This window comes from Phocoena phocoena, chromosome 2, assembly GCF_963924675.1.
Source record: "Phocoena phocoena chromosome 2, mPhoPho1.1, whole genome shotgun sequence".
NCBI lineage: Eukaryota > Metazoa > Chordata > Mammalia > Artiodactyla > Phocoenidae > Phocoena > Phocoena phocoena.
In genome coordinates this window covers 92,821,104-92,882,701 of record NC_089220.1, presented here as the reverse complement: position 1 = coordinate 92,882,701, position 61,598 = coordinate 92,821,104, and the positions used below count along the sequence as shown (strand labels likewise).

General features: G+C 40.9%; 1 protein-coding gene across 3 annotated transcripts; it reads right to left on the bottom strand.

Annotated features, from left to right (window-relative positions):
* Nucleotides 1–1,975: 1,975 nt before the first annotated feature.
* Nucleotides 1,976–56,815, bottom strand: SLC27A2 (solute carrier family 27 member 2). Of its 3 annotated transcripts, none has more exons than XM_065870978.1 (10): nucleotides 56,149–56,815; nucleotides 39,349–39,450; nucleotides 35,577–35,735; nucleotides 33,130–33,254; nucleotides 20,335–20,529; nucleotides 10,282–10,372; nucleotides 9,476–9,674; nucleotides 7,918–8,015; nucleotides 3,414–3,544; nucleotides 1,976–2,445 (listed from the first exon to the last, which is right to left on the bottom strand). In XM_065870978.1, exons 1-10 carry the CDS (start codon nucleotides 56,624–56,626, stop codon nucleotides 2,269–2,271), a joined length of 1,755 nt encoding a protein of 584 aa, XP_065727050.1. In that variant the 5' UTR covers nucleotides 56,627–56,815; the 3' UTR covers nucleotides 1,976–2,268. The 3 variants fall into 3 exon arrangements, with proteins under 3 accessions (XP_065727050.1, XP_065727049.1, XP_065727051.1); XM_065870977.1 differs by having other exon boundaries at nucleotides 39,349–39,558; nucleotides 56,149–56,697; XM_065870979.1 differs by lacking the exon at nucleotides 35,577–35,735 and having other exon boundaries at nucleotides 2,269–2,445; nucleotides 39,349–39,558; nucleotides 56,149–56,626.
* Between the last annotated feature and the right edge of the window lie 4,783 nt (nucleotides 56,816–61,598).

Below are 61,598 nucleotides of genomic sequence, written 5' to 3'. Positions count from 1 at the left end.
AAAACTCACTTGTACTTTCAAATGAGGAAGATGACTTGTACAGACATTTCTACGGACACAATTTTTGACCCTTTTAAAAGAGAAACATCTGTCTTTAAAGTTGATTATGTCCCAGGATGGCTTGATTTTGTTTACACATATGCAAACCCAGGTATTGAGGAGGTTGTGCTGCTGTCTCTATCCGTCCCAATAGAGCTGTGCTTCCTGGCCTCAATCACGGAGGTTTGGGGAAGCGAGAGGCTGAGGAAGCCATCCGGCTGGGAGGGAGAGTTTCTGAGTTTCTAACTGGGAAGTCGAAGATGTGGGTCAAAGGTGGTCAGGCCCAGCAGGCTTTGGTTCCAGAACACTACTGTTCTAGATATTGGTGTAAGTGCTGACCTGTCACCCAAAAAAGATGTCCCCCGTGACACAGAATGACATCACAGCTTTAACAATCTCTGCTTACAACCTGGTTCACTTTAACAAGATTCCAAGTAACACAATTGCACAATGTTATACTTTCAAAAGCAAAGGCTGGGCTATTTCCCATCACTTGGGTTAAAATTTTCACAGGGAGATCAATAAAGCAAAAGCAGAGATACCTAGAATTTTGCAAAAATTCCCAAATGCTGACCCACAAGCAACAGTTGTTCTAAATTGTTGCCTAAATTCACAGAGGTGCAGCGATATCCAGAGTTTTCCTTAGGCCATCCTCAAGTCCCTCATGCATATTAAGTGCTCAGGGAATGTTTACTGTCAGGCATAATGAGCGGGATTCTGGTCATGAGTCTTCTTAGGAGTCCCCTCTAAAAAAGTGGAGAGAGTTTAAAAAATATTTCTAATACTGTGTTGGGGGTGGGGATGGCCACCCCTCATCACGTATCATTGAGAATCCCTGAATACGTTTGCCTGGGGCTTTTCAATCTAGGGACTAATTGAGGGAGAATTCGGGCTCCTTTCTAGCTCCTGGTCGTCTGAAGATGTTCTCTAGGGAAGGAAACTCCACCTGTTTTAGGGAGGCTGGGGTGAACTCGAGTCACACTTCCTAGATGTGAACTTAGTGAGCAGGATACTCCTGTGACCTAGGACAAGCTCTAGTAAGGAATATGTCACCTTGAGGGCCGCCACCAAGGACCTGCTCCTGGAACTCTGTGACTGACACGTGCAAAGCTTATGGGGTTCTACTCAGAAAAGGTGGCAGCCGAGTGTAAGGACAAAGAGCCTGTCTGAGAGAGCTCCTTGCTCTTCCCAGATCCTCCCGTGCCTCGCCCAAAGCCCTCGGTCCTTGAATAGGCTCTCTGGCCGGAGACTGGCTGTGGAGTGAAACCAGCTCTAGACTGAGGAGCACGTGAGCCTGGGGATGCGAGCTGGACCTCTGGGACTTCTCTGGGGCACAGTTGCATTTTCTTTGGGGTGAGTGGAAATTATAAAAAATGTGAGACTTTACATGTTAAAAATTGGGAGATTCACATAAATATCTGGATTTCTGTTTTGTGAATAATCAGATCTTGGAAGTACCTGGGCTCTATAGCCCCATGACGATAATCAGCTGACTGAAGCTGTATCGTGGCTGTCCCCAAGTTTTCCACGTTCATTTGGGACCTGCTCCTCTCATCCGCATTACCAATACAAATCCTGAAGCCACTTGAGTTTGCAACCCTTGATATAGCTAAAAAGTTTGCTGGATACCTTTTATGTATAGAGCTCTGATGCTCTAGACTTAAGCTCCTTCAAAGACTATAGGTGGCTTTATCACTCGTTGGCTAATGCTGTAGACAGTGGCCAGGATGCTTCTGGGGGTAGGGTTGGCCTTACACTAGAGCTGGATTTCCATTGGGTTGTTCACTGGGAACCTACCCCCTTACCTCCCAACTCCTTACCACTTTTTACTTAGAATTCCATTAGCATTATAAAGGGGACACCTGTGAAAAATTGCCAATGATACTGTCAGGCTCAGCGTTCGCATTTAGAATCAAGTCAGGAAGAAGTGCCATTGCATATGTTGGTGTTCATCTATTTTATTACATATTTTAAAAAATAACATCCTCTCTCTAACAAGCTTAGTTTGCACACACAAACAGTAGGTGCAAATTGAAAAACAATTATATATAAATCTTTTCACTTGCAAAGGTTCGGGTGTAATTTTAAAAAGTCTCTCCTTACTGGTATGCATAAAAAAATTGCACTGCACAATCTTCAATCAAATTAAAGTGGGATTATATCAAGTGGCTGTACTATGTCCATTCAGTTTCTTTCTAGAAATACACTGAGTTACCCTCCTGGTAATATTCAGAGTTTCAGAGTTTTATCATTAATGGCGTTGTAAATGTGCTCAGTCATCGGCACATACATTTCTGCTTTGTCATCCAAGAAATACAAGGCATCTTTGATAACTGCAGGGTTAAAACCCTCTTCCATGAGGGTCACTTTTCGGTGTTTAAAAGTTCCAGTGATCTCAATGGTGTCCTGAAAAACATCAAACAATCGTTTGAGAGCTGTGAAAGCAGGTTCTGTGTGATACCAAGATATCCTGTCTTCAGAACCTCCACTAGGGGGCCCTCTGTGGAGGTATTTTTCCTTCCTTTAAAGCTTGACGATCATATGTGGGGAGAGAGAGTCTGCAGACAGTGGAATACGGAGCAGAAGAGTGTCACTTGGTGAGCTTCCAGTATTCCTGGAATATTCTGATTAATGGTGGGGTGGGGAAAGGAATCATCTACACACGGACAACTTTTTTTTTCAGCCTGTTTGTGACACTGAAGACTTGTTTCTTCTTCAATAAATAGGTGATGGTCTGAGGATATTTCAACTTTCATGTCTCTCAACCATCACTGTAAAGCATATGTCAGTGTTTTATGAACATCAACAGAAATAACCGTTTAACCTTAGCAATATCTGGTAATCTAACACTTCTTTTCTCAAATCTTCAGCTACAGAATCACAGAGCTCAAGGTCCAAAAGTGAGAGTGTTAAACTAAGGGGTTAATGTTTGAGAAAGAAAAAAAAAAATCTCTATGCCTGACAGTTTAGCCTTTGGTAGTTCCTACTGGCTAATGATGCCCAATTTAAGTTCACATCACAGAAAGGTGCAGGACTTCAGGGGATTTTTCCATTCTTTAAAACTGGAAACAAGTAAGAGGGTCGGAGCATTTCTATTTTATGTGTTTGTTATACCTCATCACACAGACTTTGTGAGTTATTTGCTAACACTGTTGCTGAATGAACTGCCTGTGGTTTTAGGGAAAAAGGGATTAGGATTTGGTTTCAGCTAGCTATATTTTCTGGTATTTCTGCTTCCTCATTTAGCTTCAGCTTCCTGAAAGGGTAGTGAAAATTTGGCCGTTGTGCTCGCCATGGTAGAAGAGGAATTGTTCCCTTTGACTCAGGTGTCTCCAAGAGAGAGGAAAACTGAACTTTATAACAAGGGGTCTCACCTGTATTCTTAGAAACCGGGGCCTTGCATAATTGGGCAGGTAATCGGCCACATGCTTAAAGAGTTTCCTTCCATCAAATTCATGGTCTTCCTTCATCTTGATGGAAGCCATGCCAATTCGACCCTCGTGACCTAGAGTTAAAGTGAGAAAAAATTAGGTGGGTTGTAGCTATTTATTTTATTTATGATAAAATAAATGACCTTCGTTAGGTCAAAGTACAGAGAACTGAGACAGCATTATGGCATGGGTTTCTTTTGGATAGCTGGAATTTTTATTTCAAATATACGTTGAAGTTAAATTCTAAAGTGAATTAAAGATAACAACAAAACAACAAGCTATACATTGATTGAATCTTTATTACATGCCAGGTCCTTTACTAAGTGTGCTTTATGTACTATCTTATTTAACCCTCGCGACAACCTTATGAAGAGGTGCAAAGGTTATCTCCATTTTACAGGTGAAGAAACTGAGGCTTAATGACATTAAAAGACTTGTTCAAAAAAAAAAAAATGACTTGTTCAAGTTCATGCAGCAAATACTAGGCAGGGCCAGAAATGGAATTGAGGCAGGCTGGCTAAAGATCCTGTGCTTACTGACATCATCCTTCTTGGCAGCCTAGATGTAAACACCAGAATGGGAAAAATGTTGAACTAGTGGCTAAAAAATTTTTTGGACTCTGGTGAAAAACCCTTGCTCCCCTGTCAAGGATAATTGGGCTCAGGTTGTTCTTTGGGTCGCAGGTCAGGTCTGTTGTGCTTCCAGGCACAAATGTTCACCTCTGAGACATATAATCATGGTTCCTAATAGCTTTGCCTCTGCATTTCAGAGAGGCTGCAGGACAGGAGGGTGAAGGCAGATCAAGGTATGTGCCCACCGCACCCTCGCCTCCCCACCTGGATGCCTTCTAGTCCAGAGAGGTTGTGCTCTCCACAGGGGAAACAGATCCTAACAGCTCTTCCTTCCCGGTGTTTAGAACAATTACCACTGTTTTCTTGTGAGGACAGTGGTAATTACATATTAATACCTCTTCTACGTGACTGGGCAGACCCAGTGGGAGTCCAGGTCCACTTCCCTGAACTACTTAACTGTAATCAGAGAGGGGGAAGGAGCCGCCCTTTGTCACCTGGGCCCCAGCTTTCAAAATCTCTCCCATGGTGGTTGTGTGTTTACCCATGACTCTAAAGAAGTCAGAAAACAAGAGGAAAAATTATAAGAAAGGAAATGCATCCTCATTTGCTTTGCCTCATATCTGAAGGAGGGAGGCAGGGCACCATACCCTCTTTCTCTAGGGGTCCCTGGTAGCTGTCTCAAAGGTACCAGTCTCAGGAATCTTGAATGTCTCCAATGAGCTCCTTTTAGAATTAAGGCAGAGGCTGATGCAACAGAAATCTTCAGTGTCAACTGGCTCCTTGCTTCTTGCTCTGACAGAGGCAATGCCCAACCGAGAGGCAAATGGGGCTGTTGGATCTCAGGTCTCTGTCCTGACTCCCAGAGGTTGGCTGGGGCTAGTTCAGCTCCAGGGGGAAGGTTCCTGTCTGCAGCAGTTCGGGCCAGAGGTTCTCTAGAGTTGCACTATCCAATATGGTGGCCACTGGTCACATGTAGCTATTAAAATTAATTATAATTAAATAAAATGAAAAATTCAGTTCCTCAGCTGCACTAGCCACATTTCAAGTGCTCAACAACCATATGGTAGCTATTGGCTACCATGCTGGACAGTGCAGATATAGAACATTTTCAGAACACTGCAGAAAGTTCTATTGATAATATAAAGCTCTAGAGAGTAGTTTGGCAGTTCTGGTGTCATCTCTAGTCTAGGCCCAAACTTAGAAGTTTCTTCCTGGTCCAAAGCTGAGATCTGTGAAGGCCTTGTTCAGCCCTTTGGTAGTGAGAATCACCCTGGTGGACTGATGCCTTTCTCTAGATAGATCTGCCACATTTCTAGGCTGCAAGAGTGGCACTGAGAATCACAGAATCTGAAAATAGGAGAGACTTTAGGGTTCATCTCTAATCTTTCACTGCTGTAAGAATTCTCACAGGATCCCAGGTGGACAGCCAGCCTCTTTACACATCCCAGTTGGTGGGACATTGTCTACCTCAGGAGACAGACCATTCTGTTGTGGGTCCCTCTGGCTACAGGAGAGTTCTCAGGCTAAAATTTGCTCCCTGGTCATTTCAATCCATCTGTTTTATTCTGCTCTCCAGCGCAACATAAACACAGCTGCTCCTTGTTCTACCTGACTTGTCTCCCCACCATTTGAAACCCATTAGCCTCCTCTTCTTTGTTCTACATCAATGGCTCCTAAACTTTACTGGGTGGTAGACCCATTTGGGAATTTTAAAAAGACACAAAGATTTAGTCCCAAACCCCAGATCTGGGCTTTAAAAAGTTTCCCAGATGATTCTGATGACTGGCTAAATTTTCAGAACCACTAGGCCTCCAGGCTTCTCAGACTTCAGCGTTTTTAAAAAATTGTGGTAAAACATACAATTCATTATTTTAACCATTTTAAAGTATACAGTTCAGTGGCATTTAGTACGTTCACTGTGTCGTGCAACTATCACCAGTATCTAGCTCTAGAACATTTTCATCACTCCAAAACCAGACTTCATTTGTTTTAAGAATCATTGGAGGGCTTGTTAAAACACAGCTCCCTGGGCCCCACCCCAGAGATTCTGGTTCAGTAGTTCTGGGGTGGGCATTTTTAACATGAGAAATATTAAATTTTTAACAAGCTCCTGGGCGATGATGCTGTTGCTGGCCCAGGGACCCTACTGTCAAATGAAAAAAATGCACAACGTGAGAGTTGTGAGTTAAATTTTATTTGGGGGCAAAATGAGGACTATAGCCTGGGAGACAGCATTTCAGATAGCTCTGAGAAAGTGCTCCAAAGAGGTAGGGCAGAAGGTCAATACACATGGGATTTTAGTGAAGGGGGAGTACATGCAACCAGGCATATGTTTTGCAGAAGGTATCTGCTAGTCTCATGAAGGTCACTGCTAGTCACGAGGAGCAGATGTCACCGTGAAGGATTTTAGTGCTTTTCTAGATATGAGGAGATGCAAGAATTGGGCTCATAAAATCTTCTCCTGAAAATATCTATCTGCAGACCTGTTCTGCCAGTTTTTCCCAGAGCACAGAGTGCCTCATTCCTGATCTCCACCTTGAACTCCTTTCAGGGCGTGTTGAAGGTCAGCAGCTACAGCGGCTCGTAATTTAATCCTTGTAGAGGTAGATGGCAAGTGCCAATTTGTAGGTGACACCACTTTGAAGAGCAGTGGATTAGGCCTTTCCATTCCATTTCCCATATTTTCTTACCTTCTCATACTCATTCTTTTGTATTGTTACTTTAAAAAAAATCCAGCATTTAGAAGGGCATGCAACATATTCCAGGGGGAGTCTGTGAGAGGCCAGCATGGTTCCATGGCTGACAACCACAATATGGGCCCTTGTGTTAATTCAGCCTGAAATCCAACATGAGAAGTATTCTGCACCCCTCAGACTCTGACCTGAGATGTGGTACACTTCCTGTCAAGTCATTGTCACCGGGTTGGAGAGGAGCAGGCAAGAGAAAGCCTCAAGTATTCTTTAAAAAACAAAAGGACAACAAAAGGAGCTATGTCACGTGAAACCATCATAGCTCAGGTAAAAGGGACTTTGGGGTTTCCATTCTGAGTATAGATGAGGATCCCAAATACTGAGTTCTAGGGAATACCGATTCCCCTAGTACCTTACACTTGCATAGTGATTTGGAAGTTTTAATTCTCTCTGACATCTATAATTAAAATGATTTCTTTTCATGACAAGCCTCATGGACGTGTCTGACAAATATACATTTAGTATTTATGTAATTAAAATGAATTAGTTTTCTCAACAATCTTAACTGCAGGATTGGTATTATCTCTAACTTAGTGATTTGTGTGAAGTCAAACAGCCAGCAGGTGTTGGAGCCAGGACCCAAAATCAGACCTCACCCTCCCCACTCTGCTGGCAGAGGCAGATCTGCAGACAGAGGCTTGGTGACAGCACTTTGTGTGATGATTCTGAAACTCAGTGGAGCAAGCTGGGGTCAGGGACTTGGTTTAAAAGAAGAGTCTGGAAAAAATCAGCTTCTTCCTGGCTTTTTTCCTCTAGCAACGGCACTGTGCCTCCCAGTTCAGAGGCCAAGATACCACTTCCAAGCTCTCAAGCATGATACCTCTTTTCTTGAGGCATGCCAAATGCTGCATGGACCCTGCATCATGGAGAGATTTGGCTTGCTTGAGAGCCCAAGAACAGCTGGGGAGTGAACCACAGAGGAAGGCCAGGTTCAGATGTACTGACCTGTCTGATTTATAATGGCACATAAACCAGACATAAGCCCCTTACTCCCAGGAGGCTGGGACAGAGTTGTTTGATTCTCCAGCTGGCAGGAGGAAGTGATGACAAACTTTGCCCGGGGGTTAAAATTATGTTCTGTTAGTGTAAGAGTTTTGGCATTGATTTATAATATCTTGTGCATACCTGGCACAGACACGCCATAAACATTCACTTCTTGGACAAAATCAACCAGTCCTACTATGTCAGCAACTTCAGTGGTGGCCACATTTTCCCCTTTCCACCTGGAAGAAAAGGCAAGGTTAGCAAAGGTCACTGGTGGTCTGCGGTGCATGTTGTCTGTGACAGGTGTCTCCTCCAGACCTCTGTGGGGTGGCTGCGCTTGTCTTCCTCACCTTGGCCCCCAAACTCTCCAACTTAGTCATGGGAGAGGCACCCTGCTTGAGGCATGAAAGACAAAGGCATAGACCTAAAGAAATGATGTTCTAATGTTAAAATATGGGCTTGGCCTAAGAAAGGCACTAGAAATCAAAAATAAATCTCAATGACTTTTTGCTGTGTTTAGGTCTCTCACTTCCCTCATTCACTAACTTTGGCTGCTATTTAATTCAGTTATTAAATGTCTATTAACTAGAATTTCATACTTGTATTTCAGGGTCTTATGGCAATGAAAAAGCTTTTAATAAGAAAGAAAATATCATACTCTATTTGTAGGGAGAATAATGTTAGTGCCCAATCAGGTGCTACTTTTTCTTTGAATAAAGAGTTAAATTTTGTCTTACATTTAAAAATTCTTTAGATCTCCCAGAAGTATCTTTTTTAGTAACATGAAGGTGGCATAAAATAATGATATAGATCCAGAGTCATGGGATATTAGAGATGGAAGGAACCGTAAGGATCACTGGGACCCTCATTTCATGGGTGAAGGAACTGAGGTACAGAAAGATTATCTGCCTGATAACACAGCTGCTCAGAGGTAAAGAGGAAGCCTGGGAGCTGAGTTCTTCTCATTCATATCCATGCTTTTTCTACTACAGACAGATAACTTCCATCTCTTCCTCATTCATTCATGCAAAAAGTAATCACTGTACTAGGTACTGGGGGGCGAACAAGCAGACACAGGGTCTGGCCTGAGGGAGTTTATACGGGAATGAAGCTGGTTAAACAGAAGTGTCATGAAGCTGGAGGACCATGCTGTTGCTGAGAATTAATTTCATGGTCTATTACGATGACTTTCAAACTCCACTGTGCTGACTTGTGGGTTCTGTGGGAAACCATCTGGTTGGGAATGGAGAGTGGGAGGGACAGGAGCAGATGGGGCTCAGAACCCTCACCTCCTCTTCAACTAGATCAGCTTCACATTAATTTGCATTTGATTTTATCTGAGAAAAAGCCTCATGATTGGAAACAGTATGAAAATCCCTGGCTGACCTGAGTGACTGGTAATAATTGAGGATAAATGGGAGGAATTGGATGGACTAAGTTATTTAGGTGCCCAAAATCAGACACAGGTTTTCTCTCCTAGTTTCATCTGGTGTTGCTCAACCAAGATAACTATGCATTGCAGAGTGATACCCCATGTATTTTGCTCCTTGTTTTCTGGGAATACAGGAGGTTGAATTGACACACCGAAGAGACAGAAGGAAAGGGAGTACCATAACCAAAGTGGAATGCGACTCTAATTTAGGAGTAAGCCAAATTGTGCATGTGTTTGTTTTTGGCTCAATAATTCAGAGAAACCAACCGGAATGTATCTCCAACTCTGTCATGGAAGTAGATAAAATTTTCGTGGTCCATCATTAAGAGATCTCCACTGTTGAAATAGAGGTCTCCTTTCTTAAAGACATCTCTCAGTTTTTTCTTCTCTGTCTGAGTCTTTCCTCCAGCATAGCCACTAAATGGTGTGAGTTGTGTGATTCTGCAAACCAGGAGTCCGACTTCACCTAAGACAGAAGAAAGTAAATTGTTATTTTATGTACTAGCAGTAGGCAACTTTTAGTATTAAGCTTCTTTTAAAACTGATGCCATACAACCCAGTGGCAACAAGCTGGCTGCAGGAAGTCATTTTACATGCATGTGTACATGTATTTCCATGTATATCATATACACACATATATACACCATGCACACACACACAGAGTACATTATTCTCTATGGCCACACATTTGTAATCCTTTTAATACTAATCTTTCACTGAATAATGATTTACACACACAATTAGACAAACGCATAGTAGTTTAAGCTTAAAGGAAAGGCCCGCTAAAGCTAACCGTAGTTTTGCAACCATAATTACATATCCGCTTCTGCAAAATGCTTACCTCATAATCAAGAAATTATTAAGCTAGCTTTCAAATTATATTACGTGTAGTGGTAAATTACTATCTTTTGGAATTTATCTATTTCCGAGAGTACGAAAATAAACCTCTTTTTTTTCCCCCACTCTGATAAATTTTACCATGTGTTCATTTTAGCTGTGATATGTTAGTTCTTAAGAGTCACTTGGTTAAGGTAAGAAAAGGCACAGGTTAAGTGAACAAAAATCCACTGTACCTTTGGGAACTTTGATGCAATATCCATTTCCATCTCGAACAGGTTCATCTTTCTCCACATCATATTTAATCAGCTCATAAGTTATGACTTTCTAGCAAAATTAAAATGGATCATTCTGAGCACATATTCTTTCACAACTTTTTCTTTTTTATTGTGGCGTAGCATACATAAAGCATACAAAGTGCACATACTTTAAGTGTACAGCTTGATGAATTTTTGCATGTGCATACCCTTATGTAACTACTGCCCAGATCAAGATACTAAACGTTTTCATTACCGTAAGAAGTTTCCTCCTGCCCCTTTCTGTCAAGTCACTATTCTGACTTTTATTGCCATCAAGTAGTCTTAAGCATCAAATAAGTGAAATAAATACATGCCTTAGTATCTGCTGCTTTCACTCAGCATAATGTCTGTGATGTCCATCCCTCCCTGTTGGTGCTTGTGTCAGTGGTGTACTTTTTATTGCCATGCAACTTTCCTTGTATGAATATACCACAATTTATTTATCTCTTCTCCTGTTAATGGACATTTGGATGTTTCTAGTTTTAGACTATTAAATATAAAGCTGTTATGAACATTCTCATGCATGTGTTTTGGTGGACACATCACATGTGGGCTTTTAAAATCTTGTTTAGGGGAGACCTTCAAGATGGCGGAGGAGTGAGATGTGGAGATCGCCTTCCTCCCCACAAATACATCAGAAATACATCTACACGTGGAACTGCTCCTACAGAACACCTACTGAATGCTGGTAGAAGACCTCAGACTTCCCAAAAGGTAAGAAACTCCCCACGTACACAGGTAGGGCAAAAGAAAAAAGAATAACCTGAGACAAAAGGATACAGACGGAACCTGCACCAGTGGGAGGGAGCTGTGAAGGAGGAAAGGTTTCCACACACTAGAAGCCCCTTTGCGGGCCAAGACTGTGGATGGCGCAGGGGGGAAGCTTTGGAGCCGCAGAGGAGAGTGCAGTCACAGGGTGCGGAGGGCAAAGTGGAGAGATTCCCGCACAGAGGATAGGTGCCGACCGGCACTCAGCAGCCCGAGAGGCTTGTCTCCTCACACGCTGGGGCGGGTGGGGTCTGGGAGCTGAGGCTTGGGCTTCGGTCGGAGTGCAGGGAGAGGACTGGCGGCGTGAACACAGCCTGAAGGGGTTAGTGCGCCACGGCTAGCCGGGAGGGAGTCTGGGAAAAAGTCTGGACCTGCCTAAGAGGCAAGAGAGCATTGTTTCGGGGTGCGTGAGGAGAGGGGATTCAGAGCACTGCCTAAATGAGCTCCAGAGACGGGCGCGAAGCCGTGGCTATCAGCGCGGACCCCAGAGACGGGCATGAGACGCTAAGGCCTCTCCTGCCGCCACCAAGAAGCCTGTGTGCAAGCACAGGTCACTATCCACACCTCCGCTCCCGGAAGCCTGTGCAGTCGGCCACTGCCAGGGTCCCGTGATCCAGGGACAACCTCCCGGGGACAACACACGGCGCGCCTCAGGCTGGTGCAATGTCATGCTGGCCTCTGCTGCTGCAGGCTTGCCCTGCATCCGTGCCCCTCCCTCCCCCTGGTCTGAGTGAGCCAGAGCCCCTGAATCAGCTGCTCCTTTAACCCCATCCTGTCTGAGCAAAGAACAGACGCCCTCAGGCGACCTATATGCAGAGGTGGGGCCAAATCCAAAGCTGAACCCCAGGAGCTGTGCAAACAAAGAAGAGAAAGGGAAATCCCTCCCAGCAGCCTCAGGAGCCGTGGATTAAATCTCCACAATCAACTTGATGTACCCTGCATCTGTGGAATACATGAATAGACAAAGAATCATCTTAAATTGAGGCAGTGGACTTTGGGAGCAATGATATATATTTTTTATTCCTTTTTCTCTTTTTGTGAGTGTGTATGGGTATGCTTCTGTGTGAGATTTTGTCTGTATAGCTTTGCTTTTACCATTTGTCCTAGGGTTCTGTCTGTCCGCTTTTTTCCCTGTTGTTCTTTCTTTAACTACAGTTAGATTTTAGAGCTTGTTGTCATTGGTGGATTTCTTTTTTGGTTTGGTTGCTCTCTTCTTTCTTTCCTTTTTTATTACTTTTTAATTTTTTTTTAGTAATTATTTTTAATTTTAATAACTTTCTTTTATTTTATTATTTTCTTTTTTTTTTTTCTCCCTGTTCTTCTGAGCCATGTGGCTGATAGGGTCTTGGTGCTCCGGCCAGGTGTCAGGCCTGTGCCTCTGAGGTGGGAGAGCCGAGTTCAGGACATTGGTTCGCTAGAGACCTCCCAGCCCCTCATAATATCAATTGATGAGAGGTCTCCCAGAGATATCTGTCTCAACGCTAAGACCCAGCTCCACTGAATGACCAGCAAGCTCCAGTGCTGGACAACCCATGCGAAACAACTAGCAAGACAGGAACACAACCCCACCCATTAGCAGAGAGGCTGCCTAAAATCATAATAAGGTCACAGACACCCCAAAACACACCACCGGTTGCGGTCCTGCCCACCAGAAAGACAAGATCCAGCCTCATTTACCAGAACACAGGCACCAGTCCCCTCCACCAGGAAGGCTACACAACACACTAAACAAACCTAACCCACTGGGGTAGACACCAGAAACAATGGGAACGACAAACCTGCAGCCTGTGAAAAAGAGACCACAAACACAGTAAGTTAAGCAAAATGAGAAGACAGAGAAATACGCAGCAGATGCAGGAGCAAGGTAAAAACCCACCAGACCTAACAAATGAGGAAGAAATAGGCAGTCTACCTGAAAAAGAATCCAGAGTCATGATAGTAAAGATGATCCAAAATCTTGGAAATAGAATGGAGAAAATACAAGAAACGTTTAAAAAGGACCTAGAAGAAGTAAAGAGCAAACAAACAATGATGAACAACACAATAAATGAAATTAAAAATTCTCTAGAAGGAATCAATAGCAGAATAACTGAGGCAGAAGAACGGACAAGTGACCTGGAAGATAAAATAGTGGAAATAATTACTGCAGGGCAGAATAAAGAAAAAAGAATGAAAAGAACTGAAAACAAACTCAGAGACATCTGGGACAACATTAAACACACCAACATTTGAATTATAGGGGTCCCAGAAGAAGAGAAAAAGAAAGGGACTGAGAAATATTTGAAGGGATTATAGTTGACAACTTCCCTAATATGAGAAAGGAAATAGCCACCCAAGTCCAGGAAGCACAGAGAGTCCCATACAGGATAAATCCAAGGAGAAACATGCCAAGACACATATTAATCAAACTATCAAAAATTAAATACAAAGAAAAAATGCTAAAAGCAGCAAGGGAAAAACAACAAATAACGTACAAGGGAATCCCCATAAGGTTAACAGCCGATCGTTCTGCAAGCCAGAAGACAGTGGCAGAACATATTTAAAGTGATGAAAGGGAAAAGCCTACAACCAAGATTATTCTCCCTAGCAAGGGTTTCATTCAGATTCGACAGAGAAATTAAAATCTTTACATACAAGCAAAAGCTAAGAGAATTCAGCACCACCAAACCAGCTCTACAACAAATGCTAAAGGAACTTCCCTAGGCAGGAAACACAAGAGAAGGAAAAGACCTATAATAACAAACCCAAAACAATTAAAATGGTAATAGGGACATACATATCGATAATTACCTTACATGTAAATGGATTAAATGTTCTAACCAAAAGACATAGACTGGCTGAATGGATACAAAAACAAGACCTGTATATATGCTGTCTACAAGAGACCCACTTCAGACCTAGGGACACAAACAGACTGAAAGTGAGGGGATGGAAAAAGATATTCCATGCAGATGGAAATCAAAAGAACACTGGAGTAGCAATTCTCATATCAGACAAAATAGACTTTTAAACAAAGACTATTAGAAGAGACAAAGAAGGACACTACATAATGATCAAGGGATCCATCCAAGAAGAAGATATAACAATTGTAAATATTTATGCACCCAACATAGGAGCCCCTCAATACATAAGGCAAATACTAACAGCCATAAAAGGGGAAATCGATGGTAACACAATCTGTAGGGGACTTTAACACCCCACTTGCACCAATGGACAGATCATTCAAAATAAAAATAAATAAGGAAACACAAGCTTTAAATGATACATTAAACAAGATGGGCTTAATTGATATTTATATGACATTCCGTCCAAAAACAATAGAATACACTTTCTTCTCAAGTGCTCATGGAACATTCTTAGGATAGATCATATCTTGGGTCACAAGATATGGTAAATTAAAATTAATTACCAAGGTCACAAGCCTTGGTAAATTAAAAAAAATCGAAATTGTATCAAGTATCTTTTCCAACCACAATGCTATGAGACTAGATATCAATTATAAGAAAAATTCTGTAAAAAATAGAAATACATGGAGGCTAAACAATACACCACTTAATAACCAAGAGATCACTGACGAAATTAAAGAGGAAAACAAAAAATACCTAAAAACCAATGACAATGAAAACACGATGACGCAAAACCTATGGAATGCAGCAAAAGCAGTTCTAAGAAGGAAGTTTATAGCAATACAATCCTACCTCAAGAAACAAGAAACATCTCAAATAAACAACCTAACCTTACACCTAAAGCAATTAGAGAAAGAAGAGCAAAAAACACCCAAAGTTAGCAGAAGGAAGTAAATCATAAAGATCAGATCAGAAATAAATGAAAAAGAAATGAAGGCAATGATAGCAAATAAAACTAAAAGCTGGTTCTTTGAGAAGGTAAACAAAATTGATAAACCATTAGCCAGACTCATCAAGAAAAAAAGGGAGAAGACTCAAATCAATAGAATTAGAAAAGAAAAAAGAAGTAACAACTGACACTGCAGAAATACAAAGGATCATGAGAGATGACTACAAGCAACTCTATGCCAATAAAAGGGACGACCTGGAAGAAATGGACAAATTCTTAGAAAAGCACAACCTTCCGAGACTGAACCAGGAAGAAATAGAAAATATAAGCAGACCAATCACAAGCACTGAAATTGAGACTGTGATTAAAAATCTTCCAACAAACAAAAGCTCAGGACCAGATGGCTTCACAGGAGAATTCTATCAGACGTTTAGAGAAGAGCTAACACCTATCCTTCTCAAACTCATCCAAGATATAGCAGATGGAGGAACACTCCCAAGCTCATTCTATGAGGCCACCATCACCCTGATACCAAAACCAGACACAGATGTCACAAAGAAAGAAAATTACAGGCCAATATCACTGAGGAACATAGATGCAAAAATCCTCAACAAAATACTAGGAAACAGAATTCAACAGCACATTAAAAGGTTCATACACTATGATCAAGTGGGGTTTATCCCAGGAATGCAAGGATTCTTCAATATATGCAAATCAATCAGTCTGATACTCCATATTAACAAATTGAAGGATAAAAACCATATGATCATCTCAATAGATGCAGCAAAAGCTTTTGACAAAATTCAACCCCCATTTATGATAAAAACTCTCCAGAAAGTAGGCATAGAGGGAACTTACCTCAACATAATAAAGGCCATATATGACAAACCCACAGCCAATATCGTTCTCAATGGTGAAAAACTAAGACCATTTCTGCCAAGATTAGGAACAAGACAAGGTTGCCCACTCTCACCACTGTTATTCAACATAGTTTTGGAAGTTTTAGCCACAGCAATCAGAGAAGAAAAAGAAATAAACGGAATCCAAATCAGAAAAGAAGAAGTAAAACTGTCACTGTTTGCAGATGACGTCATACTATACATAGAAAATCCTAAAGATGCGACTAGAAAACTACCAGAGCTAATCAATGAATTTGGTAAATTTGCAGGATACAAAATTAATGCACAGAAATCTCTGGCATTCCTATACACTAATGACGAAAAATCTGAAAGAGAAATTAAGAAAACACTCCTATTTACCATTGCAACAAAAAGAATAAAATAGCTGGGAATAAACCTACCTAAGGACACAAAAGACCTGTATGCAGAAAATTATAAGACACTGATGAAAGAAATTAAAGATGATACAAACAGATGGAGAGATATATTATGTTCTTGGATTGGAAGATTCAACATTGTGGAAATGACTATACTACCCAAAGCAGTCTACAGATTCAATGCAATCCCTATCAAATTACAAATGGTATTTTTCCCAGAACTAGAGCAAAAACTTTCACAGTTTGTATGGAAAAACAAAAGACCCTGAATAGCCAAAGCAATCTTGAGAAAGAAAAACAGAGCTGGACAAATCAGGCTCCTGGACTTCAGATTATACTACAAAGCTAAAGTAATCAAGACAATATGGTACTGGCACAAAAACAGAAATATAGATCAATGGAACAGGATTGAAGGCCCAGAGATAAACCCACGAACATATGGTCACCTTATTTTTGACAAAGGAGGCAAGAGCGTACAATGGAGAAATGACAGCCTCTTCAATAAGTGGTGCTGGGAAAACTGGATAGCTACACGTAAAAGAATGAAATTAGAACACTCCCTAACACCATACACAAAAATAAACTCAAAATGGATTAAAGACCTAAATGTAAGGCCAGACACTATAAAACTCTTAGAGGAAAAGATAGGCAGAACACTCTGACAACAATCACAGCAAGATCCTTTTTGACCCACCTCCTAGAGAAATGGAAATAAAAACAAAAATAAACAATGGGACCTAATGAAACTTAAAAGCTTTTGCACTGCAAAGGAAACATAAACAAGGTGAAAAGACAACACTCAGAATGGGAGAAAATATTTGCAGATGAAGCAACTGACAAAAGATTAATCTCAGTAATTTACAAGCAGCTCATGCAGCTCAATATCAGAAAAACAAACAACCCAATCCAAAAATGGGCAGAAGACCTAAATAAACATTTCTCTAAAGAAGATATACAGATAGTGAACAAACACATGAAAGGATGCTCAACATCACTAATCATTAGAGAAATGCAAATCAAAAGTGCAATGAGGTATCACCTCACACCAGTCAGAATGGCCATCATTAAAAAATCTACCAACAATAAATGCTGGAGAGGGTGTGGACAAAAGGGAACCCTCTTGCACTGCTGGTGGTAAATTGATACAGCCAATGGAGGTTCCTTAAAAAACTAAAAATAGAACTACCATACAACCCAGCAATCCCACTACTGGGCATATACCCTGAGAAAACCATAATTCAAAAACAGTCATGTACCACAATGTTCATTGCAGCTCTATTTACAATAGCCAGCACATGGAAGCAACCTAAGTGTCCATCAACAGATGAATGGATAAAGAAGATGTGGCACATATATACAATGGAATATTACTCAGCCATAAAAAGAAACAAAATTGAGTTATTTCTAGTGAGGTGGATATACCTAGAGTCTGTCATGCAGAGTGAAGTAAGTCAGAAAGAGAAAAACAAATACCGTATGCTAACATATATGGAATCTAAAAAAGAAACAAAAAATGGTCATGAAGAACCTAGTGGCATGACGGGAATAAAGATGCAGACCTACTAGAGAATGGACTTGAGGACACTGGAGGGGGAAGGGTAAGCTGGGACAAAGTGAGAGAGTGGTAGTGTATATATGGATATATATATATATACTACCAAATGTAAAAAGATAGCTAGTGGGAAGCAGTCACATAGCACAGGGAGATCAGCTCAGTGTTTTGTGACCAGCTTGAAGGGTGGGATCGGGAGGGTGGGATAGAGGGAGACGCAGGAGGGAAGAGATATGGGGATATGTGTTTATGTATAACTGATTCACTTTGTTATAAAGCAGAAACTAACATACCATTGTAAAGCAATTATACTCCAATAAAAATGTTATATAAAATCTTGTTTAACCTTAATCCACTACTGTTAGATGTTTCGCATTCCAGGGACATGTTCTCCAATACATTTAAGATTCAATGATATAATGGTATACTTTGTTTCATGCCCATGGCTATAAAATTATTAAAATTCCACCATATTTCATGTTACTATAATTCAAGGGCATAAGAATTTAAGTTTAATTCAGTAAGAGCAATAAGTATACTATTTTCTATACTGGCAGCAAAATACAAATGTGACAGTGTTTAGATTTAATTATTAACCATGATTACTATGTCCATTTCAAATTTGCTTTCAAATCTGTATGATAAATTAACCAATCATGTGCTTTGGTAGTAGCAGTTAACCATTAGAAACCGAATAGCATTCATATTCAACAAATGTAGATCTTGTTTATTTGCAAGAATGTAAAAATTTTGGGTTGGTAAGTAATGCTTTTTTCCTCATCAAATGCAGGGTCATCGTCTTCCTTTTTTTCTAGTTAAAATATGTGGTTTTGTTTAAAGTAGAAAAACTGACAATAAAACATGGCAATCAATGGATGAGAAGCAAAGAACTAGTAATATACAGCATCAATTTCTCGGGTCCTCAGGTTTAGTTTGAAATGAAAGTTTCCCTGCAACTTACGTTTTCTGAGGGTTAGTAGTGACAACATAGATAGCTTGCACCAGGCCTCAGCTCAGCTTTCTGCCCTCTCTTGTTGTGACCTGCGTTTAGCCTGGGTATCCAAGGTTTGGGCTGGTTCAGGTTGGCCTGATGCTAACTAGAGAAGATTAACCCTCTCAGCAGCGATTCCAGTGGGGAGTAGGAAATTGATTCTCAGTCTGTAGTAGTGCTGCCCAGTAAAATATTCTGTGACGATGGAAATGTCCTATAACTGTACTACTCAACGTGGTCATCACTAAACACATGTGGCTACTGAGCACTTGAAATGTGGCTGGGGTGAATGAAGAACTGATTAAAAGTTTACATAATTTAAATAGCTACGTGTAGCTAGTGGCTACTGTATTGGATGGCGCAGGTGTGGAGCACAGTGGAGGGACATGTGTAGTGTAGGTTTGGCTGTTGTTAGAGAGGTTCCTTGGACTTGGGAATGCCTGGAGATCAGGCCAGAATACAAGGAATGGAACAGTAGTAAACTTTACAACTAATAACTCTTCAAGGCTATTATATGACAGGCATTGGGTTATATCCTATTTAATGTAATCCTTTCAAGAACTCTCTTCCCTTATTACACTGAGTTTGGGCCAGGCACCAGGCTCTATATTTTCTCTTTCTGTCTCTTTTATAGATTCTGAAGTTGAGGCCTAAGGAACACAAAGGGCATGACCTTGGGCTAGTCTGTGATGGTAGTGGAATTTGATCTCTTGGGCCAGATCTCTTATGCACATGGACTATTGTCCTCTGTACTTTGCTGGTCAGTCCCCGGGGGCACAGGTTGCCTGGGAGCTCTGGTGTGGCTGTTTCATGCCCAGGCAGGATGAGCTGCCCAAGGCATAACCACAGTAATGACTGCTCAAGCAAGTGAAGGTTCAGCATTTGCTGAATATTTCTGGAATTTTGCAGAATAGGTGGTCATCTGGAAGACTGACTGCTCGAGCACAATAAAAGGCAAAGAGATTGTCTGGAGGTGAGGCAATAAAATGAGAGGGAAAAGAGAATGCTGTGAGAGCTGGCTTACACATAAGAAATATCTTTCTGGTGTAGTTACTAGGTGAAAACAAATGTTTACAAGATCCTACAACTCGGATGCACCCTGGTTATCTTGAAGGAGTGGTTCTTAACCCTGGCTGAACAGCTTTAAGAAAACACTGATGCCTGGGCCCTCCCTCAGAACAATTGAATCCAAAGCTCACGGGGTGGGGGCCCTGCATCTATATGTATAAAAAATTCCCCTGGTGGTGGTAATGTACAGTGTGATGAAAGGGAAGTACCACATTTCACAGTGTATAGTAAACATACAGAACTGGTAACCCTCAGGTGTTTTAACAAATACAAGTATAAATGGCATTAGAAGACTTCACACAAGTTGCAGATGGCAAAGGCATAATGGGTTGTTATTAATAGAAATTAATATTTTAAAATTCGAGGACCCTGTCATTTTTAGGTCATTGTCACAGAGCTGAGCAAAACCTCTCTTGGTGATATGAATGGGCCATGGCTCTGAGACTGCATGGGATTCTGATGATAACATCATCATGGCATAGCTTTTAAGAAATCTCCATGTGCTGAAAGCTGGCTGCCCTCATTTTTCAATGTACTTACTCTCAGTAGGTAGTTTACTCTTCCAACAGCACCGACTTTTCTCGTGTAATTCATAAATCCGATATTGCCTTCAGTGGAAGCATAGAACTCATAAATGTGAATGTCCCCAAATCTCTTGATGAATTCTCTCCACACATCTCCTCGCAAGCCATTTCCCAATGCCATTCTCACTTTATGGTCACGATCGTTTGGTTTCTGTAGCGGGACGAAGAAGAGACCAAGCTGAAACATCTTTGGAGCCTGTACTTACATATTAATAGTGGCCTTTATGTTTCTACATATTTATGTTGGTTATGAGCTGGCCTTAGTGCATGCCTTTTCTGTCATCCACACATATTACACCTCCCCCCGCCTACCGACACACACAGTATGGGCCGACAGTGGGAACTCTGATTTAATAGTTGAAAGGCTTGGATTTTCCCATTTTGATTTGTCACTTGACAGAACTAAGTGATGCCAGCATTTAACCCACATCCAACCTAAAGCTTAAGTCATGTGTTGATTGTTTTCGTGATGAGGCTGGTGGACCTCAGTAAATTGCCAGAAAGGAAAGGCCCCATGGGAGAGGTCTGTCAGAGACTGACACAATCTGAAGTGATAATCTTCACTTGACTGTGACGAAGAAAATGGGAACACAGTCCAGGCAAAAAGAGAGAATCATTTTCTACAGTCATTCAAGAGAATTCATGTGAGGGCCTGGCGGGACTGGGGAGAAGACTCTTGATCATGCATTCGTCTAACAGATAGACCCAGTGGTCACAAGAGCAGGTAGAGCTGAACCAGCACAATGAAACTGTTCTGATGGGATGGGAAGGGGAAGAGAGAGAGGATGCTGGCTCCCAGTTGCCTGAGGTGGCCTGGGAGGAATATGCTTTGCTATAAATAAAAATCACAAAGGAAAGGCTGTTTTGGGTATAAGAACTGAAAGCAGAGCTTGTATGAGCAAGAGAGGGGGATGAGGGCTGGTCTGCTTTTCATTTATGAGGCCCTACAAATATGTCCAAACCTTGGGTAATTTTAATGATATTTTATATTAATAAGGCATTTGATGTGATGTCAGGAGATCACAGCCTGGAGGGAGGGACAGGTAAATAAGTATAATTTTAACTTGCAAAATCTGTAACTTGATGACCTCTACTCTAACAGAAAATAGGACGGAGTGGGGTAGAAGTGCCAGGTAACTAGGATTCTCCTCTTCTATCAAATGTGAATTTCTTTGACTGAACAGCAACTTGCTTAAAAGAGCAAATGTTCTAAGGAGTATTTTGCACCTTATTTCCTACTCTGTGAAATCACTGTGAAGTGATTTTGGAATAAGAGATCCTTTTTTAAAAAAAACGTTTGCAGAGAGAGGCTGGCAGTTCTCTGACAAGGAGAGGACCTTTGATACGGCAGTTAGAAACCAAACCAAACAAACCTTGAATTGGTTTCCAAGTGAGAGAAGCCAAGGAGCCCGTGGAGCAGCATGTATGCATTTAATTTTTAAGTAGCTCCTTGGTCAAAATTCAGGTGGTGAGGTTCTTTCAGGAGTCCTAACCAGAGAGGCGGATGATACCTTTCACTAGTTAAAACTGGGCCCCTTGTGCCGTCTTTTTGAGGAGGAAATGTGTAGAGAGAGAGAGACTAGGCGTGTTGTCCCAATGTTTCTTAACCAGGGTGTTGAGGAGACTTACCTGAGAAGCCTTCTGAACCTGCATGAACTTATTTGTTCTGGCTGAGTGGGAACCTATTCTCTTCCTCAGCTCTATCGGTCCCTAAGTCACTGAATCGATTCCCTTTTCTAATTATTAAGTACTTTTAAGTCAGGAGACTATATATCTGGTTTGCCAGGGCTGATCCTGGTTTACACCTGATGTCCTGATGTGCTTATTAATGACACTCCTTTAATTCTCAAATGTCCCTGTTTGGATAGTGTTTTTCTGTTGTTTTTTTGTGTGTGTGGTAGGCGGGCCTCTCACTGTTGTGGCCTCTCCCGTTGTGGAGCACAGGCTCCGGATGCGCAGGCTCAGCGGCCATGGCTTACGGGCCCAGCCGCTTCGTGGCATGTGGGATCTTCCTGGACCGGGGCACGAACCCGTGTCCCCTGCATCGGCAGGCGGACTCTCAACCACTGCACCACCAGGGAAGCCCCCTGGATAGTGGTTTATAGGGTCATCCTGTCCATAAGGTACTACTCTCCTCAGCAAGGATTGTCAGATTTCCAGAGGCTACCCTTGCCCCCCACACTGCTGTCCCTCACTGCCACTCTGAGAATAAACCATCACAAATATTTGTGGAATACTTACTTTTGCTTGGAAATAACCACCTGACCTGGGGTTGACTTGGTCCCAGGCCTGCGTGAGAAGCTCCAAAGTAGCATTCCAGTGTGTAGACCAGAGACCTTACTTCTTCTATATGCAGCCCACAATCACCCTCTTAGTTCATTTCCTTGTCTAATGGGTGATGAACATTTATCTCTCCCATTAGACTGTAAGCTCCTTTGAGGCCTAATCTCTCTCTCTATCATCCACCGTGCCTGGACCTGTGCTTTGCATATAGTGCAATTCCTGCAGTAAAAGAAGAAATAACCTCCACCAGGAAACCCTCAACTTCCTTGTTCAAACAGTTAATGGCCAGGACATCAGCACCAGGGCAGGGTTTATGGTGCAGGAGGCAGCAGTGCTCTGGAGATGTGGGAAGCGGGCCAGCCTCAGAGGTGCAGCTGTCACCTGCGGGTGCCAGGTAGCTGGGCTCACAGTCACAATGCCATCAGCTTAGTTTTCATCATAAACTGAGGGATCTTATTACACCAGCAGAAGGGATTAAGGCTGTAGGCTGGAAATGTTTGTGGACACAAACCAAGAGGCCCTGGAGGCTTCAGAGATGTCTGGTTCTCATCTAAGCTTTTGCTCACCAGGGCCTGAGAGTACTGGTGTTTCTCCAAAAGAAGAAACAGTATTTCCTCACCACCAAAGCCACTCCCCAAAGGTCAAGGGTCACCTCATTTTTCTTTAACAAAGATCGAACATTCTATTCTACATTAGAGGTGAGGTGCAACATGCAGACACACCTGGGGGATTTTAATCCACCATGGATTGAATGACCGATGAAGGGTGAGAGATGAGGGTGTCCAGAGAGGGTACGGGGCACCAGGTAATCAGAGGAAGCAGAAGACTTTTGCTGAGGGCTTTGCTATGTACCAGGCAATTGCCCTGCATTATCTTAAGGTTCTAAGGAGCCCTACTGAAATGTGAGAGGTAATCAAGTATTTGCCTCAAATTACAATTGAGGAAACGGAGCTTTGAGAAGTTTAAAATAATTTGCCCAAGATCACACAGGTAGAAACACCGTTGTCCCCAAATTCAAATCCAAATCTACATGACTTTGGAGAGCACTCCTTTCCTTAGTCAAAAAAAAAGCGACACACACACAGAGTTTAAGAACCAAATAGTACTGAAAGACTTACATGAAGAAATGTTATTGCACTTATCTGTCCTCATCCTTTGCCTTCAGCCTACCACCCAGAGGCAGACATTTTTAACCCCTGTAGCTGTTTCTTCTCACCTCCATATTTCTAAATTAAATGCTTATACCACTATCTTTTGATTAATCACTTTAGACATTACTTACTGATTTCCTATTGTGCTGGATGGGGATTAAGCTCTCTCCCAATTTTTCGATATCACAATTTTTGGTTAAATCAATATTCAGTGCTCACATTACTTTGCCCCTAATCCACCACTGATGAGCTAAGTATAATATACTATGAACAAATTCTTGAACAAATGTTTGTTTTTCCTGGGATTAATTTCCTCCCTGCCCCTTTGCTTCATTTTCTTAGTTTCTGTTTGTAGTTCTTTCCTTACCCTCTAAAAGCATCTAAATACAATGTTCCTCTTTCTATCAGATGATATAATTTCCTTTTTTCCATTTTTCTTCCTTTTATCCTTTTGCTCCAATCTGGATGAGTTGTTTCCCAGGCCTGGGGATACCCTTTGCCTCTATTTCCTGGATCTTGTGTCTTCCTTTTTCTTTTTTTACTCTCCTATTTGGGTGGAATGCTTTCTATAGGAACTTCCTAAAGGAGGGTATACAGGAGGTAAGATTTTTTTGAGACTTTGAATGTCTGAAAATATTCTTATTTTATACTTGATTGATAATTTGGTTGGATATGAAATTCTGGATAGGTAATAGTGTTTACTTAGAATTTTGAAGGCACTGCTCCCTGTAGCTACCAGCTTGAGTGTTGCTGTTGGCAAGTCAACTGTTATTCTTACAGAATCTTCTCTGTTTCTCTTTTTTTAAATAGGCAATCATTTTAAAATAATTAATTAAATAATTTTATTTTTGGCTGTGTTGGGTCTTCGTTGCTGCATGCGGGCTTTCTCTAGTTGTGGCAAGTGGGGGCTACTCTTTATTGAGGTGCGTGGGCTTCTCAGTGTGGTGGCTTCTCCTGTTGTGGAGCACGGGCTCTAGGCACATGGGCTTCAGTAGTTGTGGCCCATGGGCTCAGTAGTTGTGGTGCACGGGCTTGGTTGCTCCACGGCATGTGGGATCTTCCGGGACCTGGGATTGAACCCGTGTCCCCCGCACTGGCAGGTGGATTCTTAACCACTGTGCCACCAGGGAAGTCCCTTCCTCTCTTTTTTTGATAGTCTTAAGTATCATCATAGTATATTTTAAGAATTAAAAAAAAATTCCCCTCATTTTATTAGGTACTCAATTAGCCCTTTCAATCTGTCTTTCAGTTTTGGGAAGTTTTATTGTATTATTTCTTTAATAATTTCCTCTCCATTTTCACTATCCTTTTCCCTATTTCCTATTAATCAGATATTGGATCTTTTGGATTGATCCTCTAATTTTTTTATTTTGTCTCTCCTCATGTCCATCACTTTGTCTTTCCTCCAATTTTCTGTAAGATTTCTCAACTTTATCTTCCAAACTTTCTATGGATTAAGTAATTTTTAAATCGTATTTTTATCTTTCAGGAGGTCTTACTCTGTTTTGTTTTTTGATAGCATACTATTTTTGTTTAATGGGTATAAAATCTCTAATATTTCTAAGAATATTAATTATTGATTTCTGGAAGTCTTCTCCTGCTCTTTGAATTGATGCTGCTTTTTCTTCTTTTTAGAAAATGATCTTTCCTGTTAGAGGCTTTCCTTTGGTATCTGTTCATATTTAGAAGTAAAGCAACAAAAAGATGTTTGAGTCATTTTTTGTGGTAGGTAGGGGCTGTTGCCAGGTTGGCTGCACTGTCTGGTAATGGGGCAGTGAGCCAATGTCCAGTTTCTTTTCTGAGAATGTTTAGTTCTTCCTAAGCATAACCCTCCTCTGCTCTCTTGCCTGCAAGCATAAACTGACTACTGGAGTTCTGGAAGCTGGGCAGGGGAAGGGAGCTGGGGTCTCCCTGGTCAGTAGTAGACAGTTACTCAATCTCTGCTCTCAGTGCCTCACCGCTGCCCTCCTCTGCTCTTGGGATCCTTGAGTTCAAAGCTTCTCTAGCTCTTCTCCAGAGAATAAGCCTCCTGTCTCCTACAGAAGTGGGATATGGGAGCAGTAGGTATAGCTGTTTCATACACAGACTTTCAAAAATTCTCCTGTTTTCAAGCCTGGTACCTCATCCAAACTTCAGTTGTATTTGGTACCTCCAATTTCTCAGGCTTTAGGAAGTCAATCAGCTTCCTTCTTTTTGGTAATTGCCTCTCAAGTTTCACCCCTCTCAGCCCTGCTATGGCAATGACCTTCATCTTTCAGCTCTCTGTACTATGTAGTTCCTGGTTGCAATGTCTCTTAGTTTCTAGGATGATAGAGCTTGTGTGGCTTTTTCTTGTCCTCCTCGTTTTGGGGAAGACTTCCAAGAGGTGAAAGGGCAGAAGCTATTCACCACCTTAGAAAAATTCCTGAGTCCATGTCCTTAACAACTAATATGCTATACTTCTGCTTGACTCCCTGAGGAGAAAAGAAAGCACCCATTGACAGGAGTAAAAGGGTGAAATTCAACCTCTTTGTTTTACAGAAGAGGGCTTTCTGTGTCTAGTGTATCTTCCCACTGTACCCAAAGGGATTGTCTTTAAAAACCACCTCCCACATCACTCTCAGGCTGTTTCGTGGTGCTTTATCACATTCACACTTGAGTCTCAGAACAGTAAAACTCTTGTTACCTGGCCCAGCCAATCAGTCTCGCCTCCTGCCATGCTGCTTGCAGTTCCCAATATGGCAGGTGCTTTATTCCACTGCTCTGCCATGCTGTTCCAGCTAGTCATTAGCCCTTCTTTCCCTGCATGGCTGGAAAACTTTTCTGCACCCTTCAAAACTCACCTCTCTGGCAAACCTACCCTGATTCTGCTCTCTGTCCCTCTTTCCCCTGGTCTACCCCTGTCCTGGACAAACTGGCCACTCTCTACTCTGTGCTGCTACACACCCCTCCATTCTGTTTTCTTTTTTTTAAAGATTTTTTTGATGTGGACCATTTTTAAAGTCTTTATTGAATTTGTTAAAACATTGCTGCTGTTTTATGCTTTGGTTTTTTGGCCACGAGGCATGTGGGATCTTAGTTCCCCAACCAGGGATCAAACCCACATCCCCTGCATTGGAAGATGAAGTCTTAACCACTGGACCACCAGGGGAGTCCCCCCTCCATTCTGTTTTCTATCTGAATGGAGATGGTGCAGAGACAGACATTTTAGGCTGGGAAAGGACCACAGAGGTTACCTAATTTTGGAGGGAAGGCAGACAACACAAGGGAGGTGAGCTGAGTCTATTCAGCTGTTTCAGGGTTCTGGTCTATCTTATTTCCCCTTCCAAACACCAAACTTTAAGATTTTTTGTTCCAGTTCTGTGAAAGATGCCATTGGTAATTTGATAGAGATTACATAGAATCTGTAGATTGCCTTCAATAGTAAAGTCATTTTGACAATATTGATTCTTCCAATCCAAGAACATGGTATATCCTTGCATCTGTTTGTGTCGTCTTCGATTTCTTTCATCAGTGTCTTACTATAGTTTTCAGAGTACAGGTCTTTTGTATCCTTAGGTAGGTTTATTCCTAGGTATTTTATTCTTTTTGATGTGATGGTAAATAGGATTGTTTCTTGAATTTCTCTTTCTGATCTTTTGTTGTTAGTGTATAGAAATGCAACAGATTTCTGTGCATTAATTTTGTAACCAGCAACTTTACCAAATTCATTGATGAACTCCAGTAGTTTTCTGGTAGCATCTTTGGGATTTTCTATGTATAGAATCATGTCATCTGCAAACAGTGACAGTTTAACTTCTTTTCCAATTTGGATTCCTTTTATTTCTTTTTCTTCTCTGATTGCTGGAGCTAGGACTTCCAACATTATGTTGAATAAAAGTGGTGAGAGTGGACATCCTTGTTTTGTACCTGATCTTAGAGGCAATGCTTTCAGCTTTTCACCGTTGAGTATGATGTTAGCTGTAGGTTTGTTGTATATGGCTTTTATGATGTTGAGGTAGGTTTCCTGTATGCCCACTTTCTGGAGAGTCTTTATCATAAAAGGGTGCTCAATTTTGTCAAAAGATTTTTCTGCATCTATTGAGATGATCATATGGTTTTTATTCTTCAATTTGTTGATGTGATGTATCACACTGATTCATTTCCTTGTATCCCTGGGATAAATTCCACTTGATCATGGTGTATGATCCTTTTAATGTATTGTTGGATTTGGATTGCTAGTATTTTGCTGAGGATTTTTGTGCTTATGTTCATCAGTGACTTTGGCCTGTAATTTTCTTTTTTTGTGGTATCTTTGTCTGGTTTTCATATCAGAGTGATGGTGGCCTCAGAATGAGTTTGGGAGTTTTCCTTCCTCTGCAATTTTTTGGAACAGTTTCAGATGCATAAGTGTTAGCTCTTCTCTAAATGTTTGATAGAACTAGCCTGTGAAGCCATCAGGTCCTGGACTTTTGTTTGTTGGGAGTTTTAAAATCAGTTTCAATTTCAGTACTTGTGATTGGTCTGTTTCATATTTTCTATTTCTTCCTGGTTCAGTCTTGGGAGATTGTACCTTTCTAAGAATTTGTCCATTTCTTCCAGGTTGCCCATTTTATTGGCATATAGTTGCTTGTAGTATTCTCTTATGATCCTTTGTATTTCTGTGGTGTCAGTTGTAACTTCTCCTTTTTCATTTCCAATTTTATTGATTTGAATCCTCTCCCTTTTTTTCTTGATGAGTCTGGCTAAAGGTTTATCAATTTTGTTTATCTTTTCAAAGAAACAGCTTTTAGTTTCATTGATCTTTGCTATCGTTTTCTTTCTTTATCTCTATTTCTGTTATTTCTGCTCTGATCTTTGATTTCTTTCCTTCTACTAACTTTAAGTTTTGTTTGTTCTTCTTTCTCTAGTTTCTTTAGCTGTAAAGTTAGATTGTTTATTTGAGATGTTTCTTGTTTCCTGAGGTAAGATTGTATTGCTATAAACTTCCCTCTTAGAACCGCTTTTGCTGCATCCCATAGGTTTTGAATCGTTGTGCTTTCATTTTCATTTGTCTCTAGGTATTTTTTGATTTCTTCTTTGATTTTTTCAGTGATCCATTGATTGTTTAGTAGCATATTGTTTAGCCTCCAAACACAATTAAGTGTTTGTGTTTTTTACAGTTTTTTTCCTTGTAGTTTATTTCTAATCTATAGCATTGTGGCTGGAAAACATGCTTGATATGATTTAAATTTTCTTAAATTTACCAGGGCTCACTTGGTGGCCCAGCACATGGTCAGGTCCTGGAGAATGATCCGTGTGCACTTGAGAAGAATGTGTATTCTGCTGCTTTGGGATGGAACTCTATAAATTTCAATTAAGCCCATCTGGTCAAACGTGTCATTTAAGGCCTGTGTTTTGTTATTGATTTTCTGTCTGGGTGATCTGTCCATTGATGAAAGTGGGGTGTGAAAGTTCCCCACAACTACGGTGTTAATTTCTCCCTTTATGGCTCTTAGTATTTGCCTTATATATTGAGGTGCTCCTATGTTGGGTCCATATATATTTAGACTTGTTATAACTTCTTCTTGGATTGATCTCTTGATCATTATGTAGTGACCTTCTTTGTCTCTTATAACAATCTTTTTTTAAAGTCTATTTTGTCTGATATGAGTATTGCTACTCCCTCTTTCTTGTGATTTCCATTTGCATGGAATACCTTCTTCCATCCCTTCACTTTCAGTCTGTATATGTCTCTAGGTCTGAAGTGGGTCTTTTGTAGACAGCAAATATACAGGTCTTGTTTTTGTATCCATTCAGCCAGTCTGTGTCTTTTGGTTGGAGCATTTAATCCATTTACATTTAAGGTAGTTATTGATATGTATGTTCCTATTGCCATTTTCTTAATTGTTTTGGGTTTGTTTTTGTAGGTCTTTTTTCTTCCCTTCCTCTTTAGTTTTCTTCTCTTATGGTTTGATGACCATCTTTAGTGTTGTGCTTGTATCTATTGTAGTTTTTGGGTTTGCTGTTCCCATGAGGTTTTGATATAGCAGTATATATATGTACAAGGTTGTTTTAAGTTGCTGGTCTCTTTCTCGCCTAGAGGAGTTCCTTTAGCATTTGTTGCAAAGCTCGTCTGGTGGTGCTGAATTCTTTAGCTTTGGTTTGTTTGTAAAGCTTTTGATTTCTCCATCAAGTGTGAATGAGAGCCTGGCTGGGTAGACTATTCTTGGTTGTAGGTTCTTCCCTTTCATCACTTTAAATATATCATGCCACTCCCTTCTGGTCTGCAGTGTTTCTGCTGAGAAATCAGCTGTTAACCTTATGGGAGTTCCCTTGTATGTTGTCATTTTCTCCTTGTTGCTTTTAATATTTTTTCTTTGTCTTTAATTTTTGTCAGTTTGATTACTATGTGTCTCGGCATGTTCCTCCTTGGGTTTATCCTGCCTGGGACTCTCTGTACCTCCTGGACTTGGGTGACCATTTTGTATCCCATGTTAGGGAAGTTTTCAGCAGTTATCTCTTCAAATATTTTCTCAGGTCCTTTCTCTATCTCTTCTCATTCTGGGACCCCTATAATGCAAATGTTGGTGCATTTAATGTCCCAGAGGTCTCTTAGACTGTCTTCATTTCTTTTCTCTTTTTTCTTTATTCTGTTCCACAGCAGTGATTTCCAGCATTCTGTCGTCCAGGTCACTTATCTGTTCTTCTGCCTCAGTTATTCTTGCTATTGATTCCTTCTAGTGTATTTTTCATTTCATTTATTGTATTGTTCATCTCTGTTTGGTTGTTCTTTAGTTCATCTAGGTCTTTCTTACATGTTTCTTGCATCTTCTTGATCCTTGCCTCCATTCTTCTTCTGAGATCCTGGATCATCTTCACTATCATTATTCTGAATTCTTTTTCTGGAAAGTTGCCTATCTCCACTTCACTTAGTTGTTTTTCTGGGGTTTTATCTTGTTCATTCATCTGGGACATAATCCTCTGCCTTTTCATTTTGTTTAACTTTCTGTGATTGTGGTTTCCATTCCGCAGACTGCAGGATTGTCTGTATCAACTTCTGAGAAGTCCTTTTGATACAATCTTTCTTTAAGCTCCCTTTAAATTCATAGAACCTGGGTCTCCTGTGATTTTTTTTAATTGTGGTAAAATACATACAATGTAAAATTTACTCTCAACAATTTTATCTGTACAGTTCAGTGGTATTAAATACATTCATAATGTTATGCAACCATCACAATCATCCATATCCATAACTCCTTTCATCTTGTAAAATGGAAACTCCATAGCCATTAACCTCCCTATTCCCCCCTTCCCTGCAGCCCTAAGCAGCCACTATTCTACTTTCTGTCTCTATGATTTTGAATACTCTAAGTACCTCATATAAGTGGAATCATACACTGTTTGTCTTTTTGTGATTAGCTATTTCACTTAACATAATGTCCTCAAGATTCACCCAGTGCTATAGAAAAGGTCCTCACCCAGCTTACAGCTAATTATGACCCTCATAAATCTGTTGAATGTACCCCCTGAATCAGAATAATATGTGCTAAGCCCAAACATCTTGGGGGAACACACTACTTCCCTCAAGTCAGTTATATATCTTTCAGGGGCAAGAATTTAGAGGTTCATTCAGCAAAATTTGTTGACACATAGGATGTGCCAGATACAGATCTCGGTGCTGGGGATCTGGCAATCAACAAAGTTCCTGGTGCATGGAGCTTTCATTTAACTGGAGGAGAAAGATAACAGTCATATAAACATGCACTATGTCAGAAGTGACAGTGCCATGAAAAGCAGTAACCCGCGAGATGCATGGTAAGGGGTAGGGTGGTATGTTTGAGAATTTGTAGGAGGGGTCTCTTTTATGAGGTCACATGTGGGTAGAGACTGAATGAAGTGAGGAGAGAAAGAACTAAGGCAAGAGCATCTTATAATTCTTTATGTTACACTGCTTCTGTTACAGCATATCTCACTTTATTGTACTTTGCAGATACTGCAATTTTTTTTTTTTTTTTTTTACAAATTGAAGGTTTTTGGCAAACTGGCATTGTCAGATGATCGTTAACATTTTTAGTAATAAAGTATTTTAAAATTAAGGTATGCACACTGCATTTTAAAGATATAATGCTATCGCACACTTAACAAACTACGGTATAGTATAAACGTAACTTTATGTACACTGGGAAGCAAAAAAATTCACGTGACTTGCTTTATTGTGATATTTACTTTATTGTGGTGGTCTGGAACTGAATCTGCAATATCTCTGAGGTAGCCTGTATATAAATTGAACATAAGAGTTTCTTATAAATAGCAGTTGATCAACTTAGTGATCCTTTGAGTTTGTTTTCTTATGATGAGTGAAAGGATTAAAGAAAGTAGAATCTTGTGAGTTTACTGCATTATATAGTCTAGTGGTTCTCATCTGGGGTTGATTTTGCCTGCCAGGGGACATCTGGCAATGTCTGAAGACATTTTGATTATCACAACCTGGGGGGATGGGGAGGGTACCACTGGCATGTCCTGGGTAAAGGCCAAAGATGCTACTATACATCCTATAGTGCATGGGATAAGTACATACAGCAAAAAATAAATTGGCCACAAATATTAGCAGTGCCACTGTTGAGAAACCTTCATCTGGTCCCCAGGCAGGCTGCCTTCTCTGATGAGAGCTGAGGGACTGGGCAGAAGGAACTCTTTCAAACAACCCCTTCAAGATATTTGGATATCTGCAAATAGGGCAGATCCAAAGCCCTTGGAGTTACTTACCTTTGGGGTATCTGTTCTAAGCTTGGTAACAGATTTTGTCAGATGGTTTCAAAGCCATATGGGGGTTTATTCATTAAGCAACATTAAGTAAAAGTTTTCTGCATGCCTGTGGTATAAGAGAGGGCAGGGAGATAAGATGCGGTCCCTGCCATCGAAGATTTTACAGCCTAGGGAGGATGGGAGGGATGAAGACAAACACCTGCAACCTGACAAGGGCCACAAAGGAGGAGAAAACAAATGAGGTAGGGGAAGGGAGCAATGACTTTTGTTGGGGTGACGCAAATAAGTTTAACATATGAGGTATCATTTGAACTGGGCTTTGACCATGAGTAGGGTTTAAACAGGTAGAGAAAGAAGCAGAGGATATGCTAGGTAGAGGGTCAGATGTGAAAACAGGTACAAAGGTAGGGAATAATAATGTTATTACAGCAGCTGCCATCTGGTAAATCCCCTGTGGTAGGTGTGGTGCCAGGCTCTTTATCATGAAAAGTAACTGTTGTGTAAACTGAAAACCGATATACAAGAAGCAGCTGAAACCTAGCATGACCCAAAGTGACTTGAATTCCCATCTTATGCATTTCGAAAAGATAATGAAACATGGGGAGTGTTACCTGGGGGGAGTTGCATAAATACCGAAGCAGTTCACCGATATACTGAATGACAGTGACGTTATATTTTCTGCAGTCATCCCAAAACTGGCTGGCTGAAAATTTGGAACGCAAAACGACAGTAGCACCTACAGAGAAGGCATAGAAAGTACTAATAAAGAAATGCTACCAAAAAAGTCCCTAATTATATTTGTCACTTTTGAAATTTATAAATTAAAAAAAATTTATATATGAATTATATTCACAAACAAGTATTAGGTACCAATTATATTCAATGCAAAAAAAAATAAATAAGACACAGTTTTGTCCTATAGGAGCTTCCAGTCTAATGGGGGAGAAGATACACGTTTTTCTAAGAGTCAGTGTGCAATAAACAAGGTTCAGTGAGGCCCTAAGGGTGCACGTGTGTGTGTGTGTGTGTGTGTGTGTGTGTGTGTGTGTGTGTGTAGACTAATTCTGCTTGGGGGCAAGTGCTGAGAAAGGCATAGGATTTGAATTAGGTCTTGAGAAGTGAATATCGAGAAAGATGAGAGAATTCCTGGCGGAGGAAAAAGCATGAACATAAAGACAGAACAGTCCGGAAGGTTGGGGGATGGCCAAGACTCTGCTGGCCTGTGACTAGAGTGGTGAAGGCTGGGTGGGTCAAGGGAGATGAAACTGGGGAAGCAGCTAGGGGTGCAATCCTGGAGAGTTTGTAAGTGCCAGGTGGAGGAGCCTGACAGTTTTATAAGCGATGGAGAGCCAGGGTCTTCAGCAAGCACGCGATATTCTTCTTTGATGGGTGATATAGACAGAATAATAGTTCCCAAAGACATCCACATCCTAATCCCTAGAACCTGTGACTCTGCTACCTTACATGACAAAAGGGACTATGTGGATGTGATTAAATTAAGGATCTTGAAATGGGAAGATTATTTTGGATTGTCTGGGAGAGCCCAATGTAATCACAAGGGTGCTTATAAGGGGAAGTCAAGAAGATCAAGGGCAGAAGGAGAAAGGATGACAGAAACAAAAGATTGGAGTGAAATGCTTGAAGACGAAAGAAGGGGCTACAAGCCAAAGAATGTAGGCAGCCTCCAGACACTGGGAAAGGCAAGAAAATGGATTCTTCCCTAGAGCTTCCAGAAGAAATGCACGCTTGTTGACATCTTGATTTTAGGACTTCTGACTTGCAAAACAGTAAGAGAATAAACCTGTGTTGTTTTAAATCACTAGGTTTGTGGTAATTTATTACAGTAGCAATAGGAAACTAATACAATGGGTAAAAACAATATATCTATCATATCCAATCTAACGATAGGTATGAAATGTAGTAAAGTGAAATTTAAAAATGTCACAAATACTTTTCATGTTATTAGTTTATTTCTACTCCTAAATATACAAAAGTCCAATATTTTAGGAGAAATTTAAAAAAATACTATATTTTCTTTTTTAGCGTATATCAATTGTGCTTAAGCAAACGTGTGAGTGATTGATTTGTCCCTATGAGAGTTTCAGAGTCACCCTGTTCTTGAAGGGCCCAACAATATGATCAGACCCAGGCATTCCTTGCTGATTTGGAGACTGGTACTGATGCTGGGCTAAGTGTTTTATAGCTGATCAATAGGTTGATGAGGGAAAGGAGCAGAGGCTTGGAGAATCATATGTGTATTTGTATATGCATATATGCTACTATATATAATAATTATTTAAAATAAAATGTCACATGGCAGAAAAAATTAAGGTTTTTAGCTTAGTTAGAAACTTAGACGTGGTTTCTTGGAAGAGGTGGATATTGGACTGAGACTTTATATACACCAAAGGCAGAAATCCTACTGACAGGAGAAAGGATGGCAATTCTAATTTAAATGGTAAAGTTTCAGAAGTAGAGAGAAGAGATGGAAAGCTACGTATTCTGACCAGAGCTGAGGACCTGCAGAAGTAGGGAAGAATAAAGTAGAATGGGACAACTGAATGGGAAGTTTAAATCAGATGCTAATGGAGATCAACATGCAGATTTCTGAAGACAGAAATGACATAGGAGAATTATTTATGGAATCAAAGGATCAAGTACCTTAACCTGGATAAAGACCTAAAATATTTTAAAGAAGTTTCCTCTTTGGTATACTGAACAATTATAGCATTATATTACTAGACAAGCAGGCATGAGAAAATATAAATTCTTTTTATTTATTTATTTATTTTGCCACGTGGGATCTTAGTTCCCCGACCAGGGATTGAACCCTGGCCCTTGGCATTGAAAGCATGGAGTCATAACCAGTGGACCACCAGGGAATTCCCTATAAATTCTTTTGGATGCTTGCTATTGTGAGCCAAACAAGCTAGTTATCAACAGGGAATTAAACACCGTTCTGGGCACACAGGAAAGTAGCAAATTTTGTATTACTTTTCCTTATGAGCACATTGAATGTGTACTGGGCTCCAACACCTTGTTGAGAGAAAAAGCTTACCAGTCAGGATGCATCCATGTAAGCCAACCAAAAGTGCAGCACTGTGGTACAAGGGTAGGGTGGTATAGACTACGTCATTCTCCGTTATCCCACTGGTAGCAGCGAGGTTGGCTCCATACCAAGTGCGAAGATGATTGATCATTGCAGCTTTTGGGAGACCTTTGTAAACACAAGAGAAGCCATGAGTGAACCAAGAGTGGTCATTCACAGACATGTGGTCTGGGAGAGAGATGTCGCTTAGGAAGATTCATTAGCTGGGGATTAGAGGATTGCATTCAGTTACACCAGAAGTTGGCAATTTTTTTCTGTAAAGAACCAGATGGTAAATGTTTTAGGCTTTGCAGGGTCATAGTCTCTATTGCAACTACTCAACTCTGCTATTATAGCTGAAAGCAGCCACACACAAAAAGGAACAAATTTGGCTCTGTTGCCATAAAACTTTATTTACAAAACAGTTGGCGGGGCTGTTTGTGGCCCACAGGCCATAGTTTGCTGATCTCTGAGTTAGATGGTTATTACAGTAGTAAGTTGAGAAAAAAGGAAAGAATGTCTATTGAATTTCTGCTCTGGTCTACCACCTTGCAAGGTATAGTTGATCCTTGAACAACAGGGGTTTGAATGGCTCGGGGTCACTTATATGAGGATTTTTTCAATAGTAAATATATCCATGGTTGATTGAATCCATGAATGAAAAATTGCAGATACCTAGGAACCTATATGGAGGGCTTTCTGTAAGTTATACGCATATCTTCAACTGTGTGGAGGGTCAGTACCCCTAACCTGCACATTGTTCAAGTGTCAACTGTATTTTCAAAATTTCATTTAATTCTCATAATTAATAAGTAGAATTATATTCTCTAATTTGCAGATGAGAAAGTTGAGATTCAGAAAGAGTAAATAGCCTATCCATCCTATCTCCTTCCTTCATAACCACTTTTATGAATTTCTTATGTACTGTTCTAGAGTTTCTTTATACAAATATAAGCTCACTTACTCATATGTTTTCCCTTTCCCCCATTTTAAAAAAAGCACACTTTTCTGCACTTGTCCCTGCTCCACTTAATGTATTTTGGAGTTCTGTCCATATTTGTATGTAGAACTTTCCCCTATTTTTTCATTCATTTACTCTCACTCTCAGCTGCATCAAGTCCTTTGTGTGTGTGTTATAATTTATTCATATTATTTTGCGATTTCAAATGATGCTGCAGTGAATAACCTGGTCCACATGGCACTGTGCACTATGAATGATGCTCCATCTGTAGGATAAATTTGCTGGTGTGAGACTGCTAGGTCAAAAGATATGTCTTTGTAATTTTGATAGACACTGCCACATTGCCTGTTATAAGGGCTGTCCCCATTTACTCTCCCATCAGTAATACATGAGTGCACCTGTTTCCTCATAGCCCTTCCAAGGTATCCTTTCAAATGTTGGGATTTTTGCCAATCTAAAAGGTGAAAGATGGTATCTCAGTGTAGTTGTATTACACTAAGTACATTTGCATTTTCTTAACTATAATTTATGTAAGTTTTTTGTAAGACTCAATTAAAAGAGTATGCTTATATTGTTTCCCATGGGAGTCAGTTCAGTTGGGAAGGGCATGAAGTCATTACCAAGGGGCTGGGGCTAGAGTTTAAGACCTGAGTGGGTAAATTGGCTTTGGGAAGAGGAAGGCAATTCTCTGAAGATTCAGATGCTTCAATATTTGACGGTACCTTAGCTGGATATTGCCTGAATAAAAGTAATTTGTTATAAGGCAAAGCAGTATGGCTGGCAAACTACCATCATCATAAACACAATTCACAATTCATGGTCTTTGTTGAAACAGAAGAAAGCATCAATAAATCAATTGTATTCACCTTGGAAAAAAATTGTCCAGATAGTAAAAGCTCTGAATTATATTTTTTAAAAAAAGAACAAAAAGAAATGCACATCCTTTGCTGGTTTGAAGTACTTTCAGAAACTTTCCTAATTAAAATTTTTAATGAAGAAATAAGAATATCTGGTAACTATTATATAATTTTGTGCTACTGACTGCCTTTGAGGAACAAGGAAAACATTTTGTTCTCTGATTGCTTAAATGAATTCTTTTAATTAATGTTTGGAAGAGTAACTTAACAAATATTTTATTCAGAGAGAAGAAGAGTAACATAAACATCAACCCAATTATATTCCAATTAAATCTAAATTCTGAATTATAGGATTAAATTAAAGACTGCTTATTCTCGTTTTCCCCTAAAATGGGTTTTATATTTGATGTCAAAATCTGTAATTGTGAAGAAGTGTCTTAATACTGTATACTTACCTATATAGTATTAAGACTAGAACACCCAGTCACTAACTAAAAGGGCTTGTTTTATCTCAATTATTTCCCAAACCAAAGTTTTCAGTTTAGTTTTACCATTCTATTAAAAATGAAGGTAAAATTTCCATATATTAAGGTAGTGTCTGGATGTAGTGGAAGCATTTGGTTAACTGTGTCATCCTACCATTCTGTTGGCATGGCGATATATAACTTTTGACAAAACAGTGACAGACATTATGCTCTGGGAATCAGCTTTAATAGGTCATCCCCAGCCACCCCTCCTCATGAGGCTCAAAGGAACCCTTATCTATTGGTTGGCCAAAAAGTTCGTTCAGGTTTTCTGTACGGTCTTAACAGAATTTTACAAGGAGAATGCATGTTTGTATTACCTGCTTAAGTTAAAATTTTAACCAAAAGAGATAAATGATTCACATAGTCAACTTCCCAATATTAATAATTAGCATGCTGGGGCTAGCTTCCTGCCCTCCTCTTAAATATATCACTCAGGCTTCATTTGATTACGTTTTGGTAACATTTCCCCTGGCCTAGAATAGGCAGACACCAAATAGCTGTTAAATGGATGAACTAGGAGGTGTTCTGGCAGAGTGGTCAGTTGCATGAGCTGTGGAGTCAGCCTACCAAGGTGAATCCTGACACTTCTACTTCTGATCTTGGAAAGTTCTTAACCTCTCTAAGTATCGGTTTCTGAATCTGTAAAATAGGAATAAGAGTAGTACCCACCTGCAATTGTGGGTGGCAGTGGTGGGAGAGTTGTGTGAACAAATGCCGTAAAGCTCCAAAAGAACACCTAGTACATCCTACCTCTAATATTGCCTGTTCCATGTAGCAGGGTTCCAGCAACACCGATAATTGGCAGTGTTTTCTCTTAGTGGCTTACAAAATAATGGTGCAGCTTACACTGAAGGTGCAAAGCATCCTAGATTTGATGAAATACATTATTTTAGGCCCTCAGCTAAGAGCCATCCTACACCCACAGCACCAAACAGCTCCAAGTCAGTCTTGCTTGGAAAGATGGTGGTCAAAATATTTGTATAAATATAACCCCATTACTGTTCTGCAGTCTTCTTTGGTGGTCCATTTATAATTGATTACATTATATATGGACTCTGGATATAATATAATCAAAATGCAGCAATCATTAAAAAAATTCCAACAACCTATTCAGTGCCAAATCTTATCCATCATCATAACTATTTTTGTAGTTCTTGGTTAACCTCTTTATCTGTTCTATACACCAAGTAGGGGGAGGTATGCATAGCTTAGAGAAACCCAAATGGTTTCATATGCTATGAAACAAGATCAGTTCCCACAGGCAAAGAGCTAAATCCCCTGAAGTATTAGTTATCTGATTAGTTTTGCCGAAGAAAGAGAGCATTTGAAAATCTAACCTAACATTTAACACTTTCAGGATAGGTCCATTTCTTGGAGAATCCTCTCTTTATTTTTACCTGTGGTTCCAGAAGTATAAATGTATAAGGCAGGAGTGAAAAAGGTCACTTCCGACCTCCAGGACTCTGGGATGGATTCAGCTGACACTTCATCCACTTTGTCTAAGAAAGAGTCGACCCCGTCGGTGTTAGAACTTCTGCTCACGTAATAGATGGCCACACCATCTTTTTTCAGGCTTGGCAGCACCTCTTCAACAGCTTCTTGTAGTTCTTAATTTAATGAGACAAAAAATCCAAACAAACTAAATTAGTTCGTTCAAGTCTATTAGTGCAATAAATTTTGCAGTGATTTTGTTTTCCCTAAACTTTGCTAACATGTGTAGATATAGTGATACTTAGAGTTATGCATTTTTAACATGGAATTTACCAAATTTGAAAATATCCCAAGATCCCAATATTTGAGGGGAGGTTGGATTTTAATGGTTTCATAAGCAGCAGATGGTTGGCTGAAGTCTGTATTTTACATGGCAAGTGCAAACAAACGGACATATGGGTAGAAACCAAGATTATGTAAGTGTATGACTTTTATGCATATCTGATATATATATATATAGTTATTCCTAATATGTGCCCCACAGGACCAGTGATAAAAAAAAAGAAAATTTTAAGGAAAAAGAGAAATGAAAGCAGGGGAGCCATGCTACTAACAAAGATGATAGAAGCTAACTTTATATAACACATTTTTTTACATATCAGCAACAAGTAGTTCTACTAGGAAGGTTCAGCTGATCTGGGACATAAGCTCCAAATCTCACAAGCACATTCTCTGGCCTAAGAAAAAATGGATCGATTAGCATGTTTTTCAAACTATGGGTCATAATACAGCAGTGGATTGTTAAAATCATTTAAAGTGACCATTATTCTAAAAAATAAAATAGAATGAAATAGAAATTTTCAGAGCATATCACACACAGGAAGAGGTTTTTTTTTAAAGTTTTGTTTCAGCTCTGTGAGTGTGTGTGTGCTGAGTCACACAAAAATGTAGTTTTTACAGTGGGTCAAGGTCAAAACATTTTTTTTTTTTTTTTTTGCCGTACACGGGCCTCTCACTGTTGTGGCCTTTCCCGTTGCGGAGCACAGGCTCCGGACGCGCAAGCTCAGCGGCCATGGCTCATGGGCCCAGCCGCTCCGTGGCATGTGGGATCTTCCCGGACCGGGGCACGAACCCGCGTCCCCTGCATCGGCAGACGGACTCTCAACCACTACGCCACCAGGGAAGCCCTAGGTCAAAAAATTTAAAAGGCATTCATGTAATATGCAAACCACATTTCAGGTTTACTACTTGGATTTTTGTGTCGCTAAACCATAAGATGAGATGGTCTTTAAGCTTATTTGTCTTGAATGGTGATAACTGAAGTGAATAGGCCTATCCTTAATAGGAAGGTGACTCAATATCCCAGGGAATTACCTTAGGGAGGCTAAACCTGATTCATCTTATATGCTTTGTTTTTCACATGTTTATGTATGATGTCTCCATCAAGACATGAGATATCATCTCGATAGATGCATTTAAAAAGTTTTTAAACTTTTTAACCAAAACAATCATACACCTGACAAATATAAATCAAATAGTACAAAAGAGTTTATAATGAAAATCAACAGGCCCTTATCTCACAAGTAAACGTGCTGCCTAGAGGCAATGACTTTCAGTTTTTTTTTAGCTCTTTCTTCTAGCAATCACTTCTCCATCACCAAATTATGTGCTTTTCCTGCTCCCTCTTGACTTATCATTTTTGATCCCCATCCCCCTTGTCCACCCCCAACAGTTATTATCTTCACTTTATCGTCTGGGTTACTGGTATTTACATCTATTCTGAGGCTATAATTCTGTCTTCCTAGCTTTGTCTGTGTGTTGGCTCTAGAAGCTCTAGAACCAATCATCAGGATTGACAAGATTATGACAATGTAATTATTTGTAAATATGACTGCAGAGCGAAGTAACACACGATAATCATCTTTCCCTTCTTGAACAGTTTTCTCCTGGAGTTTCTATTGGCCATCATTCCTTAATGGACTTCGCCTCAATTCTTTTTTTAAAAAATAAATAAATAAATAAATTTATTTATTTGTTTCTTATCTTTGGCTGCATTGGGTCTTTCTCTAGGTGCAGAGAGCAGGGGTTACTCTTCATTGAGGTGCACGGGCTTCTCATTGCGGTGGCTTCTCTTGTGGTGAAGCTTGGGTACTATTCACACGGGCTTCAGTAGTTGTAGCACGTGGACTCAGTAGTTGTGGTTCGTGGGCTCAAGAGCGCAGGCTCAGTAGTTGTGGCTCATGGGCTTAGTTGCTCCACAGCATGTGGGATCTTCCCGGACCAGTGTTTGAACCTGTGTCTCCTTCATTGGCAGGCAGATTCTTCTTTTTTTTTGAATTTTATTTTATTTATTTTTTTATACAGCAGGTTCTTATTAGTCATCCATTTTATACACATCAGTGTATACATGTCAATCCCAATCGCCCAATTCATCACACACCCCCATCCCCCCGCGGCTTTCCCCCCTTGGTGTCCCTACGTTTGTTCTCTACATCGGTGTCTCAATTTCTGCCCTGCAAACCAGTTCATCTGTACCATTTTTCTAGGTTCCACATATATGCGTTAATATACGATATTTGTTTTTCTCTTTCTGACTTACTTTACTTTGTATGACAGTCTGTAGATCCATCCACGTCTCAACAAATGACCCAACTTCATTCCTTTCTATGGCTGAGTAATATTCCATTGTATATATGTACCACATCTTCTTTATCCATTTGTCTGTTGATGGGCATTTAGGCTGCTTCCGTGACCTGGCTATTATAAATAGTGCTACAGTAAACATCAGGGTGCACGTGACTTTTTGAATTATGGTTTTCTCTGGGTATATGCCCAGTAGTGGGATTGCTGGATCATATGGTAATTCTATTTTTAGTTTTTTAAGGAACCTCCGTACTATTCTCCATAGTGGCTGTATCAGTTTACATTCCCACCAACAGTGCAAGAGGGTTCCCTTTTCTCCACACCCTCTCCAGCATTTATTGTTTGTAGATTTTTTGATGATGGCCATTCTGACTGGTGTAAGATGATACCTCATTGTAGTTTTGATTTGCATTTCTCTAATAATTAGTGATGTTGAGCAGCTTTTCAGGTACTTCTTAGCCATCTGTATGTCTTCTTTAGAGAAATGTCTATTTACGTCTCTGCACATTTTTGGATTGGGTTGTTTTTTTAATATTGAGCTGCATGAGCTGTTTATATATTTTGGAGATTAATTCTTTGTCCGTTGATTCATTTGCAAATATTTTCTCCCATTCTGAGGGTTGTCTTTTCGTCTTGTTTATGGTTTCCTTTGCTATGCAAAAGCTTTTAAGTTTTATTCGGTCCTGTTTGTTTATTTTTGTTTTTTATTTCCATTACTCTAGGAGGTGGATCAAAAAAGATTTTGCTGTGATTTATGTCAGAGTGTTCTTCCTGTGTTTTCCTCTAAGAGTTTTATAGTGTGCGGTCTTACATTTAGGTCACTAATCCATTTTGAGTTTATTTTTGTGAATGGTGTTAAGGAGTGTTCTAATTTCATTCTTTTACATGTAGCTGTGCAGTTTTCCCAGCCCTACTTATTAAAGAGAATGTCTTTATTCCATTGTATATCCTTGCCTCCTTTGTCATAGATTAGTTGACCATAGGTGCCTGGGTTTACCTCTGGGCTTTCTATCTTGTTCCATTGATCTATGTTTCTGTATTTGTGCCAGTACCATATTGTCTTGATTACTGTAGCTTTGTAGTATAGTCTGAAGTCAGGGAGTCTGATTCCTCCAGCTCCCTTGATTTTACCTCAAGACTGCTTTGGCTATTTGGAGTGTTTTGTGTCTCCATACAAATTTTAAGATTTTTTGTTCTAGTTCCGTGAAAAATGCCATTGGTAGTTTGATAGGGATTGCATTGAATCTGTAGATTGCTTTGGGTAGTATAGTCATTTTCACAATATTGAATCTTCCAATCCAAGAGCATGGTATATCTCTCCATCTGTATCATCTTTAATTTCTTTCATCAGTGTCTTATAGTTTTCTGCATACAGGTCTTTTATTTCCCTAGGTAGGTTTATCCCTAGGTATTTTATTCTTTTTGTTGCAATGGTAAATGGGAGTGTTTTCTTAATTTCTCATTCAGAATTTTCATCATTAGTGTATAGGAATGCAAGAGATTTCTGTGCATTTATTTTGTATCCTGCAATTTTACCAAGTTCATTGATTAGCTCTAGTAGTTTTCTGGTGGCATCTTTAGGATTCTCTATGTATAGTATCATGTCAGCTGCTAACAATGACAGTTTTACTTTTTCTTTTCCAATTTGTATTCCTTTTATTTCTTTTTCTTCTCTGATTGCTGTGGCTAGGACTTCCAAAACTATGTTGGATAATAGTGGTGAGAGTGGACATCCTTGTCTTGTTCCTGATCTTACAGGAAATGCTTTCAGTTTTTCACCATTGAGAATGATGTTTGCTGTGGGTTTGTCATATATGGCCTTTATTATGTTGAGGTAGGTTCCCTCTATGCCCACTTGCTGGAGAGTTTTTATCATAAACGGGTGTTGAATTTTGTCAAAAGCTTTTGCTGCATCTATTGAGATGATCATATGGTTTTTATTCTTCAATTTGTTAATATGGTGTATCACATTGACTGATTTGTGTATATTGAAGAATCCGTGCATCTCTGGGATAAAACCCACTTGATCATGGTGTATGATCCTTTTAATTTGTTGTTGGATTCTGTTTGCTAGTATTTTGTTGAGGATTTTTGCATCTATATTCATCAGTGATACTGGTCTGTAATTTTCTTTTTTTTTTTTAGTATCGTTGTCTGGTTTTGGCACCAGGGTGATGGTGGCCTCATAGAATGAGTTTGGGAGTGTTCTTTCCTCTGATATTTTTTGGAAGAGTTTGAGAAGGATGGGGTTAGCTCTTCTCTAAATGTTTGATAGAATTCGCCTGTGAAGCCATCTGGTCCTGGACTTTTGTTTGTTGGAAGATTTTTAATCACAGTTTCAATTTCATTACTTTTGATTTGTCTGCTCATATTTTCTATTTCTTCCTGGTTCAGTCTTGGAAGGTTATATACCTTTGTAAGAATTTGTCCATTTCTTCCAGGTCGTCCATTTTATTGGCATCGAGTTGCTTGTAGTAGTCTCTTAGGATGCTTTGTATTTCTGTGGTGTCTGTTGTAACTTCTCCTTTTTCATTTCTAATTTTATTGATTTGAGTCCTCTCCCTTTTTTTCTTGATGAGTCTGGCTAATGGTTTATCAATTTTATCTTCTCAAAGAAACACCTTTTAGTTTTATTGATCTTTGCTATTGTTTTCTTTGTTTCTATTTCATTTATTTCTGCTCTGATATTTATGATTTCTTTCCTTCTGCTAACTTTGGGTTTTGTTTGTTCTTCTCTCTCAAGTTCCTTTAGGTGTAAGGTTACATTGTTTATTTGAGATTTTTTCTTGTTTCTTGAGGTAGGCTTGTATAGCTATAAACTTCCCTCTTAGAACTGCTTTTGCTGCATCCCATAGGTTTTGGATTGTCGTGTTTTCATTGTCATTTTTCTCTAGGTATTTTTTGATTTCCTCTTTTATTTCTTCAATGATCTCTTGGTTATTTAGTAACATATTGTTTAGCCTCCATGTGTTTGTGTTTTTTACGTTTTTTCCCCTGTAATTCATTTCTAATCTCATAGCATTGTGGTCAGAAACAGTGCTTGATATGATTTCAATTTTCTTAAATTTACTGAGGCTTGATTTGTGACCCAATATGTGATCTATCTTGGAGAATGTTCCATGTGCACTTGAGAAGGAAGTGTAATCTGCTGTTTTTGGATAGAATGTCCGATAAATATAAATTAAATCTATCTGGTCTTTTGTGTCATTTAAAGCTTCTGTTTCCTTATTTATTTTCATTTTGGATGATCTCTCCATTGATGTGAGGTTTAAAGTCCTCCACTATTATTCTGTTACTGTCCATTTCCTCTTTTACAGCTGTTAGCAGTGGCCTTATGTATTGAGGTGCTCCTATGTTGGGTGCATATATAATTATAATTGTTATATCTACTTCTTGGATTGATCCCTTGATCATAATGTAGTGTCCTTCCTTGTCTCTTGTAACATTCTTTATTTTCAAGTCTATTTTTTCTGATATGAGTATTGCTGCTCCAGCTTTCTTTTAATTTTCTTTTGCATGGAATGTCTTTTTCCATCCCCTCACTTTCAGTGTGTATGTGTCCCTAGGTCTGAAGTGGGTCTCTTGTAGACAGCATATATATGGGTCTTGTTTTTGTATCCATTCAGCAAGCCTGTGTCTTTTGGTTGGAGCAGTTAATCCATTCATGTTTAAGGTAATTATCAATAGGTATGTTCCTATGCCCATTTTCTTAATTGTTTTGGGTTTATTTTTGTAGGTCCTTTTCTTCTCTTGTGTTTCCCACTTAGAGAAGTTCCTTTAGCATTTTTTGTAGAGCTGGTTTGGTGATGCTGAATTCTCTTCGCTCTTGCTTGTCTGTAAAGCTTTTGATTTCTCCATCAAATCTGAATGAGACCCTTGCTGGGTAGAGTAATCTTGGTTGTACGTTCTTCCCTTTCATCACTTTAAGTATATCATGCCACTCCCTTGTGGCTTGTGGAGTTTCTGTTGAGACATCAGCTGTTAACCTTATGGGAGTTCCCTTGTATGTTATTTGTCGTTTTTTCCTTGCTGCTTTCAATAATTTTTCTTTGTCTTTAATTGTTGCCAGTTTGATTACTATGTGTCTCGGTGTGTTTCTCCTTGGGTTTGTCCCGTATGGGGCTCGCTGTGCTTCCTGCACTTGGGTGGCTATTTCCTTTCCCATGTTAGTGAAGTTTTCAACTATAATCTCTGCAAATATTTTTTTCTGGTCCTTTCTCCTTCTGGGACCCCTATAATGCGAATGTTGTTGCATTTAGTGTTGTCCCAGAGGTCTCTTTGGCTCTCTCATTTCTTTTCATTCTTTTTTCTTTATTCTGTTCCACAGCAGTGAATTCCACCATTCTGTCTTCCAGGTCACTTATCCGTTCTTCTGCCTCAGTTATTCTGCTATTGACTCCTTGTAGTGTAGTTTTCATTTCAGTTATTGTATTGTTCATCTCTGTTTGTTTGTTCTTTAATTCTTCTAGGTCTATGTTAAACATTTCTTGCATCTTCTTGATCTTTGCCTCCATTCTTTTTCCAAGGTCCTGGATCATCTTCACCATCATTATTCTGAATTCTTTTTCTGGAAGGTTGCCTATCTCCACTTTATTTAGTTGTTTTTCTGGGGTTTTATCTTGTTCCTTCATCTGGTACATAGCCCTCTGCCTTTTCATCTTGTCTGTCTTTCTGTGAATGTGGTTTTTGTTCCACAGGCTGCAGGATTGTCCACCTACCTTCTTTTAGAGTTCAAAAGTTCTGGAAGCTGGTAGTCCAAGATCAGGGTACCACAAGGGTCAGCTTCTGGTGAGAGCTCTCTTCCTGCTGTACAGATAACCAGCTTCTTTCTGTGTCCTTAGATGGTGGAGAGAGTGGCAGGCAGATTCTTAACCACTGCGCCACCAGGGAAGTCCCTACATCAATTTATTTTCAACCTCCATCAGATCAGCTCCTCCCTTTTGTTGCTCTTCTCTCCTAACTCTTCTCTCCTCTTGTATTTTGACTGCTCTGTAGTTCTTCAGTATTTTGAGAAGATCATCAAAAATATTACTGTTGTAAAAACAGTAACTGGAGTGCTAATGTCCCTTGCCAATGCCTTGGTTCAGACCCTCATTATTTCCTAGCTAGATAATTGCAGTAGCCTCCTGACCTGTCTTCTTGCCTCTAACCTCTCCCTGCTTCCAATATCAGTGACAGCACTCCCAACTTCTTGTTCCTGCCCTGTTTAAAATCCTTCAATGGCTTCCTTTGTGACAGAAGCCACTCTCTATGCAGTGTGTGAGGTCCTGAGGTCCTTCACAGTCTATGGCCCCCTCCCCGACTTTTCTGATGTCATCTCCTTCTATCTACCTCTTGTCCCCTTTCCTGTAACCGCACTGATCTATGTGAAGTGAGTGTACCCATAATTCTCACATCTTACTATCTTTGTCCAGGTGATTTCATCTGCCCGGAATGCCCTCTGGTTCCCGGTCACTGTGAAAACTCCTGTTCATCCTTCAAGACTCAGCCTCTTTGTACTTAGCTCTATGGCCCTCCCACAGGAGCTTGCATATACGTCTATCACATGTGTTCAGTATGTAGTGTGACACGCTTCAGTTCTTTTTCTCCTCTATTTGACAGTGAAAAATTTGAGGTTAAGGGATTATAACATAATCATCTTGGCAACCCCTCCACCACTAGATAAGTTCCCAATAAATGTTTACAGTTGAAAGAATCTGCACAAAGTATTATATTAGTCAATGTGGAAGAGACAGAGGAATAAGGTAAAACTGTTGATTTTAAAGGATTTAGATATTGCAATACTGTGAGTTTATAAACCTCTAATAAAATAAAATGCAAAATTAAATCATTTTTGTGATAGAGGTATGCATTGCATACAAGTAAGGGACTACAAAAGCAAATTAAAAACAAAACAAAACTTCTATTGCTACTTAAAGAATTAAGAAATCTTTCTCCCTCTCTCCCTTCACCTGAGACTGAGGCTACTGAGTTAAATCATGTGTTCATAAATTACCAGGATTATTTCTCACTCCTTTCCTCTCTCTTTCCCAACATTTATTCAACATCTGTTTAAAGACTGTTCCCTATGTGCATGGTTCTAAGCGTTGGATACAGCAGTGAGTAAACCAGATACTGTCCCTGTTTTCATAGAGCCCATGTCTAGTGGGGGAAGAAACAGACAAAGAAATAATCCGTTAAAATAAGGTGTCATAGGTGTCACAGGAGGGGAGGGAGGTGGTGTTTTGGAAGCATAGGGGAAGGGCACAAAGACAACCCATAGGAAGTGTTATCTAAATTGAGATCTGAAGCGTGAGCAGGAGTTGGCAAGATGAAGATCCACTGAGATTGACTGAGCCTGTTTGTAGCTGAGGGGACAGCTTATGCAAAGACCCAGACGCAAACAGCAGGGTGCCAAAGTAGTTAAAAGAGGATAAAGCTGACTGGAGTGTAGAATGGGAGGGAAAGAAGGTTGGGAGTAGAAACTGGGATGTAGGTTGGGACCAGGTTCCTGGCTTAGGTCAGTTAAATGGGTTGGAGGGGGCAAGACCAGAGGTAGGGACACCATTTGATAGAGCAAGCTTGTTTGCATTAAGGTAGCAGCAGAGGGTAGAGAGAAGTAGATGCATTTTAAAGATGTTTGGGAGGTAGAATAGACTGGATTTGGTACCACTCTTGATGAGAGAAAAATTAGAGGTCAAAAGGGACTTTAATTTTTTCTGTACTTTTTTAAAAGAAAATTTACTCAGGCATTAGTGATATATCAAAAATTAATAATAGTAATAGTAAAAGTAAAAGGAGATGTAATTAAGCAGGTATCATGCTTGATCACAGTTCAAGCAACTTGGCAAATTGTATCCTCTACTTCCCTCACGTTCCTACCTGGCCTTCTGCAGGCTTTTGGTTTGTGAGCCCTGACCTTTCTTAGAGGTCAGCTTATGTGAAGGAAAGGCCATTGCCCCTGCCCAACACAATTTCCCTACATGGCTTCTGGGCTGTTGGTGCAGAATTTGCATTTGGACATTGACTTGAGGTTCCAGTGGCTCGCCAGCCATGTCAGGGCATACCTCATATGTCCTATGGTAGCAGCCTTTCTTCCCTTAAACTAAAGATGCTACTATTTATATAAACATATCTATACACACACATATAAACTGAAATTTGAAGGGACATTCTGGATGTGAATGCAACTCATTAACTATGTATTTGATATTTAGTTTCTTTTCTAAACATGATTGGGCCCCATGTTTTCTGCTTCACGCGTGTATTTTTTTTTTTTTTGTAATTCTTACTTTAAAGTCTGCTTACTTAAGATAAAAGTGGCAATCAACAGGGACATGTAAGATCAAATAAATCTACCTGTCGCAGGTTGAGCTCCCTGGGACTCTGAGATTTGTGTGTAGGAGTGCTCTCAGGAATGACACCTGTGGGGTTGCACGGGAAGTAGATTGGATAGAGGGAGAACTTACACTGTGATGCAGTCACACAGTGGCCTCCCTCAATTGATCCTACAGGGACTCTGGGCCTGGGACGGCCCTTCAGGTTGTCCCAAATGAAGTGAAGTGGATTCTACCTCCGTGCCTGCCCACCAACCAGTCATTGGATGCAGATTAGGGGTGGTAGTGCTTGACCTTGGGCAAAGCAGCTTTCTTCAACCAAGGGCAAGCCCTGGAAAGGCTCTTAGCTGACAGCTGTCAGCTACCAATGCTTTCAGCAGCTAAGGAATGAGTACCTCAGTCCTGGAGTGGGGATTTGGGCAGCATATCACAGCATCCACCACAACTTTCATTCTTAGTGATAAAAGATTTACAAATTTCATTTGTGGAGAAAAATTTGTATAGTAGCTTTACATACATCACCTCGCATAATTTTCACAATGACCCTGTGTTATAGATGATGGTAACCCTGTTTTTACAAACGAGGACAGAAGTTCAGTGAGTCTATGTATGGAAGGTTATATACAAAATGAAAAGAATTATACCAGGCTTCTAGGGGTCCCACCTCCTTGTACTAGACATTCAAGTTCAAGTTTTGGTAAAGTGCCTTGATTTTTCATAAGACACTGTCTACTTGACATGCTCAGTGCTGGTTAAAGCATGTGGATCTGCCTTTACATAGTAATATGGATAATCCCTCATTCATTTTTTGATGAAGAGCATAACCTTAAGCTTTATGAAAAGTAGGATTCAAGGAAAGTTGCCTAAAGGGTGCAGAGTGGATCTGTCACTTCATTAGTCTAGACTGAAATTATGGATGGCAATAGAACCTCAGAGAAAGTAGTACACCTTTGGATGATGGAAAATCGACTGATTATGAAATCACTGCTCCCCCTTAAAATTCATTTTGTTAAAAAGTAAAGAAAATAAATCAGGGTAGCATAGGAATTTTCCTCCCTCACCCATAACCTTTTTTTTTTAAAGAAGGGGCAGAAGAGAAATTTCTGAGTACACAGGCCCATTCCTAGAAAGCAGGGGGAGAGGGCAGGTGGTGAGCTGAATCAGTCTTCATCATCAAAGTGGCAAGATGCTACTGGCTAAACCTGCTGCTTTTTGATAGGAAGAGCATTCAGTCTAGCAGCTTGTTCTGCTATTAGATTGCCTCACTGAATGGGTAACTGACCAAGTTAGTTAAATAAAACACCCCAGGAATGTTTACTAATAAAGTAAGATCTGAAAAGAAGGCAATGAAAGGAAATGGGTTTTGATCAGAATTTCAGGATGATGTGAAATGGTTGGTGGATGAACAAATCAGAATTGAAGACTTATCTTTTCTTCACTCAGAAAGGCAACTGAAACAAACTGGTTCTAACACAGCCCTTAGAGACTGAAAATAGTTTTAAAAATACCATTTGTAACTGTGATTTTGCATTTCTATCCCTGGCAGTTTGGAATTATAGTAATTAATAACCTAGTGTCTAGTCTTTACCTCAACAAGATGTGCTAGAACACCCTTCAAATAGAGGCATGCTTACCCTCCTCTTCCCCACAACACAAAGCACCCTGAGGTCAGAAAGATGTTTAATCAAGGTTAAGTCCCACTAGGAGTAACCAGATTTTTAACAGGGAGATACATACTCATCTCATATTTATATAATTATATAATTTCTTAATATTATTTTTCATTTCTCTCAGTTAAAGTGTCTTGCGTTCTAAATAGCCCTGGAATCAAGGGTAACGGCTCGTCATGAGGTTACCAGGTCATTCCAGGCCTTACATAATTATAATCATTTGATATCCATAAGCAACCAAGTCACCTGTCTACTAGTTGTGTGCTTCCCTATTTCTCAGAGGCTGTGGGAGGGTCCTTTTCAAACACTGGCCAATTACAGTCCTTATGCAGAGTAATTCAAACGCTATCCTTCTTCGGATTCAATAACATAAACAGCTGATTTAGAGTTAATTTTGTTTTTACCTCTTCACTCCCTTCTTGTTTCTAAACAAGAAGATAAACTGATAACCATTCCCAAATATGCCAGCAATGTGCTCCTTTGTTTTTGAATGGAGATGTACAACCATCCCCCTTGCCACCTTTAGCAGGGCAAGAAGAAAAATTTTAGAGAACATCTTTAAGCTAGCTCTCTCTTCAGAGCTTGGGTTACTTGGCTGGGATCCTAGCTCTTGAATATACTCCTCATTGGATGTCTGGGTTTCTGTCCTCTACCATCCTAGACACAGACTCTCACTAGCCCATCCTGTGCTCATCACCAGCTCCCTCTCTGGCAATGAGTCCCAGAGAGAGCACCTCTCTCTTGTAGCCCTCTGCCAGAAGTAAACTGGGAGGTAAAACAAGTCTGTGGTAAGGAGAGGCTGGGCCTGGGGGAGATTGGGTCTAAATGGATTTTCTCAGATTAGGATATATTTTATTTTTTTAACATCATTTTTCATGCCGTCATGCCCATCCCAATAGTTCTTAGACTTTGGAGAAGAAAGCCTGTTACAGCCAGCCAAAATGATGGAACTCATTAATGCCACAAACATTTACTTATTAGGGCATTATTCAAAGATGTATGAGAAAACTGTAAGCCGTTGAGACAAACTGCATTGAAGCAACACATCTAAGTTACTCCTTGGGCAGCCCAGAAAGAGGAATGGAGACAGGATATCTCTATGCCCTGATCCTTGAATAAGTTTGCACTAGAAAATTATCTCATTGCATGGAAGTGAGGCCACTGCTGTTGGCCATTCCTTGGGCTCTCTGAGTCCCTATTTTCTCTACAGTAGAGTCTCTTCAGTAAACAGCTTAAAAATGACTATTATTTAAGTCCAGCCTGCTGTTGTCCTTACATAGTAAAACTCTTTCATGAAGCATCTCACTGGTGTTGGGGACCTGATGAAAACTGCCTCTGGGCTCCTCTTGCCTAGAATCCCCCCTCTACAAGTGCACTTGCCCAACTCTGTTGTCAGTGTCCCCAAGAAGACTTCACCCTCTGCTCTTTTTCCTCCACAGCACTCGGTAGCTCTCCCAGCATACTTATCACATTCTCCTGGGCATCACAATCATTTGTGTATATGTGGCTTAGTTCTTCTACTGGACTGTAAGATCCTCGAACTAATTCAGCTTCTCTCCCCATCCCACCATGGCAACTAGCTTGTACCTTGCGGGGACTCTCTAAATATTTCTTGATGTGATTTCAAAATTGTTGTGCCATCTGCTTTTCTCCATCTAACCTCAAAAGTTTGTTTGATGAGAGTTCTCCTTGGTCCTGACACTAGTTTTAGAATGTTCTCCTGTTTTGGAACTTTCAATGATGCAACACTTTTGAAAGCTATTGGAAGCATTTTATCTTATCACATTGTTTAAAGGAGGTCCAATTTTATTTTTCACAACCCTGAAAAACCAGGTCAAAGATAATCTGGAATATTTTATAACCTCTCTGGATCTCAGTCTTGAAAGACATAGTATCTTTGTTACTAAAGCCTTGTACAAGAGTAGTGCCAGCACTGGGGGAGCTGTGCATGATTATGTTGAGCTGTGGAATGCAGACCTGGCCAGTGAGCTGATGAATGAGTTATTCTTCCAGTAGAAGAGATAGCTTAGCGACAATCTTAATGCTAGCATAAATGGAAACAAAGCAAACTTACTATTTTGGGGGCCCTTTTGGGTGTTTAAAAAATTTTTTTTTTTACAAAACATCCTATGTTGTATGAAATTAAATATGGCTTGCTGTTTTACCCATATTCTATGTTTGGGAAGTTGCTTGAAAAACTACTGGCCCAACAAATTGGTTTCTATCAACTACAACATTATGTGGGTTTCAATAGCTGAAGGCAATTTTTCCATGTGATTACATACACCGTACCCTTCTATGGAGAAGGATCCTGAAATGTACCACAGAGAGAAAATTATATTCTCTGGGAGATGGGTGGTTCTGTTTGATTCAGGGAAGTGTTTGTGAGTCTTTGGTTTTCTCTAAGTATAGTAAGTTCTGATGAAAAATTGGGTACTGAAATGCCTGATAAGGTTGAGCCCTGTTAAACTTTGTGAAGAGTCCTCCAAATTCATGACAAGTGGATCAATCTTCATCATAAATACCACTGTGCCAGTCCTTTATCTACACTCCAGAATTTGACAGATAGCTGAAACTCAAGAGCTCTTACTAGCCCATGAGCCCTGAGGCTGAAATTCGAAGTAAAGAATCAAACCCTGTTGAACTGTCACCCCTCTAACATTTCTAAATCTTTTCATCTTTCTGTACCATGTTCAGATGGTGTAATAGAATATAAAAAGTGTCCCAGAAGTGAGAAGAAAATTGGGTTCTGTCCTCAGCTCTCTCTGACCCTAGGGAATTGATACCACCCCTCTGGGCCTTTGTTCATTCAACTATTAAACAAGTGGGAACTAGACTGATTGTTTCTCAAAGCCTAGTCCTTAGATGATTTGCTTCAAAATCATCTAGGGGTGGCATGGGGCTTGCTATAAAAATACACTTTCCGGGGCCCCACTACAGTCCTGCGAATCAGTGTTTTTGGGGGATGAGGCTCAGGAATCCTTTTTTTCTTTTTTTAAGTAAGCTTCCCAGGTGATTCTTACGCTCATTAAAGTGACTCTTCTAAACTTTTTATTGCAGTATAACACACTTGTTAAGAGTTGGAGGATTATAAAATTAGAATATCTCTAAGATTCTTTCCAACTTTAAAGAATTCTAAGAATCAGTCCATTCAACACATTTACGCATGGGCACATTTATTAACAAGCATGCAACTTTGGACTCTGTTACCCCCTTTGCAGATCAGAGTTGCAGATCAGAGTGTAATTCTGCATGCTGTGTAATGGTCTCTCAGTGATTTGGAAAAACAGAATGTTTTTCAAATGTGTGGCCTCTCTCAAAGGTCAGTTTACTGTAGAGAGTGCCGTAGGTCCATTGGAAAGTCTGTTCAAATTTGATCTGAATGTCAGAATTTCATTATACTTTCCATGTACACTGACCAAAGCATAATACTCAATGACAGAAGACTGTTGCCTGGGTGGGAAAGGAGATATCTGGCTGTATTTCTGATTTGATTACAGAACCAAACTCTATTATAGTCATTTAAATCCAAGCTTCTTTGTCAATAAAACTCCCAGTCTTTGACCTCCCTCACAGAGGGCCTGGGATAATATGCAGGTAAAAAGTATTTAAATTCCTCCTGAAGTGGTACACAGATCGCTGTGCTAATGAGTTTCCTCTGAATCAACTGGTAAAGTAATAGGCTTAAGAGTCTTCCAGTTACTAAATAGTGAAGTTGTCTCTTTTCCCAGGCAACTAGAAATCGTTGGGAATTTTCTAGGAAAAGCCATCCCCTTCAAATAATGTGGCTGCCTTTAAAATTATCCCCCTGCTTTTAAACTTTTATACAAAGCCTTCATTTTTTGGGGGATTGCTTATTTTATGCCCTATGAAACAGGTGTGTAAGCTTCCTGGTTTCCCACAAGTGAATAGACATCTCATCTTTGTGTGATACTAGGTGAACTCCTTAGCTTGTGTCAGTTTCCTCAGCTATGAAATGAAGGGGGAGAGCAGATGGATGCTTAGTCTCTTCCAGCTCTAACACTTTCCATTCATGTAGAGGAAGGTAGCGTAATGTAGGGAAAGTCATGGGCTTTGAAACTGGACAGACTTAGGTCGGAATTTTAAGTTTCCTCAGTTGTATGGCAGGGGGTAATGATATGTTAGTTCTCAGGGTTATAAAAGCATGTGGGATAGGACTTGGCACAGAAAGACATTCCAGAAAGGTGAGGCTTCCTGGCTGCCTATCCTCCATGGCTTTTTGCCTGCACCTGGTTAGGCCTCCTCTTACTGATAGAGTGAGAAGCAACCCACTGGTCCTTATTCAAGTGCAGGGACAAGATTTCTGGGAAGGGAAACCCAGCAGTCCTGTGGGTAACAGGTTCTTGGTTTCTTCCTGAACTGGTGACCACTGGGGCATGAAGTTACCATTTTGGGTCTGGTTGAAATGTGGCAGGAGGTAACTACAGAACCAAAGGTCACTGTTGCTATAGATGTAATGGGGGCTCACCAGAGCCCGCAGCAGGTAACCAAAGTCTTCTCCCTGGGGAGTAGGTGGGGTCACCTTCTCTCTGCCGTGAGAATCCAGGGAGGCTAACAGCATTTGAGAGTTGGAAGCAGACTTGAAGACCATTAGAGAGGAGGAAACCGAGATACAGGGAGGGAAAGTGACTTTCCCATGATCACACAGCCAATCAAGCAGCAGAGGTGAGAACAGTCTCTCTGGATCCTCCGGAATTCACACTCATGACCCTCTGCATTTCAACGCAGATGTTGTCAGCCCTGGTTAAGAGCTTGGATTCTGGAGGTAGATAGATCTGGTTAACCTCCTCCTCTCAATTCTGTTATCTGGGGCATAAGACTCCACCTCTCTGGCCTGAGCGGTCTCAACTATAAAGCCAGCCCTACCCGTGTGAGCATTCACAGCCAACACTGTATGTGTAGTGCTTAACAAAGGGTCTGGCACAGTCAGCTTCCACGACAGAAGGTTCTAATGATCATTAATTGGCGTTTTCAGGAAGGGCTGCCATCCCTTCCCTCTACACCTGCAGTTCCGAGCGAACCCCACCCTCTCCTAACCCCTACGCCGCCACGCTGCAGCGGGCTCGTCAAGGCGCGGAGGAGCCCGGTGCCAGGGCGTGGCGGTCCCCAGGCTCACCTGGCGAGGCCAGGAGCACCTTCGCCCCGCAGCACTGGAAGCAGTGCAGCAGGGACTTGCCGCGGATGTTACAGTTGAGGCACGCCATGGCACAGCCCAGCTTGGCCAGCCCCAGCCACAGCCATACGTAGGCCGGTTCGTTGCCCAGGAATATCGCCACGCACTCTCCCTGCCGGAGGCCGAGGCGGTCGCGCAGCGCCCTCGCCACTTGGTTGCTGCGTCGGTCCACCTGCACGTAGCTGAGCGTCTGGTCGCGGAAGATCAGGAATGGCTTGTGCGGGCTCTGGTGTGCTCTCTCCAGAAAGGCGTGGAGGATGGTGCGCACCGGCCGGCGCTGCCCATAGCTGCGCACCTGCCAGGCCATCCTGGCCAACCGCAGGAAGTAGCTCACGTCCTGGAAGAAGTAGGGGGAGCAGAGGTTCACCAGTAGCGGCAGTAGCAGCACCCCCGCCAGGACCGCGTAGATGACAGGCAGCATGACGGCGGCCGGGGCTCCAGGTCCCTCGAGGGCAGAGGGCGCGCTTCGGGCGTGCAGCACGGCGGCGGGGCGGGCTCTGGGCGGACGACTGGCGGGCGGCACAGGGGCGCTCGGCGAGGCGGGGGCGACGGCGGAGCGCCTGGGCTGCTGGCACCGTTGCGTGCTCTCGGGCAGGTGGAGCGGTGTCTGGGCTGCCTGGGTTTCAGGGCACGACCGGCCGGCTGAGCCCGCCCCCTCGTCGGGGTGCAGCCACCTGCGCGCCAGGCCCGCCCCTGCGGTCCTCCCAAGGCGGGGAAGGCGGCTCCGCGGCTCACTGGGGCCTCGGCCGCCTCTCGGCCCGAGTCTGGAGGTCTGGGGGCAAGGCTGGACTACCCCGTGGTGTGATCTTATCAAAATGGTGACCGTAAGACACCTTAGAAGACGCTGAGAAGATTGGAAGAGATAATGCAGGCGCAGGGCTAGTGTTATTCATTGCTGCCCGAATAGGGTGCCTTATAGAGACGACAGATTGTTATTATCAATAGAGAACCTTCTAAGTGGGAGACGGTCCTATTAGTAGCGGGCACCAGGTGCCACTGCCAAATCAGAATTCCATCTCTCCTTCCTGGTCCTGGGGGCATTCCGCCTACTCTCTGTTTCTCACATTTGCTTTCCGACACCGCGCACCCCGCCGGACCCCGCCCAACCCCCAGGCTAATTGCCAGGAGGGCTCTTGTGACAAAGAATTCTGGGGTGAACAAAAGCGCCTGCGATTGCCGCCTCCCGCTCATCCCAGCCCCTGGGCAGTGAGTGAGGATGGGACGCTCCAGTCCGAGACGTCCCTTCGGCCCAGCTAGCCCAGATTAAGCTTGAGGTAGCGCCACACTGCCACATGAAACCAAGTTCCGGTGAGGTTTTGATTAGTTATAGTACGTTGTTCTTTAAGTGATCTCCCCTTCCCCCCTCCTTGTATGTTGAAAATTCTCAAGTATTGTCAGTCCAGTTCAATTCAATTTACTAAGTGGCTCCGTGAGAAACTAGCACCAGAGGAAATTAAGTAAAAGTTATTGGCATTTCTCAGAAGCCATTTCTTTTTCTTTTTTTAAAAAATACGTCTTTATTGGAATATAATTGCTTTACAATGGTGTGTTAGTTTCTGCTGTACAACAAAGTGAATCAGCTATATGTGTACCTATATCCCCATATCCCCTGCCTCTTGCGTCTCCCTCCCACCCTCCCTATCCCACCCCTCTAGGTGGTCACAAAGCACCGAGCTGATCTCCCTGTGCTATGCGGCTGCTTTCCACTAGCGATCTGTTTTACATTTGGTAGTGTATATATGTCCATGCCACTCTCTCACTACGTCCCAGCCTTCCCTACTGCCCCTGTGTCCTCAAGTTGGTTCAGAAGCCATTTCTTTTAGGGTGATCCTTTCTTTTAATTTCCCTTAGTGCTGCTTCTATACAGAGTGAATACAGGCTGCTACGGAGGAGGGTCAGGATTTAAGTAAAGCAGCGTTTTACTCTCTTCCTCCTCTGTCTTCCTGCGTTCATCCGTTTTATTCTTTTGAGACAACCACAAGTAATGAATGCTTACCCCTGCCAGAAACTCTGCTAGGGGCTTCCCTGTATGATATTTTTGGAGCCTCACAATCACCTAAAGATGGCACTTTCGTGCTTATTTATAGACAGGAAAGGGACACTGAGAGAGGTGAATTAAGACAGCTAGTAAGTGATGCATGGGATTTTGGAATTGGTATCTTTTTGTTCCCAGGCCCACTCTTTACTGTAGCAACATGTTATGCTGTTCTCCTATTCTGTGGGTTTCTATCCATGTTTTCTTTTTCCTTTAGCAATTTTATTTTTTTTCCCCCTTTCACAATCTCCCCTTCCCCCATTTTTGCATCCTCCTCTTTTTATCCCTGGAACCTGCTCTAGCAACCCTTTCCCTTTTCCTGACTCTTTCATGGCTAATCCAGCTACTATCTAATGACTGGTTGCATCATTGCCCTGGAGAAGAGCCGGGGACCTTGGTTATCCCTGAGGAGAAGGCTGTAGTGTAAAAGTAGAGGTCAGGACAGAAGCCATTCTGTAGTGCACCTCTTTTTTCATGTTGAAGCTAGAGCCAGGCCTCCTTTTCCATCCCAAAGCCACCTGGTCCCTTCATGACTAATCACTTCAGTGTAGCCTCCTAGACCTCTCTTGTGTTGTTCTTAAGCAGCTACTCTTTCCCTAGAGTCCTTGATTGCCACAAATGCCCACTTTCTCCTCTCTTACTCTGAGGATCACTTTAGCCTTGTGCATCCACAGTTTTATGGCTGCAACTGAAAGAGAACAACGCCCAAACTGGCTTAAGCAGGCACAGGAGTTTGAGACTCAGAGTCCAGGGGTAGAATAGGCTTCAGGTAAGCCAGTTTCCCTTTCTCCATTTCTCTGCTCCGCCTCCTCTATTCTCAGGCTGATTCTCCCATCATGGTCCAAAGATGGCTGCCAAGCCCTTAGGGGTACCTGCTTCCAGTGTCGACTTCAGACAGAAATGTAAGATTCTTTTCCATAAGAGGAAAAAAAAAAAGGAAGGAAAGAAAAAGAGAAAAGAAGAAAGAAAGCTCTTACTGGGTTATGTGCCTGTCTTTGTGGGCTGGGGAGAGAGGAATGCTGATTGGTTTAAGCCAATCAGGGCTCACCCATGGAACTGGGGGTACAGTCAATCCCACCTACACCATACTATGGAAAAATCACGGTCTCGTTAAAGAGGAAGTGGGGAGAAGAAATGAACTTGGGGAAACAATTAGCTAATGTTTGTTATATATATCTTGGAACTATTTTTCCCAATGATTCTAGCTTCCATCCTGGGTTCCACTTTGTGCTCTACTACCAGCCTAATGGTCTTCGTGGAAATTTTGCTATCCTCATCTCGCCAATGCTCAGTTATCTTCAGTGACCCCCTCATTGCTTCCCATCCTCTTCCACTCATAGCGTCTATAGACAATTGTCATATTTGTACAGCATACTAGAACACATCTGGGCTGGAGCTGATCAGATGCCCTGGGTCCTGCCTGGCTCTCTTGAGGAGGGAGCAGATTGGTAGCTTAGCACATTGGTTACCCATTCTAGAAACATCTGCTGGGAAGCTCTGGTTTATAAAATGAAGTTCAAACTTTAATTTCTGGCTCTTCTGATGCTGACTTGCACTTTCACTGCACTCAGTTAACCAATATTTATTGAGTTTCTACTATGAACCGAACATCATGAGGCACTAAGTATTTCAAAATGGATGAAAACTTAATTGCAACTTCTTTTCAAGAACACTTTGTTTTGAAGAGTCTGGCCTACACCCTCCTAAAAATGCCCTGCGTATTCCTCTTTGTATGACTTTGTTCTTGCCTATTTCCATCCCTGAACTCTCCACCCCTCTAAATCCCAACTCTTTAAGGCAGTGGTTCACAGATTCCTGGTTTTCTCAGTCCAGTAGCATTTCAAAGTAAAGTACCAACTTAAAAATTTTTCCAGTAAAATCAGCTGCCCCTAGCCAACTACAGTCTGTTTTTATTACTATTTCATAAAAGAATGACATTTTAGCATTTAAAAGGAAAGTATAATATCTCTTATATGTGGAATCTAAAAAAATGGTACAAATGAACTTATTTATAAAACAGAAATAGAGTCACAGATGTAGAAAACAAACTTATGGTTACTGGGGAGGAGGATAAATTGGGAGACTGGGACTGACATATACACATGTACATATATAAAATAGATAACCAATAAGGACCTACTGTATAATACAGGGAATGCTTCTCAATACTCTGTAACGACCTAAATGGGAAAAGAATCTAAAAAAAAGAGTGGATGTATGTATATGTATAACTGATTCACTTTGCTGTACACCTGAAACTAACACAACATTGTAAATCAACTATATTCCAATAAAAATTATAAAAAAAGAAAGTATAACTGAACCGTACACTTAAAAATGGTTAAAATGGTTAATTTTATGTTATGTATATTTCACCACAAAAAATATACACAAAAAAAGGAAAAATACACACAAAAAGGAAAGTATAGTCCTTTTTGAGGAAGGATGAAGACAACATTATACCAACATGTAAAAAAGATAGAAATTAAAATATTTTTGAATGCAGAAAAAATACGTTTATTGGTTTATTATCCATAGATATTATTTCTATGTAAGTTTGAATATTTAGAAATATAAATTCAGTAGTGAAGCATGAATTGAACCAACCTCTTGGACTTTGATATAACTCAAGATTGTTTTATCACTGAGGTCTCAAATGTGGAGCTTCCTTACCTCACACCCTTAGTGAAGCTGCCTAGTCCCTTCTGCTCCCATGCCCCCACAGCCACTGAGCCTACCTGTTACCTTCATCAAGATTCTAGTGCCTTCCTGACCAGTCACTTCAGCCTCCTAGACTCCTTGTTTCCTTAAACTTTCTACCCAGAGCACTAGGTTACCGCAAGTGCCCATTCTCTTCTGACCCATTCTGAGGCACTGCAGGAGGAGTTCAGGAGACAGATGTGATAACTGGAGCTCACGTTGACACCTGCTAGTGTGGGTCAGGACTTCTCTGATGCTTCACCCCAATTCGTTCATGTCTGCTGGTGTCTTAGGGAAAGCCTCCCAGTGGCAGTTCCTAACTCCCTTCTATGTCCCCAATCCCAACCTCAAATGCTCTATAAAAGCAGGTGTTCTCTCCTCCTACTTTATGGGCATCAAAATTACCTGGAGAACATGCTAAAACACAGCTTGCTAAGCCCCACCTGGAGAATTTCTGATTCTGTAAGTCTTGGGTGGGGCCAGAGAATTCACATTTCTAAGGAGTTACCAGAAAATGCTGCAGCTGTTGGTCCAGGGACTATACTTTGCGAATGATTGATTTAACCCAATGGTTTCCCAGCTGCTCAGCAGAGCCCGAGGACTTCTGAGGAGCCACTGAGGAAAATTCATTGCAGAGCATGGGAAGGGGACGCTGGGA

What these genes read in the sequence shown, in the direction of transcription:
- SLC27A2 (XM_065870977.1), bottom strand. Translation starts at nt 56,626, where the DNA reads ATGCTGCCTGTCATCTACGCGGTCCTGGCGGGGGTGCTGCTACTGCCG. An exon ending in GGTGCTCCTGGCCTCGCCAG is followed by an intron (nt 39,559 to 56,148) that starts GTGAGCCTGGGG and finishes CATTAAATTAAG; the next exon opens with AACTACAAGAAGCTGTTGAA. An exon ending in TTATACTTCTGGAACCACAG is followed by an intron (nt 35,736 to 39,348) that starts GTAAAAATAAAG and finishes GTGTTTACAAAG; the next exon opens with GTCTCCCAAAAGCTGCAATG.